This window comes from Episyrphus balteatus, chromosome 4 (genome assembly GCF_945859705.1).
Source record: "Episyrphus balteatus chromosome 4, idEpiBalt1.1, whole genome shotgun sequence".
Classification (NCBI taxonomy): domain Eukaryota; kingdom Metazoa; phylum Arthropoda; class Insecta; order Diptera; family Syrphidae; genus Episyrphus; species Episyrphus balteatus.
In genome coordinates, this window is record NC_079137.1 from 46059092 (window position 1) to 46131180 (window position 72089).

Sequence of the window (72089 nt, forward strand, 5' to 3'; positions counted from 1 at the left end):
TGTGGGCTATTTCGTATAACCTGGTTCTACTGGGCTGATAGTGGTACACTCAAAAAATTTATTAGTAAAACGGCTACGAATGGCATTCGTAACAAAAATATTCGTGCATTGTACGCATATTCGTAAAATACACGCAGTATTCGTGCAGTAGAAAATTTACGAATGCATTAGTAAAATTTTACGAATAACTGTAGTAATATCCACGAATTTATTCGTTCAATGTACTAATTTTATTCGTAAACAAAAATTAAACAACTTTTATTAGTACATTGTACGAATTATTGCGTACATATAACTAATAACATTCGTAAATTTTTCGTACGAATGCATTCGTAATTCCTTGCATTGTATTCGTAGTATTTACTAATAAATTCGTACTATTTACTAAGTAAATACTAATATTCGTAGAGAAATTTATTCGTAGGGTGCCTGTACGCATTATTCGTAGAATATACGAATAATTCGTTGAGTGGTACCAAATTTGAACCGAAATATCCGTTGTTTCCGTTATTTGTTAATCATTTTCCATTCCTAAATAGCATCAAAAAGTTAGTTGCTATACGCGTGTCGTCGCTAGTAGATTGCCTATATTTCACGGAAAATATAATTAGATAATTTAGTAACATAAAGTTTGTAAAAATAGTGTTTGAAGTGATTACAGAACCAAGGATCGACTGAACAACCAGAATCACAACAAAAATCAGGTGAGTAATCTATGTTTAAGATTAAATCATTGTCCTTTATAGCTTATTTCATTAATCCTAATTTATTTTTTGCCTTTTAACTTTCATTTTAGAATATTCTTCCAAGGTTTGCATCAAGAATTCATCAACAATCAGCTTTACCAATTGGCAAATGGCGGACCATATCAAAACCTCTCTGGTTAGAAGTACTTTTCTAAAATATTTATTGTAAGTATAGACATTCTTTCGAGCGATTTTCAATGTTATATGTTTATGTATATATTTTCAGTGGTCTTCCAAGAAAAACAATTTGAACACCAGGGAATACATGTGGTATAATATTTAAGTCCAAAAACTAATAAATTTTAAAAAATGTACCTATACAATAAATTATTATAGTTTTGAAGTACAGTTATATGCTTGGGTAATTATTTCAACAATTAATATTTCAAGAAATTTCAGGAAAAAAACCAATGGCGGAAAGTTCTACAATAAATAACATTCGTGCATTATACGAATAGCACTGTACAATGTACGAATTATTAGTAAAGCCATTTGTAAATATTACAATGCTATTCGTACAATATACGAATAGTGCTGTACAATGTACGAATGAATGAGAAAAGCATTAGTAAATACTACAAATTATTCGTGCAATGTACGAATGGGAATGTAAATCTACTAATAGTATTCGTACAATGTACGCATGATTTTCTACGAATACTAATAAAATATTCGTAAAAGTACTAATAAACGTCCATTTTACGAATAACATTCGTGGCTGAAAACCACGAATAAAATTCGTAGAATGTACGCAGTTATTAGTACTATTTACACATGAAATTTTTTGAGTGTAAGCGGACAGTTAATGGAGAAGCTGCAGACTCCCCAACAGGTAATATTTTTTTATTTATTAACATAATGGGTTTTGATAATTTAATTATTTCCTATATATTTTGTTTATAGCTTTTGAAAATTGTGTATTCGATCCAATTTGTGCATCACAATCTGTACAAAACTACATGCAAATATTCCAACAAGATTGCAATCAAGATGGTAAAATTGATTGCTATGATTACGCTACTATCCACAAATTGGGTGGTTATGGTTGTCCAGGTCGGATATCGGGAACATATGCAAAAAGATTGAATCAATGTTTGGTGGCTTATGGAGCATATGGTAAAGAAATCTAAAATAAGCCAAAAAATTTCTAAAATGTAAGCTTGTATTTTTAGCGATAAGAAATGACGACGCAGAAGAAGTTAACACAGAAAAAATGCAAAAAGATGCCTCTAGTCCCAGTACAATGATTTCAAAAGAAACTACACCACAAACTACTGAAACTGCAAAGATCGAACAAATCACACCAGCAAAAGATTCCGGGCCACCGCGTCCGCAGATAAAAACGAGAACCCAATTCTCTTCTCGAAGGTAAGAAAACTTATTTCACATTTTTTTTTTTTTTTTTATGTTCATCTGTTCTATCATAACTTTTAAACCACTTATGGAAATTTGAAAAGTTATGTATCGTTGGAAACGTCTTACTTGTACGTTGGTTATAAGCTATGCAAAATCACTTTTAATTTCACAAAACACCCTCTAGAGGCAAAAGATAGAACTAAAAAAAAATACATGTGTACAGCGGCTCTGCAAATGCTTTTTTGCAAAATTAAAATCCAATTAAGTTCAAAAACTATTTTGTTTCTATTTTAACAGTGAAACTAATAATGGTGGCAAAATAGAGGCTACTCCGGAAAGTACATTATCTGATGAAGAGATACGAAAGTTGTTATCTGTTTCAGCTACAGGTTAAAAATTGATTATTTTTTGTTTCATTTTGTTAATGTTTTAATATTTTTTTCAAGGTGCAAGTAATGAAAATATCCCCAATAATGAGAGTACAATGAAGCCTCTTGAAAACCAAAGGATGCTTACAACAACAAGAACTCCAGGTTCAACATTTTTGCTATGCCCAATTTTTTTTTATAAATAACTCAATTTTTTTTTCAGACACAACCGAGGCTAATAATGTTCCACAATTGAATAATTTAGAAATGCAAAACATGCAAAATATTTTTACCATGAAATTAGATCAAATGGAAAAATCTGAAAATAATTATCGACAAAAACAATTGAGTTTTCAAGAAAAATTTCTTCAAGCATTTGAAGAAAAAAATCGCATTGATGAAGAAAGAAATGAGATTTTAAAACAGATGGTTAAAAATAATAACAAACCATCATCGGGTAATTATTTTTTAGCATAAATGTTAATAAACTTATTTTAGAAGATAATAAAATGTAGAAAATTGTTAAATAAAATTAATAAATTAATTATAAATTAATTAAAAAATGTAGTATTTTTTAGCACACTTTATCCATAAAAAATGTAACAAAGCATGATTTTGTTTTTATATTAGTTTTCGAACTAACCTGACAACTTAAATTTTTTTTAAACAAAATAAAATGCATGAAATAACTGGGTTTAAGGATATTTTTGTCAAAAAAAAATCCTAAATGCAATATTTGTTTGTTTAATTTTTATACTTCCATTTTCTTTCTAAACACAGATGGTGTTACCCTGTTAAAAAGACAAGCCATACAAAGTTTTCAAGACCGATTTTTCAACATTTTACAGCGAATAGAAAAAACCTCAAATGAACACAGAGAAAGAGACCTCAAATTTCAAGAAACATTTCTAGAAGCTTTTCTACAAAAAAATCGCATCGAAAACGAAAGAAATGAAATTTTGAAACAGATTTCTAAAGCAAACAAGCCATCCGATAATGCACCTAATTATTTCTTATTATAAATTTAGAAGGATTTTAAAAAATACAAAATGTATGTAGATATTTCATAAAATTTTTAAATGTAAAAATAAACTAAAAGTCATAAATTCAAAAAATATTTAATTAAAATTTATGTGATAATTAAGAATAAATTTCAATAAAGCTTACTTTCTATAGTCTATCTCAGTATGGATCCAAGTCGATATGGTAAGTATATTTGGAACATTTTTTTTAGATATGGCAAATCACATGTCCACGGTACATAATGAAACGTCCATAAAAATATTTAGACATTTGTTGATTATTTTGTTTTTATTCTTTGAAATATCTTTTTTCATACATTCATTTATTAAACAATTTTATTTTTGTTAACATAATTTTTTAATTTTTTAAATTTTTAAATAACAAGAAGGCAATATTTTTAAAACAAAAGTTACGAGATTCTTCAGACTGGAATTCTTATATATCTGTGGATATCAAAGTCTTATAACAATAAAGTTGACACTTCAACAATTTCAACAGTCTGAACAAATCTGAAAGTCAAAGACTTGCCAAACTGATATCAGTTTGATCATGATCAAGACGATTAATTTAAATTTGGACGGTTTTTAATACGAAATACAAAAAAAATTTCAAACATTTTCTTCAAATCCCTCGAATGATGGACTTTTTAGACCCTATTTGTAATAGGAAGCCAAAATTTCAAAACGCTCTCCCGAAAAGTTGTAAAAACTGACATATGTTGTTTTTCCTTGTTGATACAGAATTATCCAATGGGTACCCCTTGTCTAGAAAAAAAAAAATCCATCAAATGAGACCTCAAAATAAAGGACTTCTTGGACCCTATTCATAGCTGAAAACCAAAAGTTTGTAGAAGTTACGGTTGCTGAATTATTTGCAATCGAAATATTTTTTGTCCTTATTTTTTTTTAATTTTCAAAAATAATCCAAAGGGTACCCCTTGTCTAAGAAAACGGAATTTTCAAAAAATTTCTCCAAATCCATCGAATGAGACCTCAAAATAAAGGACTTCTTGTACCCTATTCATAGCTGAAAACCAAAAGTTTGTAGGCGTTACGGTTGCTGAATTATTTGCAATAGAAATATTTTTTGTCCTTATTTTTTTAAATCTAAAAAACGGAATTTTTAAAAAATTTCTCCAAATCCATCGAATGAGACCTCAAAATAAAGGACTTCTTGGACCCTACTCATAGCTGAAAACCAAAAGTTTGTAGGCGTTACGGTTGCTGAATTATTTTCAATCGAAATATTTGTTGTAATTATTTTTTTTTAATTTTCGAAAATAATCCAAGGGGTTCCCCTTGTCTAAAAAAAACGGAAATTTCAAAAAGTTTCTCCAAATCCATCGAATGAGACCTCAAAATAAAGGACTTCTTGTACCCTATTCATAGCTGAAAACCAAAAGTTTGTAGGCGTTACGGTTGCTGAATTATTTGCAATCGAAATATTTTTTGTCCTTATTTTTTTAAATCTAAAAAACGGAATTTTTAAAAAATTTCTCCAAGTCTATTGAATAAGACCTCAAAATAAAGGACTTCTTGGACCCTATTCATAGCTGAAAACCAAAAGTTTGTAGGCGTTACGGTTGCTGAATTATTTGCAATCGAAATATTTTTTGTCCTTATTTTTTTTAATTTTCGAAAATAATTTTAAAAAAAACGGAATTTTCAAAAAAATTTCTCCAAATCCATCGAATGAGACCTCAAAATAAAGGACTTATTGGACCCTATTCTAAGCTGAAAACCAAAAGTTTGTAAGCGTTACGGTTGCTGAATTATTTGCAAACGGAATTTTAAAAATTTTCTCCAAATCCATCGAATGAGACCTCAAAATTAAGGACTTCTTGGACCCTATTCATAGCTAAAAACCAAAAGTTTGTAGGCGTTACGGTTGCTGAATTATTTGCAAATATATATTTTTTTGTTCTTGCCAGTCAAGCCAAGTTTCTTGGTTTAATTCTTATCAAACAATTAAACTGGAAATATACAACATACAATAAAGGGTAAGAAAAGCTAGCAAGACCCTCTTGTCATATAAAATAGCAATTGATTGCAAATGGAGTCTTACACATCGGTTATTAGACAGACTGCCTTGGACAAATCAGGAAATTGCAACTATTCCTTAAATTCTTTCATAGAAAGCTTCAAAATAAAAGCTTTTTTAACCATGATGATGAGCACAATAAATTACATTCTCAAACAATGCATTTTGAAAAACATCGATATCGATAAATCGAAAAAATATAAATATCGATAGTAGAAGTTATCTAAAAACACAAGTTTATAAAATAGGTACAGGTAGGTACACCCTCGACTTAGATGAAGAGTGAAAAGAATCTCTTCATAAACAATAGCAAATAGGTACTAAATAGGAATCTTTCTCTCCATAAAACCCTATAAGATAGAAATTTTTACAAACTTACAAAATTTGAATCTCAGTCAAAGTTAGTATCTCTCAAGTCGCGCTTCGAAGTGTAAGCTCATTTTAGTTGGTACGCTCTGTTCGCGTGTCTAGTAAAAAAAAACATAGAATAATAAAATTGCATGCAAAAATAGCTATTGATGAATAATTCTAACTACGTGGTTGTGATTGCATGGTTGGTGGTTGTCGGCTTAGCCGGCTTGGCCACACCTGCCAAGGGTCAAGGTTTGTTTATAACCAAAATCGATAACTATTTTTAGTGTTTATTTTTGTTTTTTATTAATTTACTTATTTAATCGATTTTACAATTTCTATTGTGATATCGAATTCGATTTCATTCATGACGATAATTAAATAAAATATCTTTTACGATGATAAAAATAATGAGCATAAGTTGTATAATACTCGTCTTGCTGCAAGTATCATTTTTTCGTCATACTATTTAAATACCAATATAAAATTAACTGACAATTATTATGTCTTTTTTCGGTTCTATCAATAATTTAAAAGTGAAAATGTATGAAAATCATTTTATCATATACATATTATACAAGTTCTGATCCTTTCAAAGCTTAGAATGGCTTCTGTTTAAGCCTAATACATAATCCAATAGTTTTGTTTGTACTTACGGAATTGGAATTGTATGTACGAATTTAATACTTTTAAGCCGAAAAAACCTTTAAACCCTTTTCACACCGTTTTTTTTAATGCTTTACTTTATTGTGTCAACTTTTTCAAATGTCATAATGAGGTAGATATACACTATTTGCAGCCTACCTCAACATTCAATTAAGCTTAAAATATTCTACTATATTAACAAATCAGCTTCTTTTGATTTATTGTTGTCAAGCTAGAAATGGAAAAGCCTGTGGGAAAAAATCCCAGAAAAAAACTTAGTCAGTTTTTAAAATAGACTACAAACATATTTGTTAAATGGTCTAGTAACATATTTTATAAACATTTTAATAGCTTATTTGTAAGTTAATTTACTTAAGGGAATTCCAAAAGTATTGTATGTTATGTATGTAGTAATGTATTTTTGAATAAAGTTATTTAAAATTTCATAAAATCAAAAGGTTGAAGTAGAATTCTAAATAAAATCGATTAAATTGGCAAGCCCTTTAGATAAAAATGAGACATTGTTAAACATTTCAAGAAAAACATTGACAGATTTAAAACTAGTTACCTATATTAAAACTACATTTTGTTCAAAACTAGTTTTTGAATATTTAGAGTTGCAAATGTTTCATAAGATGATATCATTATTGCCAGACTTGTCATATAACGAGTATATTAAATTCGATATCGTTCGATGTCTGTTATTGTTCATAAGATAGTCCTGTCAATGATAAATTTCGCAATTTAAGAAGTTATTTTTGTAATTTTTATTTTTCAATTTCTTTGAAACCATAAGTTGCACAGAGAGATGATTTAAGAACTTTTTTGCTTTAAGTTAATAAAAGTTAAAATCGGCAAGGATTAGAAAATTGAATTTTTTTTTTGACATTTGTTCTTCTTCTAACTTTCACTGGGCCTTAACTAAAAACAACTGTAATAGTACAGGTAAAATAGGCATTTATAAAAAAAAAAATTGTTCCACTCATGACACTTGGCAAAAAGTTTGCTTTTGGGATAAGAACCAAGTACAAAAAAAAGTCTATAAAAAAAAGTTGGGTGGAAGGGTGTTTTTTCGCGGACAAGAGGGAGGGGGTGAAGGTCAAAAATATACTGAAAAAAGTTGTTAGTTGAATATCATCATATGACACATGTTTTCAAGGTATTTTTTGATGCTGAATCTAATGACATAAGAATAAAGTCAATACGATTGCTCTAAGAAAAGTTATTTCCGATTAAAAACCAGGGTGCTTGTTTTTTTGATCTCCACAGGTAAAATATAACCGAAACCCATGTGAAAAACATGCTACACTGACAAAATTTGGGATGAAGGTTTAAGATAAAACAGGGACAAAGGATTCATAAAGTTTTTAAAAATATTTTGGGTGAAAGGGTGTTTTTTTGATAGGTTAAGTTGTGTGTGAGAAAGGTATCATAACAGCTAACTTATATTTTATTAATTTTTAAAACTTGGTGAAATAGTTTTGGTTGGTATAAGAATGAAAATTGGTAAAAATGTTTTATTTATAACAGAAAGCAAGAACTCAAAAATTCTATACAAATATTTTAGGTTAAAGGGTGTTTTTTTTTTTGGGAAATAGGGAAAAATCCGCGATAAGTCCGATAAAATCAATGGTATAAATGGTACCCTTACGAAATTCATTAAATATGTTCTCTTTCTCATGGGAACTACGAATAATGTAAGTCTATAAATTTTTTTTATGTGAAAGGGTGTTTTTTTTTAGAAGTAAAGAAAATATGTTTACATTTAAAAAAGTGTGAAATACTAGAGTAATATTAGTGGTACCCTATTGAAATTTTGCAATTATGTTACTTTTAAGATAAGAAACAAGAATCTTAAGTGTCTATAAAAATATCATGGTTAACAGGGTGTTTTTTTGAGTGAAAACAAAAATGATGGGTCACCCTAATGAAATTTGGAAAAAACATTGATTTTGGGATAGAAAGCAAGAATAAAGAGTTTTCATAAAAAAAAATTTTAATAAAAGGGTGTTTTTTCGAAGAGACAGTAAAATCTGTAATTGGTCCCAAAAAGCCAATGATTCGCGTAAAACGTGTAAGAACATATTTATAAATGTTTAATTTGTCATCAAAACTATAAATAAAATGAATCATTGGCTTTTTGGGACCAATTGCAGATTTTACTGTCTCTTCGAAAAAACACCCTTCCACCCAATTTTTTTTTATAGACTTTTTTTTGTACTTGGTTCTTATCCCAAAAGCAAACTTTTTGCCAAGTTTCATGAGTGGAACAATTTTTTTTTTTTATTTCTTGATTTTATGTACCTACTATTTTACCTGTACTATACCTAATGTAAGAAAAAAAATTGGATGCATATAACTCAGCAACCAGACCTCCAAGAAACTTTTGGTTTTCAGTTATAAATAAATCTTAGATGTCTCACTCGATGAATTTGGAGGAAATTTTTTAAAACTATTTTTTTTTTCAAGGGGATTTTTTACCGAAAATCGAAAAAAATTAATTTGGAATTTTTTAATCTGAATACTTAGATCGGTTGATTATGAACTCATATCTTTTATTCAAAACCGATTTCGAGAATTTGGTCTAAAGATATCGTCATCGTTGTTTGGTTGAAAATATCTCAGGAACCACAGAAACTTTTGGTTTCTAATTATGAATAGTGCTTACCTAAATGTATTTTTTTTATGTCTCACTTAAGAGAGAAAAAAAATTATTCTGCCTCGGGGCCCCGGTGCAGCTCTTAACGCCTTAAAGCGACGACGCTACAATCCATTGTTTTTCAAAATTCTGCTTTTCAAAATTCTGCCAGCATTTTTTTGAAAAAAAAATTCTGCTAATTCTGTTTTTTTTTTTACCGACTTCCAAAAAGGAGAACGAATTGAATCGTCTTAATTTTTTTTTCTTTATGTTTGTTACCTCATAACTTTGGACTGAGTGAACCAATTTGGATAAATCTTTTTGTATTGGAAAGCTGGTGCCAGCAGTGCGATTTCAATTTCGCTCAGTCCTGTCTATAGCAACTATAAGAAAAACCATAAAGTCTTGTTTTGATCCATGGAAGTCGGTTTTGTTTTTTTGATAAAAATGATTATTTTCATAGCATATGCGTTTTCTTAACAAAAGTACCTACACCTCATTAATGTTATAAGTTTGGTACTTTTCTAAATACCTAAAAGACTGACTTATAAAGAGAACTATTATCACTCGGAAAAATAGGCTTATAAAGCTTGGCAAGCTCATGATATAATAAAATGGGTCGCATTTAGTTGCTCTTATGGAAAGAGTAGAGTAACTCTTATGTTCAAGCTTTTTATGAAAAAAACTAGAAAAAATTATAATTTGATTTTTTTTCAAAGAATAGTATAAAAAAAATAAAAATTTTAAAAGTGGCATTTTTTGAAAAAAAATAAAAAAAATTATATATGCAGATGCAAATCTAGTAGACGATATATGCCTTGGATGCATTTGCGAAGCAGCTAGCGGCTGTGATCTATCAAAAACCTGTGATTTAGAACATTGTGGACTCTTTCGTATGGATTATTTATACTGGGCCGATGGTGGAATGCGAACATCTAATGGAGAATTCGCACATAGTCCAACTGGTAAGCTTTGTTTTGACAAAATTGTTCTGAATCTTCAAAAATATTTTTTATTCTTGCATTCCAGCTTATGAAAATTGTGCATACGATCCAAGTTGCGCTACCGAATCTGTTCAAAATTATATACAAACATTTTTAAATGACTGCAATCAAGATGGAAAAATTGATTGCTACGACTATGCTTCTATTCACAAGTTAGGTCGTTATGGTTGTCCAGGTATTATTTCCGGGACCTATGCAAGAACATTGAAACTATGTTTGGATGCTTATGGAGTTTATTGTAAGTAAATTCAACAAATTACTATTTTAAGTGAAAAAAAATACTTAATACTTATTATTTTCAAGCTACAGAAAACTATACCTCCATTCAAAACTCCACGGAAACTCCACAAACAACTGAAATGGCACTTATACAAGAAATAGTTGAAGAAGTTGAAGATTTTGTTGATAACTTTAACAGTGGAACAACTGAAGTTATTAAACAAAATACTGAAAATATTCTAGTTGCCAATAAATTACGAGTTTCAACTAATTTACCACCACAATCACCTTTAAAGTATTTATATCCTCAAAAGAACATGACAAACACTTCTTCAATTGAAAGGTAAAAAAAAAAAACATTTTAACTACATATTATAGGTATTTGATTTTACTATTTTCACGATGTTTTTACAGTAAACTGGATCAGATTTATGGTGGCCAAAGAAGCGTTAGTCAAGAAACTAACGATTTTGAGTTGATATCTCAAAAAGTTGATATCCCATCCAGATTTGGCGATGATAGCATTGTCCCAATTCCATCAGGTTTAACATACAAATATTACACTTTTAATAGTTATTTTTAATACTGTACTTTTCAAGCTCCAGATGGTCTTGTTGATAATCAGTTAAGGAGAAGAGCATTAGAAGACACTGATCCCGATTCTGAAGATAGGGTTTTCAACATGTTAGATAAAATTGAAAAATCCAGAAAAGTTCTTAGGGAAAAAGAACTGAGATTTCAAGAAACATTTCTCCAAGAATTTATTAAACAAAATCGTATTGATGAAGAGAGAAATGAGATTTTAAAAGAAATGGCTACAGTTAAAAAACCATCGCCTAAGAAACCTAATTATTTTCTATCATAAATTTTTAATGTTTAAAAAAATAGTTTAGTTGAAATTACAAAAAAAAAAAATTGTATGTATTGTTTTTTTTATTGATTTTGGATAAAGGCTCATATTTAAGGGAAGACTGGCTACTAGCTGTGGAAGACTAATTTCATTAGAAGCACCTCTGCTTAGTTTTTCGGACTAGGTGGTAAATTGAAGATCCCCCAAGTCTCGAAAAAAGTTTTTGTTTGAAGAAAAAAATTGATAAAGAAGAGGCCTATGCAATTAAAGATACAAAAAAATCTATTTTAATTTGGGATATAGGTACTAGGTATATATCAAATTATGCATTCGTACAAAAAAAAAGTTGAGATAACATTTTTCCGTGACATTACGATGGTAGACAATGCCAAAAAAGTGGGTCCCGGAAGTCCGTCTGGTCTGTCTGTCTGTCTGTCTGTCTGTATACGACCCTACAGCCTAAACAGATGGACCGATTTATGTCAAACTTGGTATGTAGCGACTCTCCAGAGGGGTTTTTGGAATTAATTTTTTTGGACCAAAAATAACGGTACTTGTCATATACAGATTTTAGTAAAATTAAAATATCTCGAAAATGGCTTTAACGATTTTGTTTAAAAAATTCGAATGTTAGTTTTAAGCTAAGGTGTATCTTCTAATGAAAAAATTTTTTTTTGAAAATCATTATTAACGGTATCTGCTATAGAACCGTTTTTTTTTAAATCCGATTATCTCCGAAACTGCTTATTCAATTTCAACGAAGAAGCATTTCTTTAATTTAAATATAATTCAAAAATAAAATTTTCCAAAAAATAATTTTTGGATTTTTAAAAAAATGTTGATTTTTTTTTTTTTTTGAAAAATAAAATTTTCGAAAACGGGACATTGAATGTTTTTGAAATTTTGTTTTTAGATGTTGATTAATGATTTCTACAAAATGGCATACCAATTTTATTTTAAAACTTTTTTTCCAAAAAATTATTTATAAAAAATTAGTTTTTTAAAAAACGAAAAAATCTAACGATTTTGAAAATTTTTTTTCTAAAAATGCATGTTAGTATATCAATTAAAACTGCATACTTGTTTTGGAGGGCAATTTAATTTCAGATTTTATTTTATTTTTTTTTTAAACGAATTTTATTTTTTTTTTCCAAATTTTTATATAAAAAGTCTTAAAAATTTAAGCAACTTTAACTCTTAGAGCAAGTTCGTGCGACCCAGTCGTGCATTTTATTTTTTTAATTTTGGTGATGTTGTTTATAGGAAGAATATCAGCTTTTAGTTGATGTCAAGTGCTTCACAATTTTTCAAATCTTTTTATACGAGTAAAATAACAGAGTTGTTGATGACAATTCCCATATGATTTATATTTCTTTTTCTTCTTGTTTTTAAAACATAAAAAAATTAAATAGAGCAGTTTCAATTACAAAATTACATGAAGTGTCAGTGCATTCATAATTATAAACAAAAACAATCTCAACAAAAAAAGTACTTAAAATTTTCATAGCTTGAAACATGAAAAAGAAAAATTGTTAAAAAAACACAAAAAAAAATAGTAGACTTTGAAAGTCGATATTACATTCAATTTTAGCCAAGTTCAATTTTCGTGGCCATTATGTTTGTTTTTATATGTTCAATATTTATAAATGCTCAAAGCATTAAAATAAGTAATTTAGTAAACATTATCCAAAATTGTTTTGTTCTATTTTTGAATTATCTTATTTTTTTTCCCAATATTTTAGTTTTTACCGACTTCCAAAAAGGAGGAGGCATTCAATTTTTTTGTTTTTTTTTTATGTTTGTTACCTCATAATTTTGGACTGAGTAAACCAATTTTGATAACTCTTTTTCTATTGGAAAGCTGGTGCCTGTAATAACTTAAAAACAAAGTTAAAATGTTATAAAATGAGTGGGGCAACTTAAAAATATATATTATACAGATAAAATAAAAATAAAAATCAATAAAGGCTTCTTAATAAGCATATTTTTAATATAACATTTCGTTTAAACAAAAGAGCTGAGCAGCGAACTTTATTATTTTTTTTTTTTTTTTTTTTATTTCTTAAATTCTTTTTATTTTTTTTACATATATTTATATTGTTTAATTGTTTTAATAAAAGGAACCTTCAATTTTTAATTATTTAAAAAAAGTCATGGAAATAATTCTAACAGTTGCATAGTTTGACTATTGAATTTTGTTTAGTTTGAGTGCTTTAAAATATTTAGTGTTAAAAATAAGAAAAAAAGGAAAATCTGATTTCAATAAATGGGATAGTGATTGAAATATTATTTTACGGTAAGAAAGAAACAAGAACTAAAATTTATGATGTGGTGGAAAAAAATGGTATTTCTTGAAGCAAAACCGTTAAATAATTTTCAAACTTAAAAATAAAACTAAAAAAAAACATTCAGTGTTTCGTTTTCAAAAAAATTGATTTAAAATTAAAAAACTTAAATAAAACACATCACGATTATCGACAATAAATATCGATTATTTTATGCGAAAATGTCGTTTTATTCTTGCCGCATCATCATGTTATAAGTTATATAATTATTTATTATTGCATAATAAATTCGACTCAAACGACAACAATTATTTTAAAAAGCTATAGCAATTCCTCTCCGCAGATCTCATGTATAGAAAAAAATAATTGTAACAAACTTAAGAATCAATGTTTACCTGAAGTCAAAGTTAGTTACCCCTAAGTCTTGCTTCAGTTCAAATCGGTTTCAATTCATGAGCTCTGTTCGCGTGTGTTGTGTATATCTAAAAGTTAGAAAAATAAAACCACTTATCTACATAAATAGTTATTAAGATGAATAATTCTAATATCTTGTACTTCATGATTGTAATTGCGTCGCTGATGCTAGTCGACTTAACCACAACAGTTAAGAGTGGAGGTTTGTTTATATTTTTGTTAAAAGTAAAAATCCATCTAATATGGATAGTTTAACATTTCACTTAAAGTAATTATATGTAAAACAAATAAAAACATCATTTATTACCTAATAGAAGTGGTACAATGTACTTTTACGTACATTTCTCTCTAACCATCACTCTGAAAACCATTGTTTGTCCAGCAGTCTTTCAAAGGCTTTACCTTATGCCATTATTTGGAATAATTTTTCAATGATCGCTATCAGATAGGAGATTATAACATTAAATCAACAATTTTCTTCTATAAAGAAACAAGTTAAGTAGGAATTTTGCTTCTGTTTATGATGAGATTTGTTGTGATTAAAAATAGAAAATTCTATGGGAAATATTCTACGGATGAAAACTAAGTCAGTTTTCCCAACTTGTTTGTAAATAATAATTGTTTCAAGTTCTTTTTAATGATTTATTAGTAAATTTTTAATTAAGTATATCAACATAAATAGAGAATTCTTGGGATAGGTAATTTCTTAAACGTATAACTAAAGGGTCAAATTATATATCAAATTGAAAACAAAAACCCTTTGCAGAAAAACACTTATCTAATTAATACAATAACTACATATTAATTATGTGCATTTTATAGAACAGTTTAGACAACATCACTATAAAATCACTATAATTGTGCATAAATCGTAAAACTTGTTTATAAAATAATTGTGAAATTTTGATCTCTGAATTTATGAAAAAATTAGAATCTTATGAAAGAAAATGCATGACTGGGGCGCACGTACCTACTCTTATGGTAGGAATGTTTAAAGCTTTTTTATAAACATCGTAAAAGAATAATTTTAATTTAATTTTATCCTTATAAGAAATGTTAAAATTTGACTTTAAAATCACCAAAAAATCTAAATGGTTTTAATCTCCAAATGAAATACGCCATTTGATTTTTATATACATAGGTAACAAACAAATTTTGGTGTTTTTTTTTTGAAAATTGTTAAAGTTGTTGAAAAAAAAATATTTTTATACAAAAAATTCCAAAAATAAAAAAAAAAAATATTTGGTATGCCATTTTGAAGAAATTGATTTTCCACTCATAAAAAATAAAAACAATATTTCAAGTAAATTCATTGATAATTTTTGAAAAAAAAACCTTGATTTTTCAAACAAAAACTTTGAAATATTTTTTAAAAATCCAAAATAAATTTTTTGAAAATTTTTTGAAAAACGTATTATAAAACCTTATACGCCCAGCATTTTTCTCATCTTATCGACTCTACGTGAAATGAAGCATATGGATTCATATAATTTATTTTTTCCCTGGCCGCTAGAGTCCCATGAATCATATATGATACATAATCATATTTTCATAAAATACAATTCGCTGTCCCCATACAAACTCCTTCAAAATCATCGTTACGTCCAGTATTTTTTTTCAAAAATAAGCATAACTATTTACAAATAATGCAATCAGAATTGGTTTCTTACCTGTGTAATCAGTAAGTATTGTTAAAAAAAGGGTTTAGTTTTGTGCTCACATATGACTCATGGACGTATGATATTTGATTTTCATCGCCACAAGTCCAATGAATCATAAATGAACATTATAAAAATTGTTCGTCGTAAAATTATGTGCAATATATGTCTAACATTTCGCTGTAAAATCAACTGTTTCGGGCTTAGATCGCAGAAAAGGTCAACTAGATTGCACTCAACTACGAAAAAACACATCTTTTTTATTATGTTGCTATTAATGTTGTTAAAAAACTTCAAAAAAATCAAAGATTTTCTTATGAAATCTTAAACATTTTTCCAATTTTTTTACAGTTTGGTAAAGTATTTCTTTTTTTCATGAATAAATTATGTTCTATAGCAATATTTTTATATAGCAAACACGTTTTTAGAAACACGTCTTTATGAATCATATACGACTCATGGACTCCACAAACACGATACAGAATATATTCTATGAGTCAAATAGGACTCATGGGGCGTTGAGTGATGAATCCTTCAAATAAACCAAGAAAATTGAACGTAGAGAGGTTTTTTAATCAGATTGTATGATGACAGTGAAGTTGTTTTTTAATAAAATATGTATATGAATCATATATGATACATGGGACTCTATAATATTGGGACAAAACATATATTTTGAGTCATATGTGACTCATTATACAGTTAAGTTGTTAATCTTGCTGAAAAATTTTCGCACAATAGTTTTCGTTGAAATCGGCTTAGTGATTTACCAAAAAGTCAGAAATCAAGAAAACGGTTCTATGGTTCATGTACCGTTAATAACGAGCCGTTTTTGAGCTGATCAATTTTTTTCATTTTCATCATTTGGCAACTACCGTATTTTTGGTCCTAAAAATAAAAATATACAACAAAGTTTGAAGAAAATCGCTCCAGTAGTTTAGGCTGTACATCAAGATAGATAGATAGATATACGAATCCTAAACTTGCCCTATAGTTACGGTGACCATCCGTCCCGGTTTACCAGGGACTGTCCCGTATTTCTCCAGCTTGTCCCTGGTTTTTATTTAAGAAACCCGGGACGTATAAGCGTCCCGTATTTTGTTATTTGTCCCGTGATTGTCCCGTATTTGGACATTCTCTGATTTTTGTATTCAATATTTTAAATACTTTGTACGGAAAACAAGAAAACAGTGGCTGGAAATTAAAATTTTTCTAATTTTTCGGATAAAGCATTAAGCATAGTACGCAGCTGAAGCAAAACGAAAATTGTTTTAAGTCTCCAAAGTCAAAAAACTTTCGCTGCAAGAAGAATTGCCTGGACAAATAAATGGGAGTGACACATATATTCTAGCACAGGTAAGAATTTCGTTACGTAAGCTGCGTACTGTGCAACGAAAAGCAACATTTTGTGCTGGTTTTGTATGAGAGTTTTCGTTTAGCATCTAGAGTAAGATTTAGTTTTTTTTTAATGTTCGTCAATTATTAAGTTCCAGCTTATGTTTGTCAGTTGCTACACTAGGTAAAATGTTTTCGAATAAAGAACATGTTAAAAGTTGTGTTAAAGATCATAAAATTTCAAAATCATTTAAAATAAAATTAATATGTTAAAAAACAGCTCTCCCGATTTTGATTAAAAAAATATATTTTTTTAGAAGTTATTAACAGACATTATTATAAAACCATTTTCTTGATTTCTGACTTCGTAAACGACTTAAATGATTTCAACAAAAACGCTCCCATAAAATACTTTAGGAAATCTTGATATCAAAATAAAGAAAAATTATGAAAACTCATTTAAAAAAATTTAATTTTTTTGAAAAATCAATATTTTCAAAACGATCCAACGAATTTTTTATCTGTCCCGGGTTCCGCTTCCAGAAATATGGTCACCGTACCTATAGTGCTATAGTAGAAACCTATATCGCAAGTTAAAATCAGGGATGTTGTTGCTTATAACTTACGACTCAGTTCTTGAAGCCATCAGTTCCATATTTATTAGGGTGTGTCAAAATGCTAAAGTATGGAATCTTCAAATGTAATAGCTTTTAAAAGTTGCATTAATTATCAAAAATAAATACTGCGTTTACAATTTTCATTTTAATTAATATCTTTGGCTCGCTCAAAATATAGGAAGAAATCATAGAAATTTGAATTTTTAGAGATTTTTTAAACATATGTTTTTTTTTTTAATTGCGCCGTTTGAATACAAAAACAAATATATTAAATATATATCTTAATAAGAAAAAACTTTTAAGCTTATATTAGTTGGAATTGAACACTTAGTAAAGAAGATGCGAAATAATATACGAAGAAAAAAAATCATTTTTTCATATAAAATCGTTTTTTTCCTTACAACTTCAACCGATTTGAGCGAGCCAAAGACGAACGATATTATAATTTTTTTTTACATATTATTAAATCTTAGACCCTAATAAAACTTTTGACCACTATTACATTGCAAAATTAGGGTACTTTTTTTCGGCCATACAAAAGTGACACACCCTAATATTTATTGACTTTTGACCCTCTGAATGATTTAATCCATTTATGTTTTTTTTTTTTTTTGTTGCATTACCCTTGAATGAGTCTTGAATAAGCGAACAAAATATTAATAAGCTATCATAACTAAGGCAAACTTACAGAAGTTTTGTGTACTTTTATCAAAGTCTTTCAATATTAATTTACTGATTAACAAACTTATTCTTTTCCAGAAGCTTCAGAGGAAGATCTAGTTGACGATACTTGCCTTGGTTGCATTTGCGATGCAATTAGCAATTGTAATGTAACGACAACTTGTAATTCCAAGGCTTGTGGGCTTTTCCGTATCACTTGGATTTATTGGGCTGATATGGGTAAAATGACGGTGAATGGAGAATCTCCAGATTCACCAACAGGTACATTAAATTTTTATTTACCCTGACTTAAATACTATATTTCTTTTAATTTAGCCTTCGTTAATTGCGTTAGCGATCCTTACTGTGCAACACGTTCTGTCCAAAAATATATGCGAACATATAAACAAGATTGCAATGGAGATGGCAAAATTGATTGCTACGATTTTGCTTCGATTCACGTGTTGGGTGGACGTGGCTGCCCAGCTCGCATTTGGGGACATTACGATAGAACAGTAAAACAATGTTTGAAGGCTTATTCTTACGGTAAGACAGTGCAAAATTTTTCTTTCTCCATTATTATTTATTAGTTGGTAAAAATGAAGACAATTATATTTTAGATATTGATACTGACTATTTGGAGGATCAAACGACATTAATAATGCAAAATGATGACTTCAAATCGGATGAAATAACTACCGAAGAAGTTCCACAAACTACTGAAATTGGTCAAGAAGCTACTACTGAAATGGAACAAGTCTTTCAAACAGAAGATTTTCATGAAGTCTTCAACCAAGCTACTGAGGACAGTAATCAACATACTGAAGATTTCAACAAAAACAAGGAAAAATCTTCTTTGAAAGCTTTAACAAAGCTACCACCGTTAGCTCTTCTGGGATACTTACGTCCAAAAGTGAACACGACAACTGCTTCTCCAATTAAAAGGTAACAAACCTTTTAACTAATAGGCTAGAGCCGAAAAAATCACTGCGATAAACTCAAAAACTTCTTCTTTAAAATTTTTCAGTAAATTAGACAATGATGAAAAAGGCTTTAGTTCAAAAACAATACTTGATACCGAGAATGCATCGCTAGTTCCTGAAGTTGATATTGCTTCCAGATTTAGCGACGAAAGCATCTCCTCAGTTGTTTTAGGTTCGATACAAATGCATATTCGGGTTTCATATTTTAATATTTAAAATTTTTCAGAGGGACCTAATGGAAGTGATAATTCCCAATTGAAAAACCCGCCTGTAGAGATCAGTCAAGTGCTTTTTTCCAAATTGGATCAAATGGAGAAAAATAATGATGATTATAGGAACAGAGAACTGAGACTCCAAGAAAAATTTCTCGAAGCATTTATCAATCAAAATCGCATTGATGAAGAAAGAAATAAAATTTTCAACGAAATGGCCAATAATAAAGGATCTGGTAATTATTTTTGTTTTTAACATGAAAAAATGTCGGAATTTTAACATTCCACTATTTTCTTTTCAATCAAAAGATGGAAATAATGGAATAACACAGTTGGAAAGGAGAGCACTTCGAAGAAGGCAAGATCGTTTATTCAATAAAATAGAGCAAATGGAAGAATCTGAAAATGAACATATGGAGAAAAATTTGAAATTCCAAGAAGCATTTCTTGAAGCATTTATGAAAAAAACTTCCACTGAAAATGAAAGAAATGAATTTTTGAAACAGATTGCTAAGAATAATAAACAATCTGATATTGCACCAAATTATTTCTTATTGTAAATCAAAAAAAAAATCTAAAATTAAATTATTTTTATTAAATAAAATGTGTTAATTAATAAAAAAGAAAAACTTGTTGAAATAAAATGCACGACTGGGTCGCACGAACTTGCTCTTAGAGTTCAAGTTGCTTAAATTTTTAAGACTTTTTATATAGAAACTTGGGAAATGTTGGTATATAAAAAATAAAAAATAAAAAAAAAATAAAATTAATTTTTCAAAAAAATAAAACAATATCTGAAATCAAATCGCCCCACAAAACAAGTATGCAGTTTTATTTGATATATAAAGGTGCATTTTTAGAAAAAAAATTTTCAAAATCGTTAGAGCCGTTTTTTAAAAAACTAATTTTTTATAAATAATTTTTTAAAAAAAAAGTTTAAAAATAAAATTGGTATGCCATTTTGTAGAAATCACTAATCAACATCTAAAAACAAAATTTCAAAAAAATTCAATGTCCCGTTTTCAAAAAATTGATTTTTCAAAAAAAAATTTTCAAAATTTTTTTAAAAATCCAAAAATTATTTTTTTCAAAATTTTATTTTTGGCTTATGTTTAAATTATATAAATGCTTTTGTATAAAAAATTTCGTTGAAATACAATAAGTAGTTTTGCAGAAAATTCGATTTGAAAAAAGCGGTCCTATGGCAGGTACCGTTAATAATGATTTTCAAAAAAAAATTTTTTCTTCAAAAGATAGACCTTGTTAAAAAACTAACACTTGAATTTTTTTAACAAAATCGTTGGAGCCGTTTTTGTGAAATTAAACTTTTCCGAAATTTTTGTATGACAGGTACCGTTATTCTTGGTCCAAAAAAATTAATTCCAAAAACCCCTCTGGAGAGCCTCCAAAAACTGCTACATAGCAAGTTTGGAGTCAATCGGTCCATCCGTTTAGGCTCTAGTTCCTTATACAGACAGACAGACAGACTGACAGACTGACAGACTGACAGACTGACAGACAGACGGACAGACGGACTTCCGGGACCCACTTTTTTGGCATTGTCTATCATCGTAATGTTATGGAAAAATGTTATCTCAACTTTTTTTTTTTGTACGAATGCATAACTTGATATATAGTACCTATATCGCAAGTAAAAATATCACCTTCTAATAAATCTAAAGAGTGTACAAAGTTACATTGAGTGAAAGAGCTATTTTCTAAAAATAAGTAAAATTCAGAATAAGTAAAAAAAAAAACTATGCTGCCAACGATTGATGTCCCAAAGCACGCACGCACCCCCCTGTCAATAATAAAACCACTACTTTATTTAGGACCAATAATTATTGACACCCCTTTTTAATTAATTTGAACATATTTTTTATAATATTATTAAGCTAAAAAAATTAAATCTTCATCCAAAAACTCAAAAAATAATCAAAAACGGACAGTTACCAAATTCAGTGTCTGTATTTTTTGCACTTTTTTCATGAACTTAGTAGTAGAGTAACTAAAGCAAATTATAAGGGAACCCGGCCGAACAGCTCTGATTTTGACGATTTTTATTTCAAACGTAGGTAATTAAAAATACTTTAAAGTCTATAGATTAAAAATTGTCGGTGTTGCCGTATTGTTTTTTTAAATTAAAATTAAATTTTTTTTAACAAAACCATTTTTTGCTTAAATTTCATAAAACAAATGATAGCAAAAGATTCTCTAGGTAATTTAAGGAAAATATATAAAAGGCAGTAAGGGACAATCTTCCATCGTTTAAGCGATAAATACAGTTTTCTAACATTCTGCCTCAAACACAAAAAAAATATTTTGAAAACAACAGCAACACCTTCAATATTTTAAAATACATTTATTAAAAAGCCAGAAGCTCATTCTTATCTCTTAAATTTAAATCCACTAAATTTAATCAAGACTTTTTGAAAAAATGGTCCTCAAACTCAGAATTAAAAAAAAAAAAATGTTATTAGAAAAATTTAAAATGACTTTTTTCCAAACTTTTTCTAATAAAATATGAATTTATTTAAAAAAATTTTTGGAAATAAATATTATCAGTTGAATTTCGAAGCAACAAAGGTAAAATATATCACACTTTTGAAAAAAAAAAAAAAAAATGAAAAATTACTTCAATTTCAATGGTTTTTTTTTTATTAAAACTGAATTTTTGCATTGAAATAATTAATTTTCTCAAAGACTGTGGTAAATAGAAACTTTAAATTTTTGCTATTTAACTTTCAACAGTAAGGGTTATTAAATGAATAAAAAATAATTTCATGTTTAGATGTTGAACTTTAAAAAAAAATAAGTTACATTTTTTTTCAAAACTTTTATTAAAAAAAGTTCTTCGAAAATGAAATACTTTTTAATTTTGCTCATAAACCGTAATACATATTGACATTTCCTTTTATAATTTGAAATCATAATAAATGCGGCCAAAAAAATTTGAAAATAAATGCATTTTATATTACGACCAAGTTGAAAAAACGACATGTTAAAATTTTTTCAATAATTTTTTTTATCAAAAATCTGAGTTCAATTACCATTCTTTCAAAAGCCGTTCATTCAATTAACTTAATTTTAATTTTACATATATGACTAAGCTTCTAGCTTTTAAAAAATGTATATTTGAATATTGTAGGTGTTGCCGTTGTGTTCAAATATTTTTTTTTTTGTGTTTGAAGTCAATTAATAAGAAAATTGCATCTATAGCTTGAACTATATAAGATTGCCCCTCAAAAAAATTTGTTTTTGTTCACAAAAATCTTCCAAACCAAATTTCATGACAATTCGTCAAGAAGTGGCCGTGCCAATATGACAATGACCCACTTCTACTTACACAGTTTAGAAAACCTCTTCCCACAAATTAAAATAGACAAAAGTCATTTGACCTTGCGCAGAGAGGCACTGTCAGTTTTTATTTAATGGATCAATAGGGGTAAAAAGGCTAAAACCCAATTTCTCACCACCTGATCATTCTTTTTAGCGGAGTTATTCACAAAAATGAGATATTTTACTTCTAAGCTAATATCTTTGCTCCAGAGTGTCGTAGACCAAAAAATAAACATACATTCTCTTCCTTATAATATTTTCTATCGTTGTATGTAATTTCATTGTATTTGAGTGAATAAATACAAAATGGCAGCTATTTAAAGTCAAATTCTTGTTGTTAAAAAACACATTTTTGTCATTATTTCGAAAAAAAGCTTATGTCATGATTCACATTTTTCTAATCTATTTTGTAGTTTTATTCATGTCCTGCATTTTACAGAAAAAATCAGCTCTTTATCACCAAAGATGGCCGAGCAATTGATAAATGAACACATGCAAAACCGGTGCGAAAACACCCAAAAATATCGTTTTTTGGGAATAACTCGGCTTCAGAGTGTCCTATGACAAAAAATAAAGCTATTAATTGTTCGTTTCAACATTTTCTATCGATTTGGTGCACATTATTTTTGTTGAAACAAATAAAAAATAAGTAATATTAAGTCAAAGACGTTTTTTTGTTTAGCAAACTCTTGCCTTATTATTTTGTAAACGGTGCAAGTACTGGCTAAAAAAATGCTTTCTTAAAATTATAATAACTCGGCTCGTGTGGGTGGAGCTAATTTTTTTTTTTAAATTGTAGATAATTTAAATTACTACAACAGTAATTTATTTTTTTAGCCAGTACTTGCACCGTTTACAAAATAATAAGGCAAGAGTTTGCTAAACAAAAAAACGTCTTTGACTTAATATTACTTATTTTTTATTTGTTTCAACAAAAATAATGTGCACCAAATCGATAGAAAATGTTGTAACGAACAATTAATAGCTTTATTTTTTGTCATAGGACACTCTGAAGCCGAGTTATTCCCAAAAAACGATATTTTTGGGTGTTTTCGCACCGGTTTTGCATGTGTTCATTTATCAATTGCTCGGCCATCTTTGGTGATAAAGAGCTGATTTTTTCTGTAAAATGCAGGACATGAATAAAACTACAAAATAGATTAGAAAAATGTGAATCATGACATAAGCTTTTTTTCGAAATAATGACAAAAATGTGTTTTTTAACAACAAGAATTTGACTTTAAATGGCTGCCATTTTGTATTTACTCACTCAAATACAATGAAATTACATACAACGATAGAAAATATTATAAAGAAGAGAATGTATGTTTATTTTTTGGTCTACGACACTCTGGAGCAAAGATATTAGCTTAGAAGTAAAATATCCCATTTTTGTGAATAACTCCGCTAAAAAGAATGATCAGGTGGTGAGAAATTGGGTTTAAGCCTTTTAAATATACCCCTATCGATCCATTAAATAAAAACTGACAGTGCCTCTCTGCGCAAGGTGAGGCCCTTTTTTCCGACGCTTTGACTGGAGTAATAGTTGCATTCAAACCAAAAATATCAAATGGGATGTCTAAGTCACTGGTGCTCCAATTAATTGTAAATAAATCGATATCACACAAATATTTACATTAATTTATCGATATTTATATGAAAAAAAATATCGATATTTTGATTATATCCAAATCTAATGCATCTACAACAAAGTTACATCGGGGATTTTTATCTCCCACTCCATTGACTCTAGATTGAAGAATGAGTAGTTGTTTAATAGACAACATGTGTAATAAAAAGCTCAATTGCAATCCAGTCTCCGAAGATCTTTTAGAAGCTAAATTTTGTAATAAACTTAACTTTTAACCCGTGTCAAAGTTAGTATAGCTCTAGTCGCGCCTCAGTTCAAATCTATTTCTATTCCTTTGCTATATTTACGCGTGTGTTAAATTAAATTAAATTATTAATTATATACTTAAATAATTATAAGAAATGAATAATTCTAATATTTTATACTTAATGGTTGCAATTGCATCTTTGGTGCTAGTCGGTTTAGGCACACATGCCCAGACCCAAGGTTTGTTTATATTCATAATCGGTTTGTTATCGGTATTTTAACGTACTTTAAATACTTTAAAATTGATCTATAAGACAATTTTGGGTATTGTGTAAAAATAATTCGAAGTTTTGTTCAATACTAGGATAAGAAGTCCTAAAAAATTAATTTCTTGTACCCTGAGTCGGTGCCTCAGGCTGTTTCTTTGTGTGAGGTCTGAAAGCCAATTGAAAAAAAATCCCCTACAGAAAACTGGTTTAAAAAATTAAAAATGAGATTTGACATTGAAATAAGGCTCAGCGTTAATCTGCACATCAAGCAGGAACGAAAACAGCTAAACGGATTTTGGTGAAAATTGACGAAGATCAAAAATTTGAACTTTCGTGTGTGACTATGAACTGGGTTTTTCATTATTATCTCAAAAACAACTAAAAGGATTCTGAATAAAAACATTGTTTTGAAGGAAAACTTGAAAAACTGAATCGTGGTCTTGACAATATTTGCGAAAATGGTTAGATTTATTGGTTATTTCTACAGAAGTGTTTAAAGCAATTTTTTTATATATCAAACTCGTAAAAACTGTCATCTTGACTACCCTAACAAAAGCTGTGCAGCTGCATGTTCAAAACAACTTTGTCTTTAAATAATTTTGATTATGTGCGTGAGACTTAGCCGCGCAGTTTTTATTTTGTAATTGTTTTTTATGACGAATGAATGATAAAAATATTATTAAGATAAACATGAGCATTGACCTATAGGTGCGATAGAATGTTTTTTTTAAGATACAAAATTAAAATTAATTGAAAAATTGCATCTTTTCATTTTAAGATGTACGGATTTTTCCCATTACAAAATGATGACAAAAAAAAAGTCTATATTCTATATTGAAAACAAACAATTTAATTAGATATTTTCACTTTTCTGTAATTACTATAAGACTAGACTGGTTGTAATTATAAAAATGGAAAATTGTGTATGGGAAATATCCCACTAAAGAAAACTTAGTCGACCTTAAAAGCAATGACTAGTTTTGTATATAAGATAATGTTTAATTCAAATGAATGAATTATTATAGTAAACCCCATTGACAATTGGTTATTCCAAGATTAATTTTATTTTTTGAATATATAAATTTATTTTTGTTTAAGATTAACAACCAATAGACAAATAATTCTAAAGAAATAGAATTAAAATTTATTGTTTTTCTTTTACTGGAATAAAGTTGTGTTAGTAAAGAGTGCAAACTTAGTATGTCCACTATTTTATAACAGAAAAAATGTTTCTAGTACGAAAACCAATTATTCTTTAAGTCTAACTTGTTCTACTGGTTTCGATTTTTGCATAATAATATAAAAAAGCATACACCTATTAATTCATCTTGTTTACAAAATAAAATGTGATTTTCAATAAATTGTTCCTCAGATTAAACTGAGAAGTGTTATACAATAGAATAATTTATTGGATTAGCTATAAAAGATCAATAGTCAATAACAACATATTTTGCATCTTCAAAGAACCTATACCTTATAGCACATTTTAAGAAAATAAATAATGAAAATTGTGAACGACATTTTTTAAAAGAATAATTTTTATACAGAAAAAGTACTGCTGTACAAAACAACTAAATAATACTTTTTCGAAAACGAAACGTCATAGATTTTTTTGATTGTTGATTTGAACATATTAAAATTTTCAATACAAAAAAAATAATTTTGTTCAACGCAAAACTTTACATAAAAAATAGTATTTTTTATTATTTCAAAGTTTTTTTTTTTAATTTGCGCTAAAAAATAGTTGGTGACACAAAAGTCAACAATTTTCAATCGATAAAAAATTGTTAAAATTGTTGCTAATATAAAAGGAGATCTTAGAAAGAGGATACATAGATACAATAACTATATTTTATCGTTTAGGCACATTTTACGCCTTTTTTCATACCTAATGCTTTTTAAATAGTTCTTAGTATTTACTCTGACTAAATATCCGATTAATGTTTCTTTGTGGCATCTTAACACATTTACTGCCAAGCCAATTTCGTGTACATTTAATTTCAACAAATAACTGGCTATCAGATATGATAGCCATGACAGTCAATGTGTTAATGGCCGATTGTCATCATAAAGAGACATTATATGATATCTGTAGATTTATAAGACGTCTGTCTGCATAAATTGCACACTATGGTAAAAAAAATTGAAATAAAATATGTAAAAATTCTTTTTTACCCTCAAGGCCATATCCAGGAGATTTTGAAAAATAAATGCCCTACCTTCAAAACGTCTTACATCTAAAAAGGACCTAATTTGAAAAAAAAAACCTAATTTTAAAATAATTGATATTTTGAAGGTACCTATGTAGTATGTAGGAGACTTTTTGAAAAAAATCATTTTTTAAGTTAGGGCGAAAACTCACGCTCATTTTTGAAGGTGAGGCATTTTTGAAGGTAAAGCATTTTTTTCAAATGTGATTAACCTAAAAAATGCCTTATCTTCAAATATGCTCTGCCTTCAACTAGCAGTAGTCCAGTAGTTACATAGGTATATTTTGCTCCTTGTTCTTTTTAGAGAACGAGAACTAGGCTAATAAAACTTAATGACCCTGAACTTGGCAGACAATTTAACTGCTGGTCTTCGAACTTCTGCCACTGCCAAAAAACTCAACTGATTTTTAAATACTTAACGTCAATCGCTTCGTCTGAATGAATACTCGATACGCCATTTTTTAGTTTTTTTTTTATTTACCGTTTTTACGAAGTTTTGGCAAAAAGAGTCAAAAATTCCCAAAAAAAATGTCGTCTAAAACTTCAGACCTATGCCACTGCCGTAAAACTCAATTGTTTTTCAAAAACTTAACGGCAATCGCTTCGTCTTATCAAATACTCGATACGCCATTTTTTAGTTTTTTTTTTTTTACTAACCGGTTTTACGAAGTTTTGGCCAAAAGAGTCAAAATGCTCAAAAAAAGTGTCGTCTAAAACTTCAGACCTATGCCACTGCCGTAATACTCCACTGTTTTTCAAAAACTTAACGGCAATCGCTTCGTCTTATTAAATACTCGATACGCCATTTTTTAGTTTTTTTTTTTTATTAACCGGTTTTACGAAGTTTTGGCCAAAGAAAATGAAAAATTATGTAATTTTATTTTGAAAAAAAGAATACAAAAAGTATTAATAATGCTTTCTTCCATGTTATTATTTTTTTGTTTTCTCAAATGTATGAAAGCATTGATATTTACTAAAAATACGCTATAAAATATGTCACGCGGTTGCAATTATTACAACATCGGTGAGTAACCAATACAAAAAGTATTCGAATTCCCAAAAAAACACATTTCTGTAATTCCATATCAAACTAAAATCGTATACTCTATAAATATGCCGACTTCTCAATAAAGAATAGAATTTCTTTTTAGGTAGGTTGTGTTTTGTGGTTAAAATCCGTCATTTTAATAGAATCGAAAGTGGAATTGAGTTAACTCAGAGTTTTCACTGAAAATTTCTTATAAATTGTTATTACTGTTTGTCATCTATTACATGCCTGGTGGATTCACCTCAAATTCTTAATGGGAATTATCTAGTTATTTTTTATTCATTAGAAATCATTTTTTGAAAATATCAAATGAATCCCAATTTACTATCATCAAACTTGAATTATTCATAATTATTATTTAAGAATTAAATAACATCTGCTCTCCACTTATAGCCAAATCGAAAAAAAAACAAAAATGTCAAATTGTAAATGATTACTTGCAAGATATTATCCATTCAATGCTTTGAGCTGAGTAATTACTTTGAATGTAGTTTTTTTTATAGAAGATTTATTGTGATTTCTTCGAGCAATTTCCATAGAAGGTGCATTCTAGTAGATTCATATTGATCGCATAAATACCTCTATAACCTACAACAAATAATTGACTTATGTTTCAATACGCTAACACGATTTTTGTTAATAGAACCTCTGAAAAAGTCAATGATAATGATATAATTACAATTACCATGATTCAGAATGTGTGATGAGGATGACTGATGAGTTAGCCACTAACCCCAAAAACATCTTCAACTCATTATCTTCTTAGTACAAACTAACAATTTTTTATCTTTTTCAGAGGAAAATGTAGTCGACGATGTATGTCTAGCATGCATTTGTGATGCTAGTAGCGGTTGCAATGTCACGAAAATTTGTAATGGTGATGTGTGTGGATTATTTCGTATAACATGGTTTTACTGGGCCGATAGTGGCAAATTGACAGTGGGTGAAGATACTGAAGATTCACCAATGGGTAAATTATCTTTTTTCTACAAACTGTTCCACAGTTGTTTGAAAATTTTAACTTTTTTTCTAGCTTTTCAAAATTGTGCAAACGATCCATTTTGTGCAGCTGAAACAGTCCAAAATTACATGGCAAAATTCAGGCAGGACTGCAATCAAGATGGCAAAATTGATTGCTTAGATTATGCTGCTATTCACAGATTGGGTGGTTATGGTTGTCCAGGGCAAATTTTCGGACCTTATGCAGCAACATTGAATCAATGTTTGAATTCATATTCATATGGTAAATAAATACAATGTATTATGTACAAAAACGGTCCTAATTGGGTGGGAAATAAGTCTACAATCGAAATATGGAGTTATGTCCTACCATAATTTTAACTGCTTTTAATCAATTATATTGACAACCGAGGTTAATAAATCATACAAACATATATTTTAGATCTTGTAAACTCAGGGGAAATTGTCCCTCCGACAATGCAAAATAATGAGCCAACTCCCGATTCAACAGCTCCCCAACAAGCACCTCAATCCACTGAAGCTGAACAAGTTCCAGTCGGCTCAGTTTCTACTGAAAATACTAACATCGAACCAGCGATGGTGGCAATCGGTAATGTGAGTGTTGAAGCTGAAGATATCTCTGACAACTCAAACCCCTTGTCAAGGGACGTTTCAGGGGAATTACCACCGTTAACACTTTTGGAGCATTTACGTCCAACAATGAATACTACAACTGATCAGGTGACGGCAACGATCAGTAATGGAGGTGCTACTGTTGAAGACTTCCCCGAAGTCAGAAATAACACGTCGTTAGAAGTTACAACGGAGTTACCACCGTTAACACTTTTGGAGTTATTACGTCCAAAAATGAATACAACAACCGTTTCTTCAATTCAAAGGTAAGGAAAGCTTATAACCTCACTTTTTTCAAAGTAAACTAATATTTTCTTTGTTAATATTTTTGCAGTGATATTGATATGATTCTCGGTGATAGAACAGACTTTCGTTCAGAAAATATGCCTGATATTGTGAGTCCGTCAATCTCTCCTAACTATGATAGCGTTGTGAGCTTTGAGGATGAAAAAATGGCTCCAACTACAAGTACAACTGAAGCCACAAATGCAATTGAAAGTACACAATCAACAAGGCGAATAATAACAACCAATCAAGATCGTATATTCAATATTATCGAGAGAATTGAAAAATCCAAAAACGACCACACAGACAGAGATTTAAAATTTAAAGATAGATTTCTTGAAGCATTTTTGAACAAAAATCGTATTGAAGAAGAAAGAAATAATATTTTGAAAGAAATTGCTAAGAATAATCAACAGAATGGTAATTATTTGCATAAACTATTACTTTACGATATTGAAACTTTTTTTTTATCGAACAGTTCAAACTGATGGCCAACAATTGGAAAGGCGCAGAATAGAAAGCAGTCAAGAGAATTTCTTAAGCAAATTAGAACGAATGGAAAAATCCGAAAATGAACATAAAGAGCAACAGCTGAGATTTCAAGAGAGATTTCTTGAAGCATTTTTAAGAAAAAATCGTATTGAAGAGGAGAGAAATAAGGTTTTGAGAGAAGTTGCTAAAAATAATAAACCATCAGGCGATATTGCACCAAATTATTTTTTGTTATAAAATTTTAAAAAAGGTTATTATAAAATTAAATTATTTAGGTAATAATACAAAAATTAGTGTTGATTTAAAAAATTAAAAACTAGTTATATATAAGAAGTTTGAGTTTTAGTATTTAAGACTATTAAGTTTAAATTTAAAAATTAGTTTTTGTATAAATAATATATAAAATAAGTTTAATTTAAATTTAAATAGTTAAGTTGATTTTTTTCAAATTTAGAATACATATGTTTTATAAAATTAGTTAATTTTATAATTAAAAATATATTTTTACTTTCGTATCTTCTTTTGTTTCATTTGTAATATGTATTTATTTTAAAAATGTGGAACCAAATGGTTGGTTAGCAATTAAGTCATCGGCAAGATGTTGTCACAAGGCACGTTAAATTCTATTAAGAAAAGGCTTGTGACTACAATCCACATTATGTGTATTATAATTTTTGTTAGCCTAAAAATCACACTTTCCTTTGTTAATACAAGAATTTTTTTTTCTATAAACAAATTGTTTTCCCGAAATTAAGAACAACAAATTTGTTTGAGAATAGATAAATAGAAAAATACATAAAATGTCGAAAAATGTCGAAAAATACTTCAACTTGTCGGTCTTTGATGATTTTAGCCTTTCAAGACTAAGAGCTATGATTACACGGTCAACGAAATCGGTCAACGCGTTGACTCTCTGACGTCAAGAAAAAATCCATATTCTCTCTGTCATCTCACCGTCAACGTTCACAACGTCAATGCATAAAACATTGACTATCACACGACTTACACTGTTGCGTCAATGTTGTCCTAAATTACGTTGACGCGCCAGGTGTGTCAACATGACGTTTACTTAGCAGTGTTAACGCGTTGACTCGCAAAACTTTGTTGATCACACTGTTTGACACAAAGCAAAAATATAAATTTTCCAAAAATATTTTGTAAAACAAAAAGCGTAGAAAATGAGATTTGAAAAAAGCTCTCATAGAAAAAATAAACGAAAATTTGTTTGACATGGTTGCATTGAAATATAAATATTTCGAGATAATACGCAATGCACTTTTAAAATAAAAGTCTTAAATGAATTCTGATAATATTCTTGAACGAATATAAATGTAAAATTACTAAATTTTTGTCGAAAAATTAGAAAAAAAAAATAAAAAAAGTTTCGACATTTGATCTTTAATAAATCGAAACAAATCAATATGGCCACCTTCAAACGCTGATAGCATAGGAACGCTGCACCCAATGTTAATGGTTATGGTCTTAAAATGTAGCTTAGAATATACTAATGGTTTTTGGTTTTTTGTAAAAAAAAAATTTTTTGCATCCAACATGGATACCATGGTCATACCGAAAAGTTTTTTTTTTGGAAAAAAAAAACAAAAAGGTGAAATGAAAACCCCCTTTTTCCAAAACGGTAAACCATTCAAAAAATAGCCCTACAAAAAATGATCCCAATCCAACTTTCATCACATTTCTATACAAAAAACAATGTCATTCTGAAACGATGACACGGTATTTAATTCTGCCGCGTCAACGCTGGGACAGGGTCATTGCGATGACTCCCAGTCCTAAAACCCTATCAACGCGTATCAATGGCATTGACAGAGAGATTACACGGTCATCGAAAATAGTCAACGCGTTGACTCAAAAATGTGTGTCAACGCGAGTGTCATGGTACCCGTCAACGCAATCAGGGGCGTATACAGGTTTGCTTCTTGGGGGGGGTCATGCCAATTTTTTTTTTATCAAATGTTTTGATAGCAGGCATAAACCTGAAAATGGGCTTTTTGAATTTATTAAACATTAAAATTTGTGCGTCTTGCATTTCGAATTGAAAAGTTCCGAATGTGTAGTTCTAAAAATAACCAAACAAAAACGGTATGAGATTCGTTTAAGTTTAGCGTTAAACCTTAAAGCCTAGAACGCTGCTGATGTGAAACGAAATTTTTCGTCGGTCTCCACGAGGACAACGAAATGCTTGCGAAATCTGGACCGAAAAATACTCAAAAATTGCAAAACATAAATGAAAAAAAAGCAAACACGCATCGCAGAAAGACATGCAATGACAAAATGATTTGACCAATTGAGGCTATCCTCTCCTAAAAATAAAATGTACTGTACGAGTACTTCGATTGAATAATTTGCCTTAAAACAACTGTACATTGTTTTCCGCTAGCCCAGAAAGTTAAAATAAAAATCGTTTTTACTTAATAACTTTTGAATTAAGTCTTCCTAACCTCAGGCAAACGAATAGCAAAGTTTTGTAAAAAAAATTGCATTGAAAATATAATTTTTTTTTTAAATTTGTTTTAAAATTGTATGGGAATTTAAAATACCTCTATTAAAATAGTAAAGACAAAAAAAATAATTTTGGCGATATTTTGAATTAATAGGTATTATTCAGCGGTTTACAATATAAAAAACATTCAGTTGTATTTATTATATTAAGCCCTGCTTTATCAATCGTCAGTCAGAAGAATAAAGGTCACTATAAAAAAAAACTTTTATTCGTAGGAATAAGCTCTAACTTAGGTTTATCTAACTATTCAAAAAATTAGCCCTAAGTGATATTTAATAATAATATTTAAATTGCCTTAGATAAGGTTGCTTACATTGCTTCTATAATTGGCTGGCCATTGATGATTAACAAATCGATAGTTGTTTCAAAAAATGCAACAGATCTAGCAAATTAAGTATGTACAAAATACTGTTATATTCTGTAAGCAAACAAAATTCACCAAATTTTATCAGACGAATGTATTGAACTGGAACATTGCAAAAAACTAAAAAGATTTGAGAAATGATATCCTTCTTTAACATTTTGACGATGACGAATTTTATCAACAGAATTGACCTCCACACAGCAAGGCCACAGAGAGCTTCCCTATTTAAAACATATTTTATTCACTTCATCATATAAAAAAATAGAAGATATGGCTGCTTCTTTTATTTGCTGGTAAGCAGTGTCTTGCCCTTAAGATATTATTTTTGTGTACCTACTAGGTACCTACTAGATTCAATTTCTTTTAAAAAGCTTTGAATATAATACTTATCCGGATTTTGTTTCCATACAAAACTCTACAGCTCAACTAATATTATCGAACGAATCAAAATAATCCTAATCCAGCATAGCGTTCGCTAAAAATATGACCACATCCCCAAAATATGGTAAAATAGTTTGTTTGAATACCAAAAATTTTGTTTACCTTTAATTTTCGTTCTAAAACTTCAACATTTTAAAAATAATGTTACTTAAGAGATTTCAGTATCACATAACAAATTCTTTTTTAAGTTCTGAGTTCTTGGGGGGGTCATGACCCCGTGACCCCCCCCCCCCCCCCCCCCCCCCCTTGTATACGCCGTTGAACGCAATGACAGCAGTTTTTGTTGACGATCACACGACGTGAAACTCTTGGGACAGATTGTGACGTCATTTTTACGTCACAGAGTCAACGCGTTGACCGATTTCGTTGACCGTGTAATCATAGCTTAATTGCTGATAAAACCAACATATCACGACCACTTCTCAATAAATAAATGAAAACTAAAAAAGAAAAAGTTATGTCGTTTTCTTTCACTCCAATGAGAGTACCCTTTTAGTACTTATTTTTGCACTTTTTAAGGTTTCGTGTTCTTTGACGCCACAAAAGTGTAAAAAAAAATTACTCCTGAGTAATTTTAGTACTACGGAGTACCCCGGATTTGCTCCACATTTTTAGTCAGATTTACACCGATTTGCACACGCACTTGCACACACACTTATGAATTTGAAGTTTGACATTTAAAAATTTTGTTTGAAAATTAAAAAATACGAAAAGTTTTTCTTTCAAACTCTTTTGTTATTAACAGAAAACAACCATTATGAATATATTTTCTACTGTATTATATTCCGTCAGATATATTTCTTCCATTTTTTCGTTAATTCTTCACTTTTTCCAAAATGAAATTGAAAACCGAATAAAAAAAATTTTCCTCCAGTGTTCTTCATCAATAAAAAAAAAATCCTGTGCAATATAACAAAAAAATCCCATTTTTTTCTGCGTTGATGGGATATTTTTATTTTACAATTATAAAATCAAACTAAGGGTGTGTGTCAATTAGGCTGAAAAACCGATCAGAAGCATAATGAAAAATATACCAAAAGTAAAACTAAGTCCGCTTCTACACGAAGACGCAAAGCGCGAGACGCACAAAAGAGCAAAGGAGAAATAAAGTTCGAAAAAAAGGGAAGGAAGATTTTCTACCGTGAGTCTCCGGAAAAAATTTTGTCACTCTTTTTGACGTTTCCCTTTGATCTTGTTCTTTTTTTTTTTGCTGTTCTGCTTTATTTTATTTCGTCGGTTGCGGAATCTGCTTTGTCGGTTGTGTCTTATTTGCGTGTATAGTAACGTTTTTAATTTATTCAAAAGTTTTCGTTGCACATAGACCCCGCACGGGAGTTGTTTTTATTTTTTTTTTTTGTATATATTGGTGTTTTTTTTTGGAATTAAAATACATAGTCTACGTCTTCCTGTAGAAGTCGTCATACGAAAACAAGAACAAAATAAAACCAAAGAAAATAACTGTCAAATTTGCGTCTTCAAAAAAATAATACGTGTAGAAGCGCGTTACGCACCGAAACGAAAAACAAAAGGAAATTGGAATATGATTTCTGCGCCTTCCGTCTTCGTGTATTATGCTTCATATGTTATTAATTTTTCTTTTCAATTCATAAAATGTTTTCCCTAGGCCTGTTATCACTATTTTTTTCAAGGAAATTATCCATTTTTGCCTTGTCACACACACAATTACATAAAAAAAATTACTCTCATTATGTTCTTTCACTCCAGAAAAAGAAGTAAAAATATAGAGTACTCTTTAATAGAGTGAAAGAAAACGACATTCAAAAATAAAAATAGTGGGGACTTTAATGGCGTATGAGTGTTTATTTTTAAGTGAGAAACTCATTCTTCCGCAATGCTTAACAGTCAATAAGCAAAAACTTTTTGGAACATGCTCATTAACATTGTTTTACCCGTTGCTTGGAAAATTTTTAATATTATCCTACTCCTTGAACAAGATTTAAAAAAAAAGACTTTGTATTAAACATTGTAGGAATAAGCAAAATCAAGCAAAAACAATATCGACAGCAATCACAACGACATACAGTATTTGATAATTTCATAAATAATAGAGTATAATCTTAGGCAACGTTTTATTTTTATGAGTTTAAAAAATACAGTGCTGTCTTGACAAAAGTAAGTACAATTTTACTTTAAAATGTGTTTTAAGAAAAATATTATGTAGTTTGAAAAAATCCTGGATTTAATCCGTTCTTCAAATTAAAGTAATTCTTGATTCACACGTTACTAATAGTGAAGTAACTAAAGCAAATTGATTTATAACCCGGTCGAATAGTTCCGATTTTGATAGCCTATTTTTCAAAATTAAAATTAGAGATGCAGAGGATATTCGGCAACTATTCGGTATTCGGCCTTTTTTTTATATTCGGTATTCGGCCGAATAGTTCACCATATTCGGCCGAATACGAAATATCAAATGGAGAGCATACTTACTATAAAAATGTTTTCTTTTTATTCAAAACTTGTTTATTTTAAAATTTCAAATTTACTGAAGTTATAAGTTTTGGTGTATAAAAACTACTTTTTTTCGTTAGTAGCAAAAGATTACCTACTTCTGAAAATAGTCATTTTTTCAAATGTAGGCGAAGATACATGGATACACGTATTGTTGGTCGAATGTTCGGTATTTGGTATTCCGCCGAATCACATCTCTAAATAAAATTACTTTGAAGTTGGGTGGAGCCAGTGAATGGCGCGTACTAATGGCAGTCACACCGAGTAATACGTCTGTTACTGATTTTTTTAGGCAAAACACAGAAAATAAAATGCACGACTGGGGTCGCACGTACTTGCTCTTTATGCTCAAAGTAACTCTAATGTTAAAGCTTTTTATTCAAGAAAATTAGGAAAAATTTAATATTTTCAAGAAATTTCATAGGTAGTGTAAAACAATAAAGTAAAATTTAAATGATGTTTTAAAAAAAAAATCAAGTATGCCATTTTATTACTTGTATAAAAATGTATTTTTGGAAAAAAATTTTCGAAAATCGTAGGAGCGGTTTTTTAAAAAAATAATTTTTTGTATATAAAAAATTTCTAACATTTTTTAAAAAAAAGTTGGTATGCCATTTTGAAGAAATAATTAATTTACATATAAAAACTAAATTTCAAAATTTTTCATCGATCCGTTTTCAAAAAATTGATTTTTCAAAAAAAAAAAATTTGAAATATTTTTTTAAAAATCCAAAAATGCGTTTTTTGAAAATTTTTTAAAATTTTAATATTACCTTTACTTAAACACTTTTGTATATAAATTTTCATTGAAATCGGGATATTTTTGTACGAGATATTCAGAAACGAAAAAAACCGTTCTATGACAGGTACCATTAATAACGGTACAAAAAATATTTTTTTTATTTCAAAAGTTGGGTCTTATGTGTAGTACTACACACAAAAATTTTAATCAAAATCGTTAGAGCCGTTTTTGAACAAAATTAACTTTTCTATTTCCGTTATATGGCAGGTACCGTTAGTTTTGGTCATAAAAAAAAAATTTCAATTTCCCCTCTAGGGAATCCCCAAAAACTGCTAACTACCAAGTTTGATGAAAATCACTTCGCTCGTTTAGGCTGCAGCTCCAGATAGAGACAGACACACAGACAGACAGACAGACAGACAGACAGACAGAATTGCCGGACCCACTTTTTTGGCATCCTCCATCATCGTAATGTCATGTAAAATTGTCATCTCGAGTTCGATTTTTTTTTACGAATCCTAAACTTGCCCTATAGTACCTATATCGCAAGTAAAAATGCAAAAGTCTTAATTATAGTCCGTTTTCACTAGAGCCTTAAGTCGAATTTCAAATTGTTTAGGAATTTTTTAGAATTCGGAATTCGAACTGACCTAATTTGCGAAATTATAAAAATTATAAAATTTGGGATGAAAACAAACTATTAATAAAGATCTTTCTTTCCAGACAAAAAATAGTGCCAGTAAAGAACTTAACGACGATTTCTACCCACTTCACAAAATATTTTTTGGACCACACTAACGTGCAGACATAATTTTGATTAATATTTTTAGCTCAAATAATAAGCTTTTAGAATGTATAAGATTTATAATAGTTTGTCATGTAAAAACATTGACAAAATGTTGTGAGAAGAAAAAAATTTGTTCGCTTTTTTCATGAAATATTAGGTTTTTAAAAAAATTTTTATAACTTCATACAGGACATATGGAATACTATTGTTTTTTTTTTTTTTCATTGAAAAGGGCCTCCTTATAATTGTGTGGTAGCCAAAAACAATTATTTAAACAAATAAGAGTTTTATATAAATTTGTTAATGCGGAATAGAATTACATTATACGAACGACAGAACTAAGACTAAATGCCGCTCCTAAGTGGTTTGAAATAATTTTAATTGACAATCTTTTTATTCTGTAAAACTACTACTATTGCAATAAAATGGCATCACTTTTATCTTTCCTGATTCTTCAAAACAAAAACAAAAATACAACAAGTTCATTAACAATACTTTTTTAGCAGATCTTTAAGCAACAAAAATGATAAATTAACCTAAACAAAAGTTAGTTACTACTAAGCCGCGCTTCGATTCAAACCATTCCAATTTGTTCGCTCTGTTCAGATATGTGTATCTAAAAGATACAATATTCAAATATAAACCGTTATAAAAATGAATAATTCCAATATCTTCTACATCGTGGTTGCGTTTAGTGCGTTGTTGTTAGCCGGTTTAGTCACACAAGCAAAAACCCAAGGTTTGTTTATGGCTATTTTTTATTTTTGTATTGTTTTTTTTTTTTTTCTAAATTGTATCAAAATTTATTGTGATATCGGTGAATTAATTAATAAAATTAATAGAAGTTAATTAAATAAAATCTAGATATTTATTTAGCCACTAGCAGCAGTTTCTAATTATTCAAATGAATCGACCAAATATCAAACTTTTAATATGAGTTTGCAAAAATATAATAATAAATTGACATTTTGGTTTTAAATACCTACTATAAAGTTCCCCCTGACAAAGCATAGTGTGAATTTTTTAAAATCCTGCTATAAAAATTCTATTTAAATCAAACGAGTTCATTTGGTATTTTTTTTTTTTATATAAACAAAAAAGATATTTTTGGTTCTAAAATGTGCATTTATGTTCAGAAATCACTATGGATCATTTTCATTAGATTAAAAACCCCTAAAAAGCATTGGCGTCAAAAGTGGAGTGGAAAAAAAATAAATATAACCCAATCAAGGTGATAAGATCAATTAACCATTCGAGATTCCGAATTAACAAAACACAAAGCATTAAGATACAATAATAAAAATGTAGGAAGAGTGTTTTTTTGCTAAACCAGATGGATAGAATATAAAAAAAAAACGGAAATTGATAAAATAAATGATGGCATGGAAATGTGTTAAAAATTAAGTACCCTATTCTAGACTATTTTAGTAAGAAATAAAGTTCATCACTGGGTCGTAATTTATCTTAAATATTTTTTATTAAAAAATTTCAGATAAGTAAAAAAATACATAAAATAAGTTTTTATAATTATTGAAAAAACTGTTTTTAATAATTTTGATCACAAACCAACGTATGTCATTTGATTTATTGTATGAAAAGGAATTTTTAGAAAAAAAAAATTGAAAACCGTTGGAGCCTTTATTTAAAAAAAAAAAAAAGAATTTTTAATACACAGAGAAGAATACCACTTAAAATTAAGCGGATTTCAGCATGGTTTTTGGCCAATAAGACTTTCGTCTTAAATTAAGCGAAAATCCACTTAATTTAAAATGAAAATCTTCTTATATTTATGATAATAAGAAGATTTTCATCTTAAATTAAGTGGATTTCTGCTTAATTTAAGACGAAAGTCATATTGGCCAAAAACCATTAAAAAATCCACTTAATTTTAAGTGGTATTTTTCTCCGTGTAAATAAAAATTTTACAAGATTTTGCAAACAAAATTGGTATGCTATTTTGAAGAAATAATTAATTTACTCATAAAAACAAAATTTCAAAATTTTTAACCAACCCGTTTTAAAAAAAATGATTTTTCAAGAAAAAATGTGTTTTTTTTAAATGTTCATATTACCTTTACTTACCTAAACGCTTTTGAATAAAAATTTTCGTTGAAATTAGGTTAGTTTTGGACGAGATATTCAGAAACCAAAAACAAAAATTCTATGGCAGGTACCGTTAATAACGGTACATATTTATTTCAAAAGTTTGCTCTTATGTGTAATGCTACAGAGCCGTATTTGAAAAAATTAACAACACTGCACAGTGGTTCCGTAGTAGGCCATAGGCCGAAATATCGATGTCAATATAATGACGTCATTTTTCGTTATATTTGTTATAAAAAGCCTATTCTTTAAGATAGCATAACAGACATTTTGAGAAAATAACGGAACTTTTCATATCGACCATGAAAAGTTGTCGAAAAAAGTCTGATTTCAATGCTTTATTTTTGGTCCCGAATCAACTTAAACTTTTAAGTGTATTTTTCGGTTAAAATTATTTTTAAAGTTTTTTTTTTTTGTTATGGAACTTAAAGTTGAAGGTATGTACTTTATTTAAAGAGTTTACAATTCTATTTTATTTAAAATTTTCAATAAAAAACAGACTAGAAAAGGACAGGTTCAAATTCCATACTTTTGTTTTTCTTCTCACTTTACCGAAACTTTTAACTATGTTGTAATCAATATAAATACATGATTCATATACATAAATTTTCTCTAGCATGTGTAGTTTCTTAAACAATTGAATCTGTCTGCGAATAAGTGCGACGGGCGACGACTGACTCTTTCACACTCATTGTTTCAATTTTACCCATATTTCTCATATTTAAAACTTTTTCAAAAATTTTTTTTTTTTTTTTAGTTTTTATGTTTTCCTTAGGTTTTTGCACATATTTTTATAAAAATATATGATATCAAGCAAGCTTTAAATCTGAAATGTAACATACAAATTATGACTGAAATTGAAAAAAAAAAAACCAAATAATTAATTTTAAAAAATAACTTATCATTTGTTTGCATGTAGATTCTAGGCTTCTTTTTACATTTTGTTATTAAATATACAGGGTGTCCCACAGTCACCGCCCCAAATGAAAACCATGGATTCCTGAGGTCATTTTAAGTCGAAAAACTTAAGAGGTAATTTTCTCGTTTTCGTCCCGTTTTCGAGTTACCACGGTTTTTATGATTTTTGCTCTCTTGTCCTTTAACTGGCCTTATCTTTGCCAAACTAAGTTTGATTGGAAAGATTTTTTTTACAACCAATCAAGAAATTATTACAGTTTCAGTTTGTCTCAAAACTTTTTTTCTGCGGATAACCATTTTTCCACAATTTTGCATCAAACACAATTTTCTTCGTTTTTTAAGTTGTTTTTTACACTTTCACATCATTTAAGTCAAAAAAACACGTTAATGAGTATTAATTTTGTGTGCTTTTTATTAAAGCCCAGTTTATTTTCATAAAAAAAAATAAGTTTTATTTCATAAAAAAGGCTACTGAAAGAAATTTAAAAAAATAAACAAACTGAGTGAATTAAAAAAAAATAATTTTTAAATACAAAATTTATTTAAATGAATGAAAACTTTTTCTGAGCTTTATCTATTTGTTCTTTTCTTAACCACAATAGCTCAGAAAAAGTTTTTAATTCATTTAAATTAATTTTTTATTAAAAAATTATTTTTTTTTAATTCACTCAGTTTGTTTATTTTTTTAAATTACTTTCAGTAGCCTTTTTTATGAAATAAAACTTATTTTTTTTTTATGAAAATAAACTGGGCTTTAATAAAAAGCACACAAAATTAATACTCATTAACGTGTTTTTTTGACTTAAATGATATGAAAGTGTAAAAAACAACTTAAAAAACGAAGAAAATTGTGTTTGATGCAAAATTGTGGAAAAATGGTTATCCGCAGAAAAAAAGTTTTAAGACAAACTTAAACTGTAATAATTTCTTGATTGGTTGTAAAAAAAATCTTTCCAATCAAACTTAGTTTGGCAAAGATAAGGCCAGTTAAAGGACAAGAGAGCAAAAATCATAAAAACCGTGGTAACTCGAAAACGGGACGAAAACGAGAAAATTACCTCTTAAGTTTTTCGACTTAAAATGACCTCAGGAATCCATGGTTTTCATTTGGGGTGGTGACTGTGGGACACCCTGTATACAAGATTTTTTTTTAAAACAATTGTTTTTAAATTAATTCATTTTTTATTGCTAAAAAATATATTCTCACACATATTCAAGTAAATTTTGTTGCTATCCTAACCATAATCCCCTATGGCCGCCCTTCTTAGAAACCGGTACCACTGTGCAGTGGAGGTCCATAATAACGTATGCTGATATAACGAATGATCGCTATTACGAACAATTTTTTACGTACATATTTTTATGATATTATTTTCCATTACTCAAGTGTTTTTTTTTTCGCTTGCTTTGTTATGCCCTACATAATCGTCTTTGTGTGTGCAAATAGATGCTTAAAATTTCCGTTCGCTTTGCACAAACAAATTTTTAGTCCGATTTTTGATGTTTTACGTTTTGTGGCGTTCTTTTTTACTATTATTAGTGAAGTATGAAGTAAAATAATGAAAAATACAATTGTAATTTCTATTTACCTAAAAAAAAGTGTTCGTTATAACGAATTGACTCTGGAGATTATATCATTCGTTATACTGGACCACCATTGTATTTCCGTTATATGAGAGTTACCTACCATTAGTTTTGGTCCAAAAAAAAATTCAATTTCTCCTCTAGGGAATCACCAAGGACTGTTTACTACCAATTTTAAAGAAAATTACTCCAGTAGTTTAGGCTATAGCTCAAGGTGTATTCAGACGAACAGCAGACGGAATGGCGGGAACCACTTTTTTGGCATTCTCCATTATCGTAATGCCTGATTGTTATCTCGAGTTCGATTTTTTTTAAAACGAATCCTTAACTTGCCTTATAGTAGGTATCTATTTCGCAAGTAAAAAGAGTAAAATTCAGTGGACCTATATGGCGTCCTTGTGGAACCCCACATGTAATTGTGTATTTGCTTTAATCTAAAGGATGTAATTTTACAAACTGAGTTCGTTACTGAAATAGAAAAACATCCATTTGATTCCATAGTTGATGCATATATCAAAATCCTTAACGAAATGACGAAGTTGGATAGCATAGCAAAGTGGATTGGTGTCCTTTAACTTACCCTTCTTACTGTAAATTGTATTGTATTGTATTCTATTGATGTGTTGTTTTTTTTTTCATTTTTAAGCTGCACAACTTGTAGACGATGTCTGCCTTGGATGCATTTGCGAAGCTGCTAGTGGCTGCAATCAAACCAAACCATGTACCGAAGATATTTGTGGGATATTCCGTATTACTTGGTTCTACTGGGCTGATAGTGGAAAGCTGACATTGAATGGAGAATCTGTAGAATCACCCACAGGTACTAATTTTGTTGGAGTATACCTTCTTCTGAATATCGTAACCTATTTTCTTTGTCAGCTTTTGAAGATTGTGCAACCGATTCAAGCTGTGCCACTCGATCAGTCCAAAATTATATGCAAACATTCCAACAGGACTGCAACGGAGACAATAAAATTGATTGCTACGATTATGCTATTATTCATAAAAATGGTGGTTATAGTTGTCCAAGTAGCATTTCCGGAAGTTATGCGAAAAAATTGAATTTGTGTTTGGAATCCTATTCAATTGGTAAATAATCTTTTTTCCAATATCCTTCGGTAGAAATAATTTAATTGGTTTACATTAATAAAATATTAACTTCAGCTACTACAACCCCAGAGGAATCTACCACAAAAGCCACAAGTTCGGATGCCATAAAACCCATAGAAGTACCACAAATCACTCAGACTCCACAAGGAAACGTTACGAAAACGTTAGAAGTCCCAGTAATCGAAGATTTTGTTGAAACTTTCGACTTTGTGCCTTATTCTAATAATCAAACTACTGACAAATTTACTGAATCCATCATAAAAATGTCATTGATAACTGGTTTAGATATTGTTAATGCGGATCCACCTAAAACAAAACCAATAATTCAAAGTTCTCCTACCAAATCTAATGATCCTATCAGATCTAATGAAATGCTGAACGACCTCAACATTCCAAACATCCAAAAAAACATTACTAAAATGGTAGATGTTTATCTTAACAAAAATTTTGCTGAAACTTCGACTGATCCTTCGACAGAATCTTATGATCAAACGACTAGAAAATTTATTATAACCAAGCGAAAATTTGTAGTGAAAACTCCTACAACAAAATCACCACCATTATCACATTTGGAGTATTTATATCCAGAAGAAAATATGACAACCCCTTCCTCTCTTCAAAGGTAAAAAACGATTTTCGAATCACAGAAAAGAAAAAGACTAATTTTTGTTTTTTTTTATTTTACAGCGAGAAAGTCGCTATTCCAGAAATAACACTTGAAAGCCCAGTTTTGATCTTGTCCGAAAAAGATGGTAACTCTTTTGGTGTAAATGATAAACCTCTGTCCTCAATTTCAGGTTCAAAAAATTATTTTAATTTTTTTAAATACATTTTTTTATTAAATTTGTATTTTTTTTTCTTCAAGAAATAAATGGGACAGATCGATCAATAGAAAGCAGTCAAGATCGTTTCTTCGATTTATATGAACGAATTGAACAATCGAAAAATGATCACACTCTAAAAGATCTAAATTTCAAAGAAATGTTTTTGGAAGCATTTGTAAATAAAAATCGCATTGAAAAAGAAAGAAATGAGATTTTGAAACAGATTGCTGAAAATAACAAAGCAATAGAGAGTAGCCATGATCGTTTCTTTAACAAATTGGAGGAAAGAGAAAAATCTGAAAATGAACACAGAATGAAACAACTGAGATTTCAGGAACAATTTCTTGAAGCATTTCTAAATAATACTCGTATTGGAGAAGAAAGAAATAAAGTATTGAAGGAAATCGCAAATAACAATAGACCATCTGATTTAACACCTAGATAATTCTCATAATTTATTATGTAGTTTATTTAACAATTAAATTTGTTTCATAAAGTGACTTAGTTTAAAATTTTTAAAATAATAATGTTATTGTTGAAAGGTCATAAAAGAAGACATCAACTTTATAAATGTTCTTTGTTTTATTTGTTTAGTCAAAACCTAGTCATGAATTTGTGTTAGTAATTTAATTGTTTTCTTACTACTTTTTTACAATAAAAATAGCTACTAAGCCACTTGAGTAAGTACTTATTTTAATATTAATAAACGAGTTATTTAATGTTTAAGAAATTGTTGATCTTTTAATAAAGCAATTTAATTAAAATCTAAAAACTGCTGGTGTACATAATGTGTCTAGTGAATTAAGTTAATTACGAATAAAACAAAATTATTTGAAACATGTTTTATTTTATTTTCATATTTTTTTATTAGGTATGTAAATTGCTGTGCAAAACATATACAACTGCTTCAAATTATAGTGGAGTAACTAAAGCTCAAAAATTGGCAATATTAGGGAACCCGGCCGAACAGCTTAGATTTTGATGATCTTTTTTTTCAAACGTCGGTAATTAAAAATACTTTAAAGTCTATAGATTAAAAATTGCCGGTGTTGCCGTTTTGATTTATTAAATTTAATTGAAGATTTTTGTGAACAAAAACATTTTTTTTTCAAAAATTTTTCTTAAATTTCATAAATTAATTGATGCCAAAAGATTGTCTAGGAAATTCAAGGAAAAAAAATATATGGGAGTGAGGGACAATCTTCCATAGTTCAAGCGATAGATGCAATTTTCTTATTAATTGACTTCAAACACAAAAAAAAATATTTGAACACAATGGCAACACCTACAATATTCAAATATACATTTTTTAAAAGCTAGAAGCTTAGTCATATATGTAAAATTAAAATTAAGTTAATTGAATGAACGGCTTTTGAAAGAATGGTAATTGAACTCAAATTTTTGAAAAAAAAAATTATTGAAAAAATTTTAACATGTCGTTTTTTAAACTTGGTCGTAATATAAAATGCATTTATTTTCATTTTTTTTTTTGCCGCATTTATTATGATTTCAAATTATAAAAGGAAATGTCAATATGTATTACGGTTTATGAAAAAAATTAAAAAGTATTTCATTTTCGAAGAACTTTTTTTAATAAAAGTTTTGAAAAAAAATGTAACTTATTTTTTTTTTAAAGTTCAACATCTAAACATAAAATTATTTTTTATTCATTTAATAACCCTTACTGTTGAAAGTTAAATAGCAAAAATTTAAAGTTCCTATTTACCACAGTCTTTGAGAAAATTAATTATTTCAATGCAAAAATTCAGTTTTAATAAAAAAAAAACCATTGAAATTGAAGTAATTTTTCATTTTTTTTCAAAAGTGTGATATATTTTACCTTTTTTGCTTCGAAATTCAACTGATAATATTTATGACCAAAAATTTTTTTTAAATAAATTCATATTTTATTAGAAAAAGTTTGGAAAAAAGTCATTTTAAATTTTTCTAATAACATTTTTTTTTTAATTCTGAGTTTGAGGACCATTTTTTCAAAAAGTCTTGATTAAATTTAGTGGATTTAAATTTAAGAGATAAGAATGAGCTTCTGGCTTTTTAAAAATGTATTTTAAAATATTGTAGGTGTTGCCGTTGTTTTCAAAACAACAAGATTGTCCCTTACTGCCTTTTATATATTTTCCTTAAATTACCTAGAGAATCTTTTGCTATCATTTGTTTTATGAAATTTAAGCAAAAAAATGGTTTTGTTAAAAAAAAATTAATTTTAATTTTAAAAAACAATACGGCAACACCGGCAATTTTTAATCTATAGACTTTAAAGTATTTTTAATTACCTACGTTTGAAAAAAAATCGTCAAAATCAGAGCTGTTCGGCTTTTGAACAATGCAAATAATGAGGGTTTACTATAAGATATCTAAGGCATCTCTTAGAGCCGTTTGCTGAAACGAAACTTAAGTATTTAAGTTCTACATAAATTCTTATGTGACAGTTTTGCAGAGGGAAAAGTAGAACAAAAACAATTGCTTGAAATATATTGATTTAAAAATTAGAATTAAATGTACAATTCCACCTCTCAGAAATGGTATCATTTATAACTGTAAGTGTTTTTTTTTTTGCATTATAATATTTTTTTTAGAAAACCCCCCACCCATAGTAAAAAATGATTGTATTGAACTATTTTACAAAAAAACCGTTATCAAATTCTGGCGCCCAAGTTATCGTAATACTTGTAAAAATAATATATTTTTGTTCGGTGCCCAAACGTTCGAATTTCTGTGCCTGGGTTGAAATCGTAAAAATTTTTTCCAAGCCAATTTCGAACTGATTATAAAAAATACCTCGTTTGATTTGGAAATAAATATTATTTAAGAATATATTTTTAAAACATGTTGTTATGAAAACATATACTTTAAATTGATGTCGAAGTTGGGGAAATGATGAAAAAAATGGAATTTTTGAACTTTGACATCTTATAAATTCTAGGTAGTTTAACTGCATCACATGTTTTATACATTTTTGAAAAGGTATAATTATCTTTTATCAGAAACTATAATCAATCAATCAAAAATGGGTAAACATTTGACGAAGCTAGAATTTTGCAATAAGTGAAGGTCCAAAAAACAGTTTTTTGCCCCTAACTCCAGATTTTGGGGTTGTTAGGGACTTTCTAAATACAGTTTCGTAATCAGTGCGACTAGCTCTATAAAATGTGATAGGTCTCCGCCCGCGTATATTTTTGTAACACAGTGTAATCATTCTTCAATAAAATAACAAAAAGATCATTCAATTTTGCAGGTGCAAAACATATCCAAATTTGCCTCCCTTTGGTAACAAAATATTTGTAAAAAGCACTTTTACGAGTAGTTTCAATTCATTTTATTTTAACAAGAATGTTTCATTAATTTGGTTCAGTTTAGTCTTCTAAAAAGTTTCTTTGTCGTTGTCGCAATATTTCGATACCAGATCCAGATACATTAGAACTCTGAGTTCAACATAATTAACAAATATAAAAGTTACCAGTCTCCAATCTCTAAACACGGAATATTATAGGTAATAATATGTCAAAAATGAATTTAGTGCTGTTTTAATTTTTTTCGAAAAAATTATTTATAAAAATTTAGTTTAAATAAAATGCACGACTGGGTCGCACGAACTTGCTCTTAGAGTTAAAGTTGCTTAAATTTTTAAGACTTTTTATATAGAAATTTGGAAAAAAAAATTCGTTTTTTTAAAAAAAATAAAATAAAATCTAAAATTAAATTGCCCTCCAAAACAAGTATGCAGTTTTGATTGATATATTAACATGCATTTTTGGAAAAAAAATTTTCAAAATCGAGCCGTTTTTTAAAAAACTAATTTTTTATAAATAATTTTTTGGAAAAAAAGTTTTAAAATAAAATTGGTATGCCATTCTTTAGAAATCACTTATCAACATCTAAAAACAAAATTTCAAAAAAATTCAATGTCCCGTTTTCGAAAATTTGATTTTTCAAAAAAAAAATTTCAAAATTTTTTTAAAAATCCAAAAATTATTTTTTTCAAAATCTTATTTTTGGCTTATATTCAAATTATATAAATGCTTCTTCACAAAAAGTTTCGTTAAAATCGAATAAGTAGTTTCGGAGATAATCGGATTTAAAAAAAAAACGGTTCTATGGCAGGTACCGTTAGTAATGATTCTCAAAAAAAAATTTTTTTCATTGGAAGATAGACCTTAGCTTAAAACTAACACTTGAATTTTTTAAACAAAATCGTTAGAGCCGTTTTCGAGATATTTCAATTTTACTAAAATCGGTATATGACAAGTACCGTTATTTTTGGTCCAAAAAAATTAATTCCAAAAACCCCTCTGGAGAGTCGCTAAATAACGCTACATACCAAGTTTGACATTAATCGGTCCATACGTTTAGGCTGTAGCTCCTTATACAGACAGACAGACAGACAGACAGACTGACAGACTGACAGACAGACAGACAGACAGACGGACTTCCAGGACCCACTTTTTTGGCATTGTCTACCATCGTAATGTCATGGAAAAATGTTATCTCAACTTTTTTTTTTTTGTACGAATGCATAACTTGATATATAGTACCTATATCGCAAGTAAAAAATCGTCTGCGCACTGCGCCAGTTTTAAGTAAGCTTTGTTCAACATTCGATTGGCAGAATGCTTACCTCTTACCAAGGCTTTGATTTATGCTAAATCTTGTCTATGATTCGATCCGCCCTTTATATCTTAAGAACTTGCCTTTTAAGGAAGCTTATTTTAACCTTATAGAAGATATAAGTTTAAAAAGAAACATAAGAATTTTTTGTTGGCTTATTTAACCACGATGAGGAATTCCATTCAGAGTAAAACATCTCTAGCTGTGAAAAACGCTCTTTTTTTCAATAATTCAACACTCTACGCAAACCTTTATGGATCAGTGTATGATACACTCAGAGAAAATATAGTTAATATCGGAATATGTAACTACTTTAAATACACTAGCCCAAAAATTAAGGGAACAAGAAAAAATCGTGATTTTTTTTATTGATTTTCGATAGGCTGTATCTCAGTAAAAAATGATCGTATCATGACAAACGGTAAAATAGTAAATAAATCGTTGGAACTGTTCAAAAATAAAAATTGCAAATTTCTAAATGGACCGATTGACTTTAGCATTTTTTGGAGACTCTCCAGAGTTGTTTTTGGAGTTAATTTTGTTGGACCAAAAATAACGGTGCTTTTTATATACTTATTTCGGAAAAGTTAAATTTTCTCGAAAACGACTCCAACGACTTTGTTAAACAAATTCAGATGTTAGATGTTTTTTTGAAAATCATTAGGTATTAACGTCTTAACCGCTTTTTTTCAAACCTGATTTTCTGCCAAACTGCATTTTTTATGCAAAAGCATTTATATTATATAAATATAAGCCATGAATAAAATTTAAAAAAAAAATTGAAAATTTTTTTTGAAAATTCAACTTTTCGTATACGGGACATTGATTTTTTTGAAATTTTGGTTTAAGATGTTGATTAGTGATTTCTACAAAATGGCATGCCAATTTTATTTTAAAACTTTTTAACGATTTTGAATTTAAGCAACTTGAACTCTAAGAGAAAGTTTGGGCGACCCAGTTGTGTATTTTATTTCTCTGAGTTAAGACTGCAGTTATTTATCTAATGCCAAAATAATTTATTTTTTTTTGTTCAATTTTGATGATTAAAAACTAGCTATCTACTTTAACGCTTTTATAAAATTTGTATAAGTTTAATTTTTGGATACTGCAGTTTTATTTCACTATTGTGCAATCAACATCAATTGCGTGGACTATGTGACCAATAGGCACAAAAATACTTTTAATGCATAACAATAAAGTGGCATCACTGTTATCTTTTCTCTAATACACCGGTTTTTAAATAAGAAACATCTTGAAATAAACAATAACAAATGCAATAAGTTTGTCAACAATCCTTTTTAGCAGATCTTTTGAAAAGAAGTGATAAACATTTTTATTTTACTTAAATCAAAATTAGTAACGATCAAACCGCGCTTCAGTTCAAATCTATATTTTAATGCGTTCGCTCTGTTTGCGTATATGCATCTAAAATATATAATTAAAAAAATATTCAAATCTAAACCGTTATAAAAAAATGAATAATTCAAAAATCTTCTATTCCGTGGTTGCTATTGTTTCGCTGGTATTAGCCGGTTTAGCAACGCATGCCCAAAGTCAAGGTTGGTTTATGGCTATTTTTGTGTATCAAATGTGACATCTTAAATTATTTTTAAGAATGATAAATGTGTGATACATAATTGAATAAAATATATGTGAGAAGGCGTCATAATCGACATTATAATTGTCATTTGTGACACGAGCAGCAGTTTTTATTTAAATTCAAATGAATCCAACAAAAAAATATAAAAATGCTAATTAACTAAAATATAATAACTTGACATTTTGCATCGCGGTTCTATTTCGGCAAATTACCCCCTGACTAAGTGTGATGTGAATTTTGGGGAAAACCTAGTTGAATATGCAAACATAATTCTATTTTAAACAAACCAGTTCAGTCGGTAGTTTTTTTTTTTTCTTTATCATGTATATGAAATGCATCACTCAAAAATAAATTGATAAATCAATTGTATAGATAGACCAGGGTCGATAATTTTTGAATCCAAAAAAAATCATAGTAGAATGAAACCCATTGGAAAATTAGGTGAATATGATGAAAATTAAAGGAAAAATAAATTACGGGCGAGCCGAGTTCGGGAAGTGGGTGGGTTGAGTTTTTAATGGTAAAAAATGGTATATCTCGATTTCCGGCAAAACTACAAGTCCTATAGAAATATGTTGTATGACAAAGTTGTATAGGTAATAAAAAGATCTACAACTTTTGTATCAACAATTTTTTCACATAACCTCAAAAATTTATGTGAAAAATTCAAAAAACCGAGTTTTTGGTTTTTTATTTTTATCTTTTTCAAAAACAAAAATTTTTCTACGAAATTTGGTGAAAACTTACCTTATTATATCCCAAATACACTGTTATTTATTTGATTTAAAATATTTATTTTTTAACCTTTTTTTTTGACTTAATATCAAAAAACACCCTAATTTTCAATCGAAAATTCACGTGTCATTATTTAAAGACGATTTCTTAAAATTTACACTTAAATTACTCAAAAACCGTAACATTAATCAATATTACATGAAATCCTACGTTTTTTGAGTAATTAAAGTGTAAATTACTCAAAAACCGTAACATTAATCAATATTACATGAAATCCTACGTTTTTTGAGTAATTAAAGTGTAAATTTGAATAAATAGGCCAAAATTGTAAACAATGATAAAAAATTTTTCGAATTCCAGCTTTTTTCATTTTTTGCAATTTACTAAAACATGTTCTATAGTATACTAATGTAAATTTTTTTACACCATCAGAAAATACACATTTTGACAAACGAAATGCCCACTGACTTTTTGAAAAAAAGGTGATATTTTGACACGTGAATTTTCGATTGAAAATTAGGGTGTTTTTTTGGTATTAAGTCAAAAATAGGTTAAAAAATAAATATTTTAAATCAAATAAATAACAGTGTTTTTGGGATATAATAAGGTAAGTTTTCACCAAATTTCGTAGAAAAATTTTTGTTTTTGAAAAAGATAAAAATAAAAAACCAAAAACTCGGTTTTTTGAATTTTTCACATAAATTTTTGAGGTTATGTGAAAAAATTGTTGATACAAAAGTTGTAGATCTTTTTATTACCTATACAACTTTGTCATACAACATATTTCTATAGGACTTGTAGTTTTGCCGGAAATCGAGATATACCATTTTTTACCATTAAAAACTCAACCCACCCACTTCCCGAACTCGGCTCGCCCGTAATTTATTTTTTCTTTAATTTTCATCATATTCACCTAATTTTCCAATGGGTTTCATCCTACTATGATTTTTTTGTACTTTTTAATGTTTTTGAAGGCATCGGCACTAGTCTAAGAATCACCGACACCGACACGTTTCGCTGATAAAAATAAGTTAATATATTTAGTAACAAGTTGACAGGGCAACAATGTGCAAAGGCTTCAAGGCTTGACAAGGTGACGAGGCGACAAAGTGACAAGGCGACAAGGTGATAGGGTGATAAGGTGACAAAGTGACAAAGTAACAAAAAGACAAAGCAACAAAGTGACAAGCTGACAAAGTGACATGGTGACAAGGTGACAAAGTGACAAAGTGCCAAAGTAACAGAGTGACATGGTGATAAGGTGACAAGGTGACAAAGTGACAAGGTGACAAGGTGACAAAGGTGACAAGGTAAACAAGTCACAAGACGATAGGGTGACAAGGCGACTCAGGGTGAAAAGGCAACAAGGAGAAAATGTTAAAACTAACCCCAAAACATCTTCACAGCACCACCTTTTAAGAACAAAGCAACAATTTTTTTTTTTTTTCTTTTTTAGAGGACAACGTAGTCGATGATGGTTGCCTCGCATGCATTTGCGATGCAACTAGCGGTTGCAATGTTACGAAAACCTGTAATGGCGACGTTTGTGGGCTTTTCCGTATCACCTGGTTCTACTGGGCCGATGGTGGCAAAATGACAGTAAATGGAGACTCTGAAGACTCTCCAATGGGTAAGATATTGTATTGCAAATGAATGAAAGAAATTTCGTACCTATTAAATTTATGTTTTCTAGCTTTTCAAAATTGTGCAACCGATCCGTTTTGTGCAACAAAAACAGTCCAAAATTACATGGCAAAATTCAGGCAAGATTGTAACCGCGATGGCAAAATTGATTGCTATGATTTCGCTGCTATTCACAAATTGGGTGGTTATGGATGTCCAGGTCAAATTTTTGGACCTTATTCGGTAACATTGAATCAATGTTTGAAAGCTTATTCAATCGGTAAATAATTTGAAAGCATTAAAAATCTTCATTTTATATAGTGTCCAAAACAAAAAATATCAGCTGTTTTTCTGTCTAATTCTGATAGTATTAACTCCTTTTTGGACTTGAGGTCAAATTCAAGCCCACATAGGAGTTAATAATATATTAAAAAAAAGTCACGAAGATAGAAATAATTTAATTCTGATAGTCTAATATCTTAAAATACTTATTTTAGATACCCCAATCTCGGAGGAACCTACAACAACAGCAACAATGATAAGTTCTGAGGTCAAATCTGATGTCACGAACTCCAAAAAATTGTCACAAAATACAGAAAATGTTACTAAAATGGAAGAAGTCCCACAGATCGTAGATGTTGTTGAAACTTTTGACGATGTAACTGACTCGAGTGATCAAACTTCTGAAAAAATCCTTAATAACCCACAAAGAAAAATGGCGTTGAAAGCAGACTTACCATCGTTAACACTTTTGCAGTATTTACGTCCAAAAGTTAATACGACAACAACGACCGCTCCGTCTGTTTCAAGGTACAAAATGTCTATAGTCTATACAGGCTGGCCCACAGTCACCGCCCTAAATGAAAACCATGGATTCCTGAGGTCATTTTAAGTCTTAAAACTTAAGAGGTCATTTTCTAGTATTCGTTTTCGTCCCGTTTTCGAGTTATGACGGTTTTTATGATTTTTGCTCTCTTTTCCTTTAACTGGCCTTATCTTTGCCAAACTACGTCTGATTCGAAAGATTTTTTCTACAACCGATCAAGAATTTATTACAGAAGAAACGAAGAAAATTGGATTTGATGCAAAATTGCGGAGAAACGGTTGTCTGCAGAAGTAAAGTTTTCTGACAAACTAAAACTGTATCTAATAAATTTTTGATCGAATCAGAGTAATTTGGCAAAGATAAAACCAGTGACAGGAAAAAAAAGCAAAAATCATAAAAACCGTCATAACTCGAAAACGAGAAAATGACCTCTTAAGTTTTTTGACTTAAAATTACCTCAGGAATTCATGGTTTTCATTTAGGGCGGTGACTGTGGGACACCCTGTATATTGCAAATATTCATACTTTCCATAACTCTTAAAATAGGAGATACAAAATTTTGGATGTTTTTTTCCTTAACTTTTTCCAATCACATACATTTTTTGATATTTTACAGCAAAAAAGACGCTATTTCAGAAAATATGATTGGAGGTCCGGTATTGCTCATTCCCGATAAAGATGATATGAATCTTACTGTAGACAATATTTTGTCTATTCTAAAAGGTTTAACAAGATAATTCTTATTTTTATTTATATTATATTTAAACTTTTTTTTGTCAAGGTACAAATGTAACGCAAATTAATGATGCACAAAGTCAAACAAAAGAAATCAGTCAAGACCGTTTCTTTGATTTATATGAGAGAATTGAAAAATCCAAAAATGATGATACAGACAAAGATTTGAGTATCAAAGAAAAATTTTTGGAAGCATTTGCAACCAAAAATCGTATTGAAAAAGAAAGAAACTATTTATTGAATGAAATCACCAAAAATAACAAAGCACTTGGTAATTAAAAAGTTTATGTATTTATTTCAAACTGAGCTAAGCAATGTTATGAAATGTTTAAGTATACTTTATAGTGGAGTAACTAAAGCTCAAAAATTGGCAATATTAGGGAACCCGGCCGAACAGCTTAGATTTTGATGATCTTTTTTTTCAAACGTCGGTAATTAAAAATACTTTAAAGTCTATAGATTAAAAATTGCCGGTGTTGCCGTTTTGATTTTTTAAATTTAATTGAAGATTTTTGTGAACAAAAACAAATTTTTAAATTTCATAAATTAATTGATGCCAAAAGATTTTCTAGGAAATTCAAGGAAAAAAAATATATGGGAGTGAGGGACAATCCTTCATAGTTCAAGCGATAGATGCAATTTTCTTATTAATTGACTTCAAACACAAAAAAAAATATTTGAACACAACGGCAACACCTACAATATTCAAATAAACATTTTTTAAAAGCTAGAAGCTTAGTCAAATATGTAAAATTAAAATTAAGTTAATTGAATGAACGGCTTTTGAAAGAATGGTAATTGAACTCAGATTTTTGAAAAAAAAAATTATTGAAAAAATTTTAACATGTCGTTTTTTAAACTTGGTCGTAATATAAAATGCATTTATTTTCAAATTTTGTTGGCCGCATTTATTATGATTTCAAATTATAAAAGGAAATGTCAATATGTATTACGGTTTATGAACAAAATTAAAAAGTATTTCATTTTCGAAGAACTTTTTTTAATAAAAGTTTTGAAAAAAAATGTAACTAATTTTTTTTTTAAAGTTCAACATCTAAACATAAAATTATTTTTTATTCATTTAATAACCCTTACTGTTGAAAGTTAAATAGCAAAAATTTAAAGTTCCTATTTACCACAGTCTTTGAGAAAATTAATCATTTCAATGCAAACATTCAGTTTTAATAAAAAAAACCATTGAAATTGAAGTAATTTTTCATTTTTTTTTTCAAAAGTGTGATATATTTTACCTTTTTTGCTTCGAAATTCAATTGATAATATTTATGGCCGAAAATTTTTTTTAAATAAATTCATATTTTATTAGAAAAAGTTTGGAAAAAAGTCATTTTAAATGTTTCGAATAACATTTTTTTTTTTTAATTCTGAGTTTGAGGACCATTTTTTCAAAAAGTCTTGATTAAATTTAGTGGATTTAAATTTAAGAGATATGAATGAGCTTCTGGCTTTTTAAAAATGTATTTTAAAATATTGTAGGTGTTGCCGTTGTTTTCAAAATATTTTTTTGTGTTTGAGTTCAGAATGTTAGAAAATTGCATTTATCGCTTAAACGATGGAAGATTGTCCCTTACTGCCTTTTATATATTTTCCTTAAATTACCTAGAGAATCTTTTGCTATCATTTTTTTTATGAAATTTAAGCAAACAAAATGGTTTAGTTAAAACAAAATTAATTTTAATTTTAAAAAACAATACGGCAACACCGGCAATTTTTAATCTATAGACTTTAAAGTATTTTTAATTACCTACGTTTGAAAAAAAAAATCGTCAAAATCAGAGCTGTTCGGCCGGGTTCCCTAATAATTTGCTTTAGTTACTCTACTATTATATAAAATCAAATAATCAAAAAATGTTTTACAAGAAAAAAATGTTAAGTTTTTCAAAAACTCTATTTTTCTAAATTTTGTTTCTTGGTGTCAGTTTGATATATTTTTTTTGATCATATAATTCATTTATTATTTCTTTTTAATATTTTAAAGGTACAAATGAAAATGATGGCCAGGAGTTGCAAAGGCGAACAATAGAAAGCCGTCATGATCGTTTCTTCAAAAAATTGGAAGAAAGGGAAAAATCAGAAAAAGAACATAGAGAAAAAGAACTGAGATTTCAAGAACAATTTCTGGAAGCATTTCTAAAAAGCACTCGTGTTGAAGAAGAAAGAAATAAGGTATTGAAAGAGATCGCGAATAGTAACAAACCATCTGATTTTGAACCTAGATATTTTTTTTTCTAATTTTATTTTAAAATTAAATTATCTTTCATGATGAAAAAAAAATCTTAGTTAAAAATTTGTTAAAAATAAAAATTTATTAAAAACTAAAATTTGTTAAAATTAAAATTTTTAAAGCACATCAAAACAAATGAATGAAGAATTCAATATATTTAAAATTTCTTTGTTTAATTTACTCGTAATTGTTTTATCTAAAACTAGTCATGATAATGTTCTAGTAGTATTTTAATTAGTTGTTTTTATTTCGTCTTATTTTGTTTTTAGGAAACTGTTCTAAAATGAAATAATTTTTAATTAAAAATGTTTCTCATTATTTTATAATATAACTAGCTGACCCGGCGGACTTCGTTCCGCCATTGCTTGTATTTATTTCTTTATTAATTTTGCAGACTTTTAAAAATTCCAAAAAAATAAAAGACTACTCAAAAATGTATCTAAAAATTATGTTGTTTTTCAAAAATTTTTATTTCAAAATACAGGGCAGGGCCTATGAAAAAAAATCCGTTTTAGACCCCTAATTTTTTTTTAAATATCTTTTTCATGGTGTAACTCAAATTTCTGTGCAAAATTAGTCTTTTGTCGAAGGTCTATGACTTCAAAAAAACCTTCACAACTTGGTTTTGAAATTTTTTTGAATTTTTTCAATACCTTTTTTAACTATTGAATAAATTTGTCTATCATTTAAAAAAAAGTCAACTCTTTATGACTTACCGTTTAGAAAATAGCCTCTTTTTTCAATGTCGTGTTACCCCTATTTACCCTATAAAATCTTAAATTTTTTTTGCCTTAAACCTTCTCCTCTTATGCCTCTTTGATTTAAAAAAATTAAGAAAATAAGTCAGTCGGTGTGGCCGGTTAGCGAACGTACACAAAACCAAACTTTAATATATATGTATACAGGGTGTCCCAAAAGTTAACGTCGAAACGAAAACGGTAGATAGGGTAGGTGGTGACAGTTATCAGAAAAATAATAAAAAAAATCGCAGCCATATATTTTGGGAGTTATGGGCATTTGAAAAAAAATGGAAAAAATGGTCACCCTGTGACGGTTTTTCATGTGCCGTGACTACAAATCTTAATTTTTCTAATTTTTTTCTTTTGTTACGGAACCTTGAATAACCCTGCTATCAAATGCATTCAAAAATTTTAACTCAGCTGCATCAGTTTTAAAGAAAATATTACTTTTTTACCCAACTTAGTACTAAAAAAATTTACATGACTCTAATTCAATGAGCCGTAGTGTAAAAAAAATGCACTAAGATGTTTCGGCAAGTTGCCTTAAAAGTTGGTTTGTTCAATTCTCTTTTCAAAATGGTACAACATTGTTGGGAATATTCCATAAATAACCGAGATACATTTTTTTTCTTAAGAAATCCGACTTTTTTTTTAGGTAATTTTTCCATATTATTCAAGTTTTATACCCTTTCAGAACCTTTCAGAATACAAACACTTAAATAATACGGAAAAATTACCTAAAAAAAAGTCGGATTTCTTAAGAAAAAAAATTTTATCTCGGTTATTTATGGAATATTCCCAACAAAAATATATTTATTATCCTGTCTACAAACTCAAAGTTGTCATTCGTCAAATCAAATTTGGAAAATAAACCAACTAGTTAGAAAATCCCAACAAAATCTGTATATTTTTAACCAGAACTATAAAAAAATATGAAAAAGTTCCAACTGATTTTGGTAATAAAGATGAATTTTTGGTGATTCCATAGAAAAACACCGTCATCCGCTCAAGTAATAATTAATAAATGTTGTGATGCAATGAGTTATGATCGAAATTCATTACATCAGGAATTATTAAGAAGAATACTTTTAGGAGATATTTTATATGAATACAATTAATACAGTCAAAGCTAAATAAAAGTGACTTTTCACTTAATTACCTCAAAAACAGTTCTAATGATTTTGATTAAAATTTGTGTAGATAAAATATTAAGGTCGTACTTTTAAAATAAGGGATGAAAAATTGTATTATTCACATGGCCTGTCTTGATAAAACCTTTGGTAGTACTTAAATAAAATAAAAGTTAGAAATCGTCGGTTACGCGTGCAAAGTGTGTAACTGTATTTTTTTGAAGATGAAATTTTAATGCAATCTGATTAATTAAATGAGAATTCTAATTTTATCATAATTAAAATTACTCCTGATTAATATTTAATAAAAATATGATAAGTAGCTTTGAAAATATGAAATTTTTTAATACTTGGTACAATTCTGAATGCATCACCGACGAAATTCATTTTTGAAAAAAACTACACTGTTGTTTAGAAAAAGTGAGCTTCTGCTGCCTACTTACATCCTGACAGGGCTACCACGTCTAAATGAACGGGTCTCTTGAGAAAATAATACCCGTTTCTCGTATTTATTTGTTTTTTGTTAAAATTAAAAGAGTATTCAATCCTCTGTCCAACAAAAGCCGTGTTATATACCGTATACGAAATACGTACATACATATTATGTATTATATGATTTTTCTCAATTGAATCTGATGTCTTTTCCATGAGTATCTACAAGTTAAAATATGTTCACTATGGCGTATACGTACTTTTTATAGTTTGAATTAAAAGTTGATTTTAATGTAGATATTTAAAACTTTTTGGCTGGGTAACTCTGCACTGTTGGACTAAAAACCGAATAAAATGGTATTTTATTAAAAAAAAAACATTTAATGACAGATGATGGTATATTAAATAAACATAGAAATTTATAAATTGTTCTACTTTTACTCTAGAATCTTCAAGGAATGACCCCAACAAATTCCATTTTTTTTTTATCGATAGGAAATATCAGGTTATATGTATTATCATTGAATAATTATATATAGAAGTGACACCGATAGTTTCTAGCGCCACAGAATTTTATTTTTTTCGGCAATCAGATGTACTAAAAAATGTCCAGAGAGAATGGGGCTTGTCCTAGAAAATTATATTTCCAAAAATTTGTTTTTAAAAAAGGAAATTTCACTAATACAAACATTAGAAAACAAATATCAAATAAAAATAAAACGTATCGACATGTCGACATCCTAAATTAGAAAAAAAAATAAGGAAATTTTACTCACACATAAAACATAAAACAAATATCAAACAAAAATAAATCTTATCGACACATCGACATCCTATAAATGAAAAAAGAAAATATAGAAATTTTACTCACACATACAAAATTACACAAATATCAAACAAAAATATTGAAAAGTTATTTGACATTATAAATGTATCCATAGTAACTCGAAACTAAAAACAAAACATTTTTATTAACGACGAGAATTTGAACAAAATTAAATAATTATTGTTGTATATCCTAGGCACGTTATATGTAAGTTATAGGGCATGAAAGTTACACTTATTTCAATAGTCCTATTAGCGTAGGTGACAAGGTGATTGCTCTTTACTTTTGCTCTTTGAGTTCGTATCCCCACAGAGATTGCTATTTTTTTATATTATATTTTTTTTGGCAATATTATAAAATGCGTAACAACTAGCGCCTTTTTTTGCTGAATCGAAACTCCACCTGATAACTTTACTTCATGACAAATAAATTTGTGCCAAAGAAATCTGAATAAGAAGTTTTATGCACCAAAACTTATAATTAGTAAATTTTATTTTCTACGGGCCTTACCAATAATCAAATTTAAAGCTGACTTAAATATTTAACTGAATTATATATATTTCACCCTACCAATAAACAATTTAATACTCAGGTACAAGGCTAACGCTCGGCTAAATTTAAGACTGGGTTCCCTTTTTCAGCAAAGTCAAATCTCATGTAAAAGCATTTGTGTGTATTAGTGAATGTGTTTCGCTCTCTCGCCATCGAATTCTCTGGTTTTTTACTCTCAGGATGTTGGTTATGGTTTTCATTCATTGTCTCTTTGTGAGATCGCCATCGCACTCACGCGTGCGGGGTGACATGCAAATGGATGTAGGTATACTACATAGATCTTTATATGGATATGGTGTTTGTGGACGAAAACTGGTTTGAAATTCAATATTTTCATGAAAGATTTCTGGAGTGTATACCTATTTATTTTTGAAATGAAAACTTGTTTCCATGTTGCTGTTGTGGATGGCATTTGAGTTTTTTGTGTATCAGAGAAATTTTTTGCATTATAATAATAATTATAGTTGTTCAGCGGAGAAGCAGGTAGAGGATGTGTTATATGGGTGCATTGATATAATATACTTGACAGTATCCTTTGTGTAGTTTGTATAAAAATATGAGTAGATGCGCAGAAGGATTGGTTTTCAGGTTGAGCTCACTTTTCAGTTGTTCTTCGTTGAGCAATTTTTTATCTCGCACACGCGCGTGCCGGCTGACATGGAAATGTATTTACTTACAATATATAGAATGTTTAGGTTCTTATCTATATGTTGTTTGAGGATGGACTCGATATCAATCCAATTTACTTTCAACACCTTTTTAATAAAGATTTTTTTAGAGTCACCAATGCAATGAACTCAGTTGAATCGATTTTGTTTTTTATTTACCTATAGAGTCATTCCATATGAAATCAACAAATATGGTGTGCGGCATGATTTTTAATTTTAATAAAAAAAATTGAGGACAATCTTTGAGGTACTAGAAACAATAAACCACCACTATTTATTTTTTTGACTGTTTAGTTTCTGACCAATACCCATCCGAAGTCGAAAATTCGATCAATTTCACACTGGTGCATAACGGTTGTAGCTTTTTACTTATAATAGGCATTGAAATGGTTGATACTTTTTTTGATAGGGTAGTGTATGTGTATTTCATGTAAAAATATAAAACTAATCCAGAGCAATTTGAAACAAAATGGTTGCCATCTGAAATATTCAAAATTTGTCTTCAATTTTACGATTTTCACCTGCGCCCTGCGTTAATACGGTTACAAATTCAGGATTAATTTTTTTTTTGAATTTAAGTATGAACCCTTGCAATACCACGAAATAATTATCAATGCCCTAGAATAATGTCTTCTAAGAAAAAACAAAATTTGAAAATGCATGTTTTTGAAAAATGCTCAACTTTGGCCTCAAAAAAACCGATGTGGTTCCAAAAATTAAAATTTGATATTTTCAGTAAATATAGTATAAATCTTTGTGAATCGTGGTGACTAAGTGTCATTTTGTTATTTTCAGTTTTTTAGGTAATATGATTTTTTTAAAGTAGTACTTTACAAAATAAAATAAAATAGTTAATAGTCCAGTCAAAAAAGGGTTTAACCTTGAAATGAAATTTTGTTTACTCAATATCTTCGTTTTGCCATTCTATAACTTACCTCAAAAGTCTAGAAAAATCTCATGTCCCAAGCAGCGATTTTCAAGGGCAAATCGTGAAATGGAGATTTTCAAAACTAGCGATAATAGACAATGGTTTTATATACACATATGATACATGACTCCGAGGTATTTTTTAATGGTGATTCCAAAAAATCTAAAATCAAAGCAATCTGACGTCTTTCAAAAAAGTTATACCTCTTTTTCATCTGTCTTTCTTGTTTCCTCAGTAGGTGTAATTTTAAAAACTTTGTTTTTGCTAAGGAAACATACTGAGCATCTTCACCTATTCAAAACTATTTCTATAAATACCATCAGGTGCATTCTAACCACAAATACACTTATATAACCCTTTACACATTCCCCCGCGAAAATATAACTATTATACCTACAAACCTACAAAAAAAAACCGAATCCGCAACATATAAACAAAGACTATGAAAAACAAAACGATATATTTATATTATATAACCCCGCACGCACGCGCGAGTGTAGTATAATAAACAATACAACCCAGAAATCAACCTAAATATAGAAATCAATCATTGTGCACAAGCACATGTCAAATGTCAATACACATTTTTACACACAAACAAATGCATACCACATATCTAATCCTTTACCTATATCCCCGCACGAGCGATGTGAATATTACACAATGCAAAGAATTTCGCTGACACCAAAAAAAAAAAAACCCAAAAGTGTCAACTCGCAACCGCGGGTGCGATATTATAAACACGAAATGAATTGTTAGAAAAAACCCAAGAGTCAACAAGAACAAAACAACCCTTTTTGAAAACAAAAGATAATGATCTTGCAAAAAATATCTACTATCTACCTACTCTCTGCAGCATCTTCATAATTTCATGAATGATTTCTGCCTGCCTGAGTGAGGAAATAGGAAACAAAAAAAAAAAAGTACATATTATGTAAACACAAAAAACAAAAACAAAATATAACGAGAAAATGAGAGCGCAAGAGCAAGTTTTTTTTCAATAAATAGAAAAGAACAGAAAAAAAGAGTTCATCAGCGCCAGCTTATACGTGGCATTCTTTTGAACTAAATTTGCATGTGTGCGTGATCAATGGAATTTTCAAAGTAAAAAAAGCTAAAATAGACACTTTTTCAACAATTTATATTAAAAATACTGTGAGCAAAAATATATATTTTTTTTTTGAAACTGATTTGAAATATAATGAAAAAAAATAATAAAAATAAATTGTGGATGCTTTGACTGCCCCTTCCTCAAAAACAGAATGCAAATATTGGTTTATTAAAATCAAATTTTTAGTGTGTAAATAAAAAAAATATTTTTTTTTTGGCAAACGGGTTGCATGAACAACTTTATTAACTTCTCATTAAAAAATACAAAAACATTTTAAAAAATAATCACGCTTTGCCCCACGACCAAAATGCTAAAAAAGTGCATTTTGACACCTTTCCTTCAAATTAACCGTTCAAACTAACTTCAAATTAAATTTTAGAAATTTTATTGGATTCTCCTAATTTCCCTTTATTGTTTTCTTTTTGTTTCATCTAAAAACACTAATAAACGGTAAAGTTATTCTAAGAAGAGTGAGTAAAAAAACATGAAATTACAACAAATTAACGAAGCTTTTTTTCTAATAAAAAAAAAAAAAAAAAAAATCTGTTTCGCGTACTGCATGAAAACACATTTGATCATTATAAAACAAAAAAAAAATAAATAAAAAGTTTATAAACAACGGTGCCCCAACCAAAATTCTGATTCAATCTAAATTTGCAGGAAAAAAATCATTTTCGACCCTTATAAAAATCGCACAAGAAATGTTTCTAAAATTTAAATGATGCAAAAATATTTGTACGTTTATTACCTTTTCAAAAAAGTACGTTTCATAAGATTATCTTATAAACTGCAAAAGTTATACAACAATTAGTCAACCGTCTTCCATTAAAATGCTATGGAAACCCCCCCTTAATAGTTGAGTTTCATAACGAGTGCAGCTTTTAACCTGAGTTGTTTTTATACACTAGTCCAAAAAGTTAAAGGAACAAAGCAGAATTCGTGATAGCTCCAACAAGTACCTATTCAATTTGATTTCTTCTACTAAGAAAGATTTGTAGAAAAAAAATTTCAAAATCGTTTGAACCTTATAAATAAATTAAAACAAAAAAAAAAATCAAAAATAAAATTGGTATGCAATTTCGTAGAAATCACTATTCAACATTCAAAACTAAAATGTCAAAAAAAATTAATTTCCGGTTTTCGAAAATTTGATTTTTCAAAAAAAAGTGTTCAATTTTGTTTATCCAAAAACTATTATTTTTCCAAATTGTCTTACTGTTTTATATTTAAACTATATAAATATTTAAACTATATAAAAATTCTTTAAAATTGAATTGGCAGTTTGGCAGAAAATCAGATTTGAAAAAAACGGTTCTACGGTAGGTTAATAATAATTTTAAAAAATTTCCATGATTGCCCAAAAACTATTTTATAATTTTTTTAAACAAAATTACTGGTACCGTTTTCGAGATATGGCAGGTATCGTTATTTCTGGTAAAAAAAATTAGTTCTAAAAAATCCTCTGGAGAGTCTCCAAAAAATACTTCATACCAAGTTTGATGTTAATCGGTAGATCCGTTTAGCTATAGACAGACAGACTGACAGATGAACAAAAAAATCTACTATTAGTATTCTCCAATGGAACAGGGCTATAGTAATGCAATGTCTGATTGTTATCTCAACTTTTTTTTGTGAGAATGCATAGCTTGACTATATAGTATCATGACAAAATAAAGAGCATGTAAAAGCTACATTCTTCTAGTTTTAGGATATTAGAACCAAATATTTTATTTCAAATTGTGAAATAGGAAAATCATTGGAACTATCCAAAACCACATTTTCATACATTTGCGATCAAAATAGACCTTTTTACAGTTTTTTTTTTTCAAATAAACTCAAATTCTTGTGAGTTTATTTCAACATTTTATTAATTATTATCGTTTAAATTTTAGATTAAAAAAAATTAAAAACAAGGAAAAGTATCCAAAAATGGTACGAAAAGATTTTTTTTCCAAAATTTAACATTTTGTAAAAACTGCAAATTTGAACAAAGCCGTAAATCCAAAGTTCTTGTTCGCATACATAAATCATTTTAAGCAAATAATCGAGATAGTTTCGTATTGTATTAAAATATTTGAAATATGCATTAAAATACTTTAAAATAATGTGTAATATGGCCATATTGTATGAACTTGATCCTTACCTACTCTTGCATATGGGGTTTAAGAAAATAGTAAGTATATGCTACAGTGCATGCAGACAACATTTAAATAATGTGAACTACACCTAGATATTATTACAAAAAGCACCCTAGTCAAAATTAAATAAACTCTCTATAGTTGAAGAAAAATCTTCTTGTCGTTAATAAAAACAGAAAAACAAAATCCTTTCAAATATACATAAGAATCAAACATTCAAAAATAAATGTTCAATTCAAAATATTACTAAAATTAAAAATAAATTCAATTTGAATATTACAGAAACAAAAATAAACAAACACACTTCTAACACAAAACAAAACTAATACAAATACACCAAATATAAATAATATAGTAGTTGTGGTTACTTAGTAACCAAAAGTCCTTTTAAGGAATTTTTCGGCCATCGAATACACAATCCTAAAACGATTGTGGCGCCACTCTTGTAACGATTGTAGCGCCACCCCTCAAACAAAGCGGATGTTTTTTCCGGTGTCACTTCTATATATAATTATTCAATGGTATTATTTTTATTTTTGTCTGAAATAAAGAATTTGTTAGAGATGTTTGTTACCTACACCGGTTTGTGTTTTGTTTGTCTGTTTTTTTTTTTTTTTTTTTTTTTTTGTATGAAAACTAGAAATGATAAACTAGCTTCATTAAACTGTGTTGCACAGGTCACAAGAAGCTTGTATTATTTTATTAGTATTCTTGTTGGTAGGTCTTGATAGATAGCTGTCAAGATAATTAATGATACTTACCATATTTGGTGTAGAAAAAAATCCTAACGAGTTTTACTGAAATTCTTTCAATTACCGTTAATATGGTATAGAAGCAGAGGTTCGCTGACTTTATAGATGCAGACAAATATTTCCTTAGGGAATAAAAATGCTTGGAATTTTTTAATGATTCACTGGCGTTTTACTTATTAATTAATTTATTTTTTGTTTAATTTTGTTTTTTTTTAATACTATTCTAATGAATTATCTATTAATTCGTATTGAATTATATTTGGAATTTCTGCACGTGTTTTATAATTAGCTATATAATAAAACACTTCTTATCCTCGTACAATAGTTGTATTTATTTACAAACGTTTTCAAAAAGTTAACTTTTCATCTTCAGGTGATAGCAAAAATATAATTTTTAAAAAATTTTTTGATAATTCTAATGGGAATTTTTTTTATTTGTTTTCATGTAAAAATTTTAAAATTTCTGTAAAATAGTAAAATAATAAGAAGACTAATAGTTTTATGAAATTTGGCTGAGGCAAACTCATTTTTTCTCTCTTACTTACAGGGTTTTTGGATTTTTGGAAAATGTCTAAAAGTAAATATTTAATAGTCACATATGTAGATAAAAACCTAGAAACGACTATTCACACTTTTTTATTTTTATCTATAAATGTCGCAATAAATAACTTAATAATTGAAATTTTATTAACAAAAAATACGTGTCGTTAATTTTAAAATATACGGTCTAGACATGTAAAGGTTTTTTTTTTATTATAAAAACATCTTTTAAATGAAAAAGTTTTGATATGCCATTTAATTTATTATGTAGCAAAAATTTCTAAGAATTTTTTTTTTTATCGTTAGAGCCGTTTTATTTTTTATTTCTTGTAAAATTTTTGCTACATAATAAATTAAATAGCATATCAAAACTTTTTCATTTAAAATTTTTTTTAAAAAGATGTTTTATAATAAAAAAAAGAGACCTTTACATGTCTAGACCGTATATTTTAAAATTAACGACACGAATTTAATGTTTTTTTTGGTTTTGGTTTTTACATTTCCCAAATATAAAAAGTCTTAAGAATTTAAGCAACTTGAACTCTAAGAGCAAGTTTGTACGACCCAGTCGTGCATTTTATTTGCTAAGCATTTAGAGCCATTTTTCAATTCTTACACAAAACTTATGAATTTAAGTTCTACATAAAATCTTATGTTACAGTTTGCGAACATATAAAGTAGAACCTTAGAGTTTTTTTTCGAGCTTAAACATTTTATTTTAAGTTCAACAAATGGTGCTTAGAGATCTAACCCTAGATATATTCAAGAAAATTTTGCATAATAAAATAAAAATACCTCCCTAAAGTGTAATCAACTTTTTTATATCAAGCATCAAGTTGGTACGAGCGAACAGGTCGAAAATTTAATTTTAAAAATTTTTTTACACTACACTAACTTGTTTATTTTGTTGCATATGCATCAACATAAAACAATAATGCCCAAGGGTTGTTACCAACATTCAAACACAATGTTATCTCCAGCAAATCACAACCAAATTCTCCCCTTATAGTTTAATGAACAGAAATTAATATTCATGTTTGATGTTCGAAACAAAGATTCTAATCCCCACTCTTCAGGCTTTAAAATGAGTATAATCTCGTCACAGCCATATCAACAACAAAAAAAAACTGCAAAAAAGCTCTTGAGCCAGTATTCTTCTCCACAGAACTTCTGGCTTAAAAAAATTATAATAAACTTTTAAATTTTACCTGATTCAAAGTTAGTAACGTTCGAGCCGCGCTTCAGTTCAAATCCATCTCAAATTCGTTCGCTCTGTTCGCGTGTGTTGTATCTTAAAGATAGAATTAAAAAAAATATATATATATTTTATATACAAAAATAAACAATAAACAGTTATAAAAATGAATAATTCCAATTTCATCTGTATGATGGTGGCTATTGCAGCTTTGGTAATAGTCGGCTTATTTACACCAGCCATGAGTCAAGGTTTGTTTATAAAAATCTAATCAAAATCGATTTTTTATTTTTTTTTTTTTTAATTCGCTAATTAATCGATTTTCAATTTTCATTGTGATTATACTGATTTTATCCATATGACGAATGCTAGATAAATATGTAAATTAAATATATTTAGATATTACGTGAGCAAGCATCGCGATTGTATAGATACTTGATACTCGTATCTGACTCTAACGGATACGAGACGAGGAGGATTTTTCGTCGTCAAAATGTATTCACAGAATCTGAATGCTAATTTTGAGATTTATCAAAATAAAATTCATTGACAGATTGTCTCTGTTGGTTCTATTCTATAAATTTTCTGTTTGAAGTGGAGTTCCGCCTTGCAAAGTTGTATGAGGATTTTGGAAAATCCAGTTAGATTAAAATTGTATACATATAAGCGAAACAAGTTGAGTAGGTTATTTTGATTCTCTTGATTATGACTAGTTTGACTGTAGATTAGGATTATTATTATTTTTATTTTTTCTTCATAAAATAACCAACCAACCGTGCGTGATTGAATAGTTTAATTATATTCTGAAAGAACATTATAATACAGAGAATAAAAACAAAGAGATAAAGATGCCTTGAACAAAAAAAAAATAAAAAAACCTCTGGGAAAATTCCGGACAAAGGAATACTAAGTCAACCTTAAAAACTATAACTACGAGTTATAAAGTCATGGTGATTTTTTCCAAGTTCATGTCTTTTCTTGTTTCAACTTAATTTAATTAGTGGACCTTATCGATAGCTATCGGTCAAAATGCAATATTTATTTGAATAGAAATTAATTTGCATTTTTAAAATAACAACCGCAGAGAGTTCTAGTGAAATTCTTATCATCGAAATCTTTTTGAAAACAAAAAGCATTCGGTTTTTTAATACAGTAAAGATCACTTGGTTAAGATCACTTTTTAAAATTGTAAGATCATACACTTTCTCAATGGCATACAAAAAATTGATCAGATCAGAATTTGTGAAATGCTCTTAAATTAAAACCAAAGAGTCCCGTAAAAAGATAAGGAACATTTATAGACAAAAAATTTTTCTGCAGTGACGCTCTTTCTAAAAAGTTGATGATACCACCTAACGATGATTTAAAAAAAAAAGTTAGTTTGAAAAATGTTGATATCTGTTTTGGTTGCTCAGATATTAATTTTTAAAAGTTGTTCATTTTTCTTTCCCTTTGATAATTTTTGCCTTTTGAGTTCGGTTTTTGGATTTTAGTGCTAAATTGATTAAAGTTTTACGAAATGATTGACCAGATCCAATGCAATTGCACCGATTTAACAAGGCGCTTCATGTTTCCAGACCACTAAAAACATGAAATTAAAAATTGGCTAATGAACAGTACGGTTTTCGTTCGATAGGAAGAAATGGAGTTCAATGATTTGCATAAGATCTCCCAACCGCACTGTATTGACCGTTTTTTAAAGGAGACATTGCTTTCGTTTATATAACGAACATTTTTTAGTTACAATAAAATATTGTTAATAAATAGTTAATTTAAAAAAAAACAACTTGCCGGCAAAAAAATTAAAATTAACTCTATAAAAACTTAAAACCACGTCTTAAAACTTGGCTAACTTGGCTTTTTGTGACATATTTACTAATTCAAACCTAACAGAACTTTTCTTACAGTTAAGATTTAGTTGGGATTTTATTTTACCGATTTGGGTTAAGTTATTTCTTCTCAGTATCTATGCATTTGGAAAATTATAAGAAATGTTTAAAAGTTCGCATACTAAAAGCTGCCAACTTTCTTAATATTTATATAGTTAATAGTAACCCAGTATACACTAGTGCAGTGTTTTTCAAACTTTTTGAGCTCGCGACCCACTTGAGAGGAAAAATATTTTGGCGACCCCCTCACACTATAATATTTCAGTATTTTTATAAATCTGTATACACTGTACCCGTTCAAAACACGATTCAATTACAAAAGATTTTACTTCTACGCAAAGAAATTTTTTCCCGTGTTTATAAAGGCAAGGCCTTGGCTGTCAAAAGGAAAAATATTGACACACGGTTAATTACAAGCGGAATTATTGGTGTTTTTATTGTTTTTCAACATTCAAAATCTTATCTTTTTGACGACTTAGACCCGTTTGCTGAATCGAAACTTAAGCATTTAAGTTCAACATAAATCCTTATGTGACAGTTTACGCAGAGGAAAAAGTATAGAATAAGAGTTTATGTTCTACATAAATTATTTAAGTTTCGATTCAGCAAATAGCCCTTAAACATCCTAAATCTGATCCTAAATAAGAGCCTCCAAGGAAGAGAGGAAAACATTATAACTGCTAAAGATAAAATCAAAGGAAAAGTATACTTAACTTGAAAAACGATTTAATCGTTAAAGTCAATCCAAGATTTCAACATTTATTAAAAAAAAAACATACAAACACATTTGTCGCACTGAAAAATTTTTTCGTCTTTTGTTTTGGCATTATTTTTATTTGTATCAATATTTGGCTTGCCCTTTGAAAAACACTGCACTAGTGGAAAAAAAATAAAGTATAAAACAAAATTCCGAACTTCCAGGAATTTTAAAAAGTGGTCAAATAGAGCGTTTCAAAAAGCAGTTTGAAACTTAAATGCTATTCGCAACAAATATATTTGCAAAACTTAAAAACATTTTCATATAAATTAAAACGTTACTTGTATCAAAACGTGAAAAGTAAAAACATTATGGACTTCAAAAATCAAACAATTCGATTAGATTAGAGCACAGAAGGTTTATCTGTTTCGTTCTGGCTTTTTTACACATTGATTGTTTTTTTTTTTAATGTTAAAAAAAAAGAAGAAGAATGTAAAGAAGAAGAAGGCTTCTGTAAACTTATAAATATTTTTAATTGAGCATTTAATTTTTGGAAAAAAAAAAACACTAAAAGACCTTTTCACTTGCTTTTTTCAAATTCATGTGAAAAATGGAAAAAAATTCTTAGCAGCTGAAGAAAGCTTTGCGATTCATATAAAAATTTTCCTGCATTATTTGCTGCATATTCTATTGTATCAAAGTTTTACTCAAAGTTTTTCTGGCAGTGTTTTCACGTAAATATCATTTCTTCCTTATTGTTTGATCGTTTTTATAAAATTATAGAATAACATTATAGTGCTATAATACACGTGCTCACACGTGTACTTGATTAAACACATTTGTTTCGTAAATATTCAAAGATTATTCTCAATGCAAATACGGTTGTCCGGTAATATAAGAAAAATTGCAAATAATAACTTAAAAATTTTGTCTCAATATAAATTTTTATATAAGAAATTCGTTCATAAGTAAAGCACTGATATAATAAATTTAATAAATGTGATGTAAAATATTCTTTGACTTTGTGGACTTCCCTATATATCCGTCACTTAATGTATTCTAAATATGATGGGGAAATCCTTTATTCAATATAACCTCTAAATGATGCACTTTTGCACTTTCTTATCAACTATTGCGTCTACAAATGTATGTACATAATTGTTTTGAAATTTTCTAAGAAATATAAAAACTTGAATTACCCAAGTAAACTTTATCAATACATACGCTTGTCATATTGATAAGATTTTCTAGAGCAGAGTAATTTAATTAATTAAAAAAAAAAAAAACAAGATTTAATCACACGAAGGTCAAAGTTAAAAATGACATCAATTTTTTTTTTAGTAGAATTCCGATTAATAATTTTTTAGACATGCATACATTTTTGTATAATACACTCGTACTTATTTACTTAATATGGCGCTCACCGTCGAGGAGGGATCTCGGCCTTAACTAACAAGACCCTTCAGCCTGCATGGACCCTAGCTAGCTCAAATCGTCAAAATAGTAGTCACCGTAAGTCCTTCCCCAAAGAGAATATTATAATCTTTTTAATTATTATAAACAACAATTTTAACAGTTGGCTCTAATTTTTAAGTTTTGCACATAGTTACTCTATCTTTTCCAATTTAAATAATTTCATACCGCTTAGGCAGTTGAAAAATGTCTGCAATCATTTTTTGATCACTTTTCAACTTACATTGAGATATCGTCTATACCTATCTTAGAGAGAGATTTGATAATGTTCAAAAACGTAAAATTTCA

General features: G+C 28.6%; 6 protein-coding genes across 6 annotated transcripts in view; all 6 read left to right on the forward strand.

The window, feature by feature from the left end:
* LOC129919233 (uncharacterized) overlaps positions 1-3636 on the forward strand; it is a 9991-nt gene extending 6355 nt beyond the window's left edge. The window contains exons 2-9 of the mRNA XM_056000087.1: positions 1-43; positions 1537-1578; positions 1650-1862; positions 1919-2114; positions 2400-2491; positions 2549-2635; positions 2694-2927; positions 3251-3636. The exon at positions 1-43 is cut by the window's left edge and continues 89 nt beyond it. Of these exons, the coding sequence (XP_055856062.1) occupies positions 1-43; positions 1537-1578; positions 1650-1862; positions 1919-2114; positions 2400-2491; positions 2549-2635; positions 2694-2927; positions 3251-3492 (1149 nt within the window). The 3' untranslated portion in view covers positions 3493-3636. The remainder of the gene's footprint in view (positions 44-1536; positions 1579-1649; positions 1863-1918; positions 2115-2399; positions 2492-2548; positions 2636-2693; positions 2928-3250) is intronic.
* A 2335-nt stretch (positions 3637-5971) lies between these two features.
* On the forward strand, positions 5972-11292 carry LOC129918674 (uncharacterized). The gene is made up of 6 exons (XM_055999302.1): positions 5972-6136; positions 9959-10132; positions 10197-10409; positions 10475-10733; positions 10805-10932; positions 10990-11292. The coding sequence occupies exons 1-6, from the start codon at positions 6052-6054 to the stop codon at positions 11253-11255; spliced, it is 1125 nt and encodes a 374-aa protein (XP_055855277.1). The 5' UTR covers positions 5972-6051; the 3' UTR covers positions 11256-11292.
* Positions 11293-14056: 2764 nt separating this feature from the next.
* Positions 14057-19989, forward strand: LOC129919234 (uncharacterized). Its single transcript, XM_056000089.1, has 7 exons — positions 14057-14141; positions 18309-18491; positions 18546-18755; positions 18830-19154; positions 19237-19364; positions 19419-19640; positions 19714-19989. The coding sequence occupies exons 1-7, from the start codon at positions 14057-14059 to the stop codon at positions 19962-19964; spliced, it is 1404 nt and encodes a 467-aa protein (XP_055856064.1). The 3' UTR covers positions 19965-19989.
* A 4643-nt stretch (positions 19990-24632) lies between these two features.
* LOC129918502 (uncharacterized) lies at positions 24633-30798 on the forward strand. Its single transcript, XM_055999092.1, has 6 exons — positions 24633-24820; positions 28904-29077; positions 29141-29350; positions 29510-29966; positions 30035-30405; positions 30464-30798. The coding sequence occupies exons 1-6, from the start codon at positions 24736-24738 to the stop codon at positions 30712-30714; spliced, it is 1548 nt and encodes a 515-aa protein (XP_055855067.1). The 5' UTR covers positions 24633-24735; the 3' UTR covers positions 30715-30798.
* Positions 30799-50443: 19645 nt separating this feature from the next.
* Positions 50444-56893, forward strand: LOC129919235 (DNA ligase 1-like). The gene is made up of 8 exons (XM_056000090.1): positions 50444-50528; positions 52761-52934; positions 52998-53207; positions 53271-53342; positions 53425-53737; positions 54370-54476; positions 54535-54759; positions 56485-56893. The coding sequence occupies exons 1-8, from the start codon at positions 50444-50446 to the stop codon at positions 56736-56738; spliced, it is 1440 nt and encodes a 479-aa protein (XP_055856065.1). The 3' UTR covers positions 56739-56893.
* Positions 56894-67761: 10868 nt separating this feature from the next.
* LOC129918898 (lysozyme-like) overlaps positions 67762-72089 on the forward strand; it is a 17083-nt gene continuing 12755 nt past the window's right edge. The window contains exon 1 of the mRNA XM_055999649.1: positions 67762-67993. Within this exon, the coding sequence (XP_055855624.1) occupies positions 67909-67993 (85 nt within the window). The 5' untranslated portion in view covers positions 67762-67908. The remainder of the gene's footprint in view (positions 67994-72089) is intronic.

Coding starts and splice junctions, on each gene's coding strand:
- LOC129918674 (XM_055999302.1), top strand. CDS start 6,052: ATGAATAATTCTAACTACGTGGTTGTGATTGCATGGTTGGTGGTTGTC. Junction 6,137..9,958: donor CACACCTGCCAAGGGTCAAG/GTTTGTTTATAA, acceptor TTATATATGCAG/ATGCAAATCTAGTAGACGAT. Junction 10,410..10,474: donor GGATGCTTATGGAGTTTATT/GTAAGTAAATTC, acceptor ATTATTTTCAAG/CTACAGAAAACTATACCTCC.
- LOC129919234 (XM_056000089.1), top strand. CDS start 14,057: ATGAATAATTCTAATATCTTGTACTTCATGATTGTAATTGCGTCGCTG. Junction 18,492..18,545: donor ATCTCCAGATTCACCAACAG/GTACATTAAATT, acceptor CTTTTAATTTAG/CCTTCGTTAATTGCGTTAGC. Junction 18,756..18,829: donor TTTGAAGGCTTATTCTTACG/GTAAGACAGTGC, acceptor ATTATATTTTAG/ATATTGATACTGACTATTTG.
- LOC129919235 (XM_056000090.1), top strand. CDS start 50,444: ATGAATAATTCAAAAATCTTCTATTCCGTGGTTGCTATTGTTTCGCTG. Junction 53,208..53,270: donor TTTGAAAGCTTATTCAATCG/GTAAATAATTTG, acceptor AAAAAATATCAG/CTGTTTTTCTGTCTAATTCT. Junction 54,477..54,534: donor TATTTTGTCTATTCTAAAAG/GTTTAACAAGAT, acceptor TTTTTTGTCAAG/GTACAAATGTAACGCAAATT.
- LOC129918502 (XM_055999092.1), top strand. CDS start 24,736: ATGAATAATTCTAATATTTTATACTTAATGGTTGCAATTGCATCTTTG. Junction 24,821..28,903: donor CACACATGCCCAGACCCAAG/GTTTGTTTATAT, acceptor TATCTTTTTCAG/AGGAAAATGTAGTCGACGAT. Junction 30,406..30,463: donor TAAGAATAATCAACAGAATG/GTAATTATTTGC, acceptor TTTATCGAACAG/TTCAAACTGATGGCCAACAA.